We start from the raw sequence: 72,089 nt of genomic DNA, 5'->3' as shown, positions 1-72,089 counted from the left end.
GCTCTCTCATTTCCATTCCGGAATTTCTAGTGGCTTTAATTCTCCTGATGGTCGTTGGTGCTTAGCCTTAGCCTTTTGACATGTCAAACATCTCGCTACATATTCAGCTATATCTTTCTTCATGCCATGCCACCAAAAACTTCTCTTCAAATGTTGGTACATCTTAGTCATTCCTGGATGGAAACAAAGACGACTTTTATGTGCTTCTTCCAAGATCTTAACTTTCAAATCATCCAAAGATGGTACACATATCCTCCCCTTGAATCTAATTAACCCGGTTGTATCCTTCCTAAACTCCACATTCTTATCTCCCATCGCATCTAACACTTTGCCTTGCAGAAACAGGTCATCCTCTTGAGCCTCACGTATGTGATCTACGAATTCATTGGTGATCTGCAACGCTCCCACAAATAAGCTCTTGGGTCGCATTTCGATTGCTAGATTCAGATCTCGAAATTCCTCTATCTATCTCTGCTCCAAACTCATCATAGTCGCAACATGTAAAGACTTCCGGCTCAGCGCATCGGCTACTACATTAGCCTTTCCTGGATGGTAGGAAAGACCAAAATCATAATCCTTGAGGAACTCCATCCATCTTCGTTGCCTCATATTGAGTTCCTTCTGGTCGAACAAGTATTTGAGACTCTTGTGATCACTGAAAACTTCAAAACGAGTACTGTATAAATAATGTCTCCAAATCTTTAAGGCAAAGACCACAGCTGCCAGTTCCAAATCATGGGTCGGATAGTTAACTTCATGAGGACGCAATTGGCGTGAAGCATAAGCCACTACTCTTCCCTCTTGCATTAACACACACCCCAAGCCTTGCCCACTTGCATCGCAATACACTTCAAATGGTCTCTTAAGGTCGGGCAAAATTAACACTAGAGATGTTGTCAACCGCCTCTTCAACTCTTGGAAGCTTTGATCACATTTCTCATTCCAGACAAACTTCTCATTCTTATGAGTCAGTTTAGTTAGGGGCAGTGCCAATTTAGAAAATCCCTCAATGAATTTTCTATAATAGCCAGCCAACCCCAAGAAACTTCGAACTTCCGTTGGAGTTGTCGGTTGTTGCCACTCCATAACCGACTCCACTTTAATCGGATCCACCGCAACCCCGTCTTTAGAAATCACGTGTCCCAAGAACTGCACTTTCTCCAACCAAAATTCACATTTCGACAATTTGGCGAACAATTTCCTATCCCTCAGGATATGCAAGACAATTCTCAAGTGCTTCTCATGTTCCTCCTTATTCCTTGAGTACACTAGGATATCATCAATGAACACAACCACGAACTGATCAAAGTAATCATGGAATATGCGGTTCATATAGTCCATGAAGATAGCCGGAGCACTAGTCACTCCAAATGGCATGACTAAATACTCATAATGCCCATACCAAGTCCGAAACGCAGTCTTTGGGATATCTTCCTTCTTAACTCGGATTTGATGATACCCCGATCGCAAATCTATCTTCGAAAATATCGTCGCTCCCCTCAATTGGTCAATCAAATCATCTATCATTGGTAGAGGATATTTGTTCTTGATAGTGACCTTGTTTAGCTGCCTGTAGTCTACGCACATCCTCATACTTCCATCCTTCTTTTTAACCAATAAGACCGGCGCTCCCCATGGTGATGCACTTGGGCGAACAAATTATTTGCTTAAAAGATCTTGCACTTGTGCCTTCACCTCTGCTAGTTCTACCGGAGACATCCTATAGGGCGCGATCGACACTGGATTCGCTTCAGGCACCAAGTCAATAATGAATTCCACCTCTCTCTCAGGTGGTAATTCACAAATATCATCAGGAAAAACTTCTGGAAATTCTGACACCACCGGTATACTACTAACTTCAGCGACTTCCTCCACATTCATGGAGAACAACACCATGTGAGTTCGAACATCCCCCGCTCTATCGTTGGCCGCATTCTCTTTCAATGGTTCATTTGGAACTACATTTCCACCAAATACTAGCATCTTCTCCTTCCAGTCTAGAAAGATATGGTTAGCAGATAACCAATCCATCCCCAAGATCACATCTAGATGAGCTAAAGGTAGGCAAATCAAATCCGCCATAAAAGATCGACCCTCAACAATTATAGGACACTTCAAACACACCCGAGAGGTGGTTACAGGCTCGTTAGTCGGAGTAGACACCACCATATCATATGGTAACTCCGTCGCACATAACCCCAACCTCTCCACACATGCATGAGATATGAACGAATGCGTGGCACCCGAATCATAGAGTACATCTAATAGTTTATCAGCAATCAAACACTTACCCTGTATCAAATCGTCGGAGGCAGCAGCTTCTGATCCACTCATAGCAAATACGCGGGAGGGTACTTTTTGTCTTCCACCACTAGTGTTGTTGTTGTTGTTGCTAACATTACCGCTCCTTGTGGAATTAGTGGGTCCACGATTGACGGTGTTGAAATTGGCAGTTACCGTTGGTCTCCCAGTCACCTTACATTCTCGAGCATAATGGCCTACCTTTCCACAAACATAACAACGGTTCTCCTGTGGCTGCTGGAGCTGTGGACAATTCCTCCTAAGATGCGGTCCCCCACACTGAAAGCATTGTACCCCAGTCCCCCTTGACTGGCTCATGGTGGACGTAGCCATAGGTTGTTTCCCCTTATTGCTAGAATATGGCTTCATTCTCTTACTACTGTTTCCTCTAAAAGGATGGCTTCTCTGTGGTCCTCCAAAGCCTCTAGCTTGCCTCTCCTTCATCTTGTCCTAAAAAATCCTGCACTTTGTCACCAGCTGATTAAAATCCGTGATCTGCATATAGCTAACCGCCTGTTGAATCTCCAATCGAAGCCCATTCTCAAACTGAGCACATAAATCTTCTTCATTCCGAGCATCTTGGTATTGAGGCCAATACTGTAGAAGTTCATTAAATTTTGTCGTGTATTCCCCAACGGACATGTTCCCCTGCTTCAAATCCAGAAATTCCCTCGCCTTCCGCTTCCTGAGATCTCGTGGAAAATAATTTTCCAGAAATCTGTCCTTGAAGGCATTCCAAGGAATCTCGCCTCCAGGTGCAGCAAATGAAGGCTTCATAAACTTCCACCAATTCTCGGCTTCTCCTTGGAGCATGAATGTCGCATAAGGGACCTTATGCTCCTCGAGGCAACCCATCGCCTCAAAAATCTTCTCAATCTCCGCTAACCACAACCTAGCACCTTCTGGATCATAGTCCCCACTGAACTTTGGCGGGTGGTTCTTACAGAAAGCCATGAGTCCTCGATACTCCGCTGGCTCCACATCACGTTCCTGCACTAGGGTTTCCAGCACAGCTGTGATGCGATCCAGGACATCACGGTTCTGATCCCTACCACATCCTGCCATACCTAATCCTGTAGGGAAGCTATTAGTATCCAAAAAAATTCTACTGAGAGAGTGTACCACACAGGCTATGACAGTTACAACAATATCCTACTCTCTATACATACATATACACACAACAATTCTACTGAATCAATTGCACATTCCTGCTTAAGATAAGAAAGTAGAAATACACACAATGTGTGACTTAACGTCACTCCCCGAAACCTACTCCCAAGTTTCAGAGATACACAACATTCACACAGCAAAACCATAAACAGGTTCACTAAAATCCAACTTTTGCTCTGATACCACCAATTGTGGCGTCCCTAAATAATGATTGGTTTAATAGTAATGATTTAAATAACAAAAACCATGGGAAATTTTTTTTTTTTTTTCTTTTTCATTTCTTTCTCTTTTTCGCAGTAATTAAGTTCAGAAGGAAAATCATCACTATAGAGTCTTGAATGGCCAGTTCACAACTCTATTCGGAGTCATTTCTTTCTGATCACACATAACCTTTAAAATATGTTGCTCTTTCCAAAAATAAAAGTATGCCAGCCATTACTTTAGGTCGTCACGTGAAAATAATAAAATAAAATACGGTCGGTGAACTCTTTTTCAAATAAAGTTTGTTAATGCTTTCTTTTCAAATAACAGATTAAACATAAATACATTCATCATCTAAAGCTGTCCAAAATATGGGAGTTTTGCAAAATACATAGTGTCATCCAGAGCAAAGGTGTCCAATGTGGTGGCTTCAGCCACATGTATACATTCATCAAATTCCTAAACAATAGGTCTACCCACACAAAAACAAAAGAGTAAACCTAACTGTCTGTACTAGATACACCCACCCCCAAAAAGTATATAATCCTAGTCTAAGGAGCCGTCTGCTTTGATGAAGAACCTCCACTAGTCGCTATCCCTCCAGGACCGCTCTCCTCCGTAGAGTCTGCCTCAGATGCCGACATGACGTCCTCGGGAGAATCCACCTCAGGGAGTGGGTCCTCATCACCTTCTAGAAAGTCAAGAGCATCCACAGCAGGCTCAGGAGGTAGCTCCTCTAGGTCCTCCTCGAGGTCTTCCTCAGATGACGTCACCTCAATCACTTGGATTGGCTCCACTAGTAGATATGGAGTAGGTGTAGGTTATATCCACTCCACAGTGCGCTGAAGCGTGCGTGTTGGTTCCTCTGGATGTACCAACGAAGTAGCCGTGAGTCAGATCGTGCCACGGAATCGGCACCTCGCATTACCTTCGAGGGTCTCCCAAACTCCCTCTAGGCACTCCATCTCCACTCGGTCATGGATGAACTGCGTTGCCATCACGATCTACAAGGAATAAAAGAAAGGGGTAGACTCTTTCACGAGAGATCTAACTACAGTAGCAACACAAAGCGTCCCATAACCACTACATGCAATTAAAAGGTGTGCCTCAAGACTTTTCTCCTCTGGTAATCGATTACACAACATTAGTAATCGATTACCAGAGACCAAACTCGAGTTACACAGCTTCAGAACATGAAAACCTGCAATATGCACTGTGTAATCGATTACACATAATTGGTAATCAATTACCAGTGGCCTGTTACTCTATGTAATCGATTACACAGTATTGGTAATCGATTACCAGAGGCCTCCACAACATATTGTCTCCATTTCTAAGCCTGGTAATCGATTACACAACATTGGTAATCGATTACCAAAAGCCCTCTCACGTTCCTGATCCCATTTCTAGGCCTGGTAATCGATTACACATCCTTGGTAATCGATTACCAGAGGCCATCTTAACTTCCTGTCTTCATTTTTAAGCCTTGTAATCGATTACCCACCCTTGGTAATCGATTACCAGAGGCCATATTTCAAATATTACTCAAGATCCATAGCTGGCCAACCACCACACAAGCCTCCTTGCTTTGTGGTCTTTGTTCTTTTATCGGTTGACTGCCAGGAGCTCGCTTGTTTAGGTACATCACAGGTTTTCACTGACTGACTATGCCCGGGTTGGGTCGGGATTGGTCAAGCTTGGTTTTGGGCAATAGCACCCCACCTGACGTCCCCAAGGTCTCCTGACCCCCGCGACATATCTCCAGGTACCACTCTATGGTCAACGAATAAAAGTAGGAAGTCTCACCCTTCCACACTTCCTCACTTCAAGCTTGTAGGATTATGGGGTACCTGTCACATGTGGTACTAGGTGGCGGTCGGGCGATGGTGCAAGTCGACTATCCACATCCACAAATCACACATAAATTCACCATCCCCAGTTGCCCACCTTCGACTGAGCTCACGTACTCCCACATAGCCCTTATCCTCATTCTTCTCAACACCGGGTCCCCATCAATCCCTCCAAGATTCCACAACATCCAAGCAATTCCATCCAAACATCATGCACTATCAAAAACAAGAAAACAGGGCAGAGGCAGAAAACTCTGCCCAAAACACAAACCAATACCACAGCTTTCCTTACTCACATACCCCAGTAAAATTCTCCTCATTCCAATTCGTTCACCGTTGGATCGACTCGAAAATTTTACTAGAGGTCCCTAGTACATAAGTCTACATTTTGACCGTTGGGATCTACTAGAAAATGTCCAGAACCCAATATGTACTACTCTTTCCCTAACCAGCAACACAAACATTTTCTGCTGCACAAAATTTGACAGCTTTTTGCTGCACAAATTGGGCAGATTTCGAAATCCCCCTTGCCATCATCCAAATTTTCCCAAATTGGATCCTACAAGTCCTAAATCAAGTATAAATCATACCTAAACCAAAGACAAGCTTCAGACCAAAGCAACTCAAAATCTAGGTATCTAAAACCCCTCAATTTAGTGGATTTTCAAGGTTTGAGAAGTGAAAATGAGAATGGGGGTAATTTTGGAGCAAACTCTCATCTCACACAAGTCTATAACATTAATCTAAACTCACTCAAACTGGTTTTACGACGAAAACTCTACCGAATCAAAATTTGACTCCTCAACACCCAATTTACCCTAGAAATGGCTCTTGCCCTCACTTTGGTCATTCATTTTCCTCCTTTGTACAGCCCAAGCTTTCCCACAGTCCTAAATGACATTTCAAACTAGGATTAACTCACTCTAACCTCCAATTACCACTAAATCCAGATTTGGCTTTTCAAATCCTCAAAGCATCACACATTTCCACTCATACCACTACATTCTCACTTTTTAACCCTAGGTTAACTCTACCCTTCATCTCTATCAGTTTTCCATCAGCCATTTCAGCACACAAGCATCACAAGCATCATCATAAAAACCCTAAAATAGAATGGGTAAGCTTGACTCATACCAAACATGACAAATTTAGCATGCTTTCATCAAATTTCTTCACAAATAACTATCATAAGGCATAAACCTAGTAAAACTACCCATCATATCTCCCAAAACCCAATACCCACGAAAATTTATGTGAGAAGAAGTCTGCCCAAACCTGAAATGTGAAGTCCCACAATGGAGAGGTGCGCTTCACGACTTCAAAAATGGCTTCCTTTTGCGATTTGGAGCAGAAATGGTGTACAAAGGTTGGAGCTTTGATGGAGCTTCAATGGTGAGGAAGAAGAAAGGAATAGCAACGTGAGAAAGAGAGGGAGAAAAGCTTCTGAATTTTTGGGGCTGAGTAAGGAGAGAGAGAGAACGTGGCTTGTGTTTAAAAAGGCTTCCTCTTTTCTTTTTTTTTTTTAAACAAAAGATGTGCCACATGTCTTCTTTTGAGTGGAGCAAAAAGGGTCCATTTTTTTTCTTGATGTGACTCATACTCAGTCACAAGAAGAGAAAAATCTGACCTTTTTGAAACGCTAAAATCTTGTCTCGGTTTGCGTGCCGTTTCTTTGGTTCCAGTCCCTCGCGTTTCTTTGCACCCTTTGGGACCAGTTTTCGAAAGTAGGCAATATATATATATCAAAACGCTCAGAATGAAACCCCGAGCGTGGTTCAGAGGTTGGTTTCGTTAAATTTTAAGTTGCACGCAAAACGATAATTTTTAGACTAATTAATTGAGAATTAACCTATAACTATCCAGTTATGGATTTCTCTTCGTTAATTAGCCTAACCCGCGTATCTTTCCCCCAATATACCTACTTCTACCAAAAGTATATATATATATATATATATATATATATATATATATATATATATATATATATATATATACACTGAATAATACATATATGTAATCATTCAAAATGCATCGTTTACAAAATTCCGGGTAGAAATTTCCAGGATGTCACAATCTCACTCAGGTGGCCATTCTTTAGCGTTTGGGTCTTGCTCCTTTCTTCATGAAAGGTCTTGTGCTAGTTTGGTTCAAGTGGCTTCATACTACCAATCAACTCACGACTTGGCCAGAGTTTACTCGCGCTCTAGAACTTCGTTTTGGGCCATCTTCTTAAGTCAACCACCAATCGGCTTTGTTCAAGTTGTAGCAGGATCGTGAAAGTTGAAAGAAGCACGGAAGTAGTATTGAAGTGTGAGCGAAACTCTTCCGCACTGCACTGGTACTGTCGTGGTTTTTTAATAGGGTGTCGATATTTCGACTGTAGTACAGTAGCGACAATTACTTAACGGTTGCTGACGTGGTTAATTTTATAATTTTTTTTATCAGTTTTATAATATTTTATTTAATAAAAAGAAAAATAGAAAGAAAACAGGGAGTGGACAAATCGGGAAATCAATAATGAAAAAATTGTTCCCTTTCTTTCTCTGAAGCTCTCGACACGCATGCTCACCCCACCATTTCTCCGTCCGTTGTGGCACCGCCAATGCTTCACCTTCAGTCGACGATCGTGTTTTCAAGCTGCAATGGCGCACGAGTTTTACCGCATTCGTTCTGGACACACCCGATGTGAAGGTTAACAACGCCAGTTTTGCGGTGAAGAATGTTACCTTGCAATTGCATGTTTCGCTGAAGTTATTGAAAGAAAAAAAGGTAGTCATTAACACACATTGCGAAATAAAATGATCTATTTTACATTTAAATTATATTATAAACAGATGACATATTAAAAAATGTACTTGTTGATGAACTCTTGAAGCAATTTTTTTTCAATACACGTGTATTCACACACACCGAGACTTGACAAGTGAAAAAATAAGAATAGAGAAGTGATATTTGGAATCCTTTCTACGTGCATCCCAAGGCTTTGTTTATAGCACGGTGAGAATACCAAATTTCTGATCAAATCAAAATCATTATTGATAGTATCCCTTTTTAAGCTATATTATTTCTTGTTACCTTTTATTGATGTTTGCTAACCATTTAACAATTAAAATTGAAATAATAATTGACCAAGTCAAACTTGTATCTAGTCGTCTCTCTTCTTTCATCAAATCTTTCACATTATTTATATTTTCAGTACTAGCAAAAATATAATAATATTCCACCTTTTAAAATCAATTAATCATTTGATCATATTAAATTCTCTAATTTAATTAATCATCAAATATTAAAATAATTTTTTAATAGAAATTAGAACTCGTTTGTGTGTGATCCCTTAGGTTCAATACTAAGTCGGTAATATATTAATCAAATTAATATACTAATCAAGGTAGGCGTCTAGCAACACTCCTTAACGCCTGGATAGCATGAGGTAACATTTTACTTTCAAGAACCATTATAAGAGTAGTGTAATAATTTCTTCCATCTTTACCGCTTTGAGTTAACTCTAGAGTATCGTATTACTGTCAAACCTTTTTGAATTAACACATAATGACTTAAGAAACTCATCTCTTCTTTCATTTAATTTTCCTGACCAAGATATAATTTTATTCATAGAGCTCAAATTCATTACCAAGAGTTGATGGATTCCTTATTGATTAATCATTAATTCTGCTGGTATTTAATCATATCAAATATTCATTCAATAAGTGCTCTAAAGCATTAGGTGTCCGGAATCAAAATACAACAAATAACCTGTTAATTACTATGACAATCTCAGGTCAAAAAAAGCTATTATACCTCTCGAGAATTTTTTATTAACAATTTATGGTAAATTTTAACCATTAGAAAATTTCAATTGAGTCAGTTCAATGATCAGATCAACATGTGACTCATCTATATATACAAATTAATAAATGAGATCTATTAATATTTATTCAATAAATACTATCACATATATATTAATCTATCTGAATTATTAATATCCTATTTGCAATAATCTTATGATCAAGAATGGTTTAGATTAAAATTAGAACAAACTTATTTCTCATTATCATAATCTCTATTATAATAACAAGTCTTTAATTTTAATTAAGGATATTATCAAATGGACTATTTAATTAAATAGTGAAATATGACAATGAAAATAAAATAATATTTTATTATTAAAATTAAAATTAATTATATGATTATTTGGATCGTGAACATACAAATTTATTTCCAACAAAAGTGTTGTTTTCTATGAAAATATCATGGGCTATCTCTTTCCCCTTTCCCTCAAATGTCATATTTTTAATCCTTTATTAATTGTTCCATAAGAAACGATGGTTTTTGTGGTGAGACATTTTGTGATTGTGAGCTTGTTTTCTGATGCTCAAAGTGGAGGTAATTTATAATTTATAACAATAGATATAGCAAATACTATTTGCATTAACTTCATTTTGGTTTTCATTTTTAAAGATTATTTTATCCTTTAAATACTTCAAAAACAATTGTAATGGCATACTCTGTACTGTGGGTCTTATGTCTTTTTATTTATTTATTTTTTGTTTATTGTTTCTACCATGGCTTTTATTTTTCCTCCTTCATACTGTACAAAACTGCTCCCATTACTTTTTTTTCCATTTCCCATTAATCTTCAAAACAACATGGGATATCTTTTAGGCTTTAACTGTTACATGTAACTGCACATTCCTCCGATTTTTATTCATCCATTTTCTGATTTTTTTTTTTTTTGCATTTAATTAGCTTCTTCTCTTTCTTCCTATCATATTTGCACATCTTTTTAATTTTTGATTCATGTTAATCTCTTTTTTAATCTCTAATTATTCTCTTTTCAATATTGTGTCCGTCATTTTGAATTTTTAAATCTACCAAATACAAGTTTTAAAATTGAATATTTTTTAATTTTAGATATTTGTTAATTTTAAAACTCCAATTTATAAATTTTTTTATGTTAATCAATGTGATTTTAGAACATTCAATTGTTTTTCACTTCTGGTTAGTTATTGTATGAAACATTTCCTTATTTTATATCAATTTATGCAGGAAAAAATATTCCCTGCCTAATGCTAAGTGTTTTAATAAGTTTTTGTTTTTTTTCTTGGTTTATTTTTCTCACTAGCATAAACTCTCTTGTTTTTTTTTAAATTCTCTCTCTCTCTCTCTCTCTGGAGAAAATGTTAAAATTTATTATTAAAATATTATTCTTTTACGTCCGTGTTATGTGTTTTTTCTGTCTCTAGGTATCAACCATGTTGATGTCTGATAAGGTTAATATGGGTGATTATAAGTCTAAGTGGTAATTGAGTAATTAACATGTAACATGTTGTAGTTCTTCGTGGTTCTACTTCTCCTTAATGCTTATGCTTGTTTTAAAAGGCACTCCTTCAAGATCTCCTTTGATTTTTGTTGTCAGTCTCTTTTATTATTCTTACCGTCAATTAATGTTTTTCTTTATAATTTAAGCCTTTTTTACTACCCTATCTAGAAAATTATAATTAAACAAAAAAATTTAAATACAATTTTTCAAAAGATATAGAAAATAGGAAGAAAAAAAGGCAACACTTTTTTCATTTTGTTTTCTCAAACTAAGCATGTCCTTAAACATATGCTTCTAGGTCATATAATTATACATTAGAAAATTTAACTTGACTTTTATATGTTTTGTATTTTTTTTATTTGTTTTTAAATGACACCCACAAAAGCTTTAGCTACTTTGATGTTAAAACACTATCGAAAAGTGGTGGTTGATCGATAATAATTTTTGCTGCTTTGATTCCTTTACTATTTTTACTCAATCTCGTCTCTCTCACTTTTAATTAACTTTTCCTTTTCTTCATTTCTATTTTTTTTTAATGTCTCATATTGTGTAATGCTTCATGTTTTTATAAAAAGTTTTAGATTGTGTTGAATATATTAATAACTATCATTTAGTATCATATGATAGAGATGAAGACATTAAGAGAGTTTGAACTCTCTAGATTCTCTTTCAATCAAGTTAGTTTTATTTCAATCCATTTTCTCTTAGTTTTGTGATGCTTACTATTTTGATACTTTTTTTGTAATTTTAATGTAGAATCAAAAATATCATAATTTTGTTTAATTTTATGTCATAAATTGGCTTTTTTTAAATAATTTGCCATTTTGATATTATTGTTTTATATATGCAATGCAGGATGAGATTAACAAAACCAGTTTCTTGGGAAATAAAAATCATTCACGGATTTGTTTTAGGTGAGCACAATGAAAGAATGGACGAAGGGTTTTAATTAGTGGTGTCCAACTGGTCAACAACATCCTTTCTTTTTTGTCACCTCTCAAGATGAAAAATTTTGAGAAACATTTTTTTAAGCTTTTAGTTGTGTAATTTGGAGTGGAAGAATTGCACCAATTATAAGTAATACACACAAATTATTTTGTTTTATACTTGTCGTTTGTTAACACAAAGAGGTGGAATTACGAAAATTTGGGGATATAACTTTGATTTTTAAATTTATTCATCCTAAAGAGATGGATTGTAAAAAATTGAAAATTGAAGTTTAATATTCTTTTATGATCGTTAAATGTGATACTTTCCACCCTATACATATATGTACTAATAATAAAATGAATAAAAATACGGAATTAATTAATAATTTTTAAAAACATTTAAATGAAAATATTTCAAATGGGTAAAAGACTCGCATCCGCTTTAATATTGTCAAATAAAACTTATAAAAATACATATTCGGCTTGGAGCAAGATTGTCAAAGTTTACAAAAGCAATTTTGTTAGATGGGTGAGGTAAAATAAAGTACCATCATGCAATTAAAATAAAAACTAATCCCCAATATCAATCCAAATAAATTATGGAAATATTTGTAATATAACTCAACTTAATACAACTCACGTCACTTCACCACTTTATCATTTAAAATTATTTTTCAATTACCAATCACATTACACATGAATCACATACTCGGGTCAAGATGTAATAACACTCATCAATTTCATAATAAACAATTAGCAAGCATTAAAATTATATTAAGACTCAAGTATATATGCAATGCGGTATCATGTCAGTGAAAACCATCCTGTGGCGCTTAGGAGTACATAACAAGACATATCACACAATAGATATGTAAGTCACTCTCACTAAGTAAAATCATAAAGTGACCAGTTAGGGTCACTCTGTTTTGTGAGAATGCTCCAACCATATGGGATCAACATAAGCTTAAAGGAGCACTCAAATCGAGTGTCTTTACCCCCAAGGTCTAGACTCCGAAGAATTTGTTAGGATCTCACCTTCCTGATTAAGATGCAACCCCTAAAACAATTTTTGCATGCAGACACTGCTCATGAGTTATACAATACTCACAACCTTACACTCGTGTTTCAAACATGTTCAACATATTGCGCTATAATTTAACACTGGTTTCTTATTAGGAATCCTACACTTTCCTTTTAACACTACACAAACACTTTTCTCAAAATAAACACTGATCGAGTTATTCTATAATTCACAGCTCACAACACAAGTGTTGTCACATCAAGTGTTAATCACATATTTATTCACAACCAAATCTCATGTCCACAATTTAACATTTCATAATGTCACAATCTACGATCAAATGATTACGTGTATCTCACACATTAACACATGTTCAACTTTGCATTTATACTCAATCTCAATAACAATATTATAATCTCAAAGTAATATGTTATCCCACAATTCATCACATATTCAATTTATCACTTATACAAAATTTCAATCACAATTTCATGATCTCAATATAATTATTTATCACGCTAATCTTATCCAAAACATAAACAAATTATACAAAAATGTTTCTCAGAACACAGGGAGTAAAATTCCTCAAATAATTTCACATAATCATACAAAAAGAATTATAATACAATAAATATCCAAAAATAAACTCTAATTTGTTCCCCCATGAATTCCTACACATGTTCATTCTAACACCAATTATGTTAAACTCATCTCTTACCTCTAAGCGGGATCACGTGTGTAGTCCAGTAATGACAGTGACGTCTCTAGCAGTTTCCTAAGATTCCTCAAGTTTTTCCTCTATTTGCTCTATTAGGATTTTCAAGCGTTAGAAAGAAGAAGAAGAAATTGTAGCCTCCATTTTAATATCAACATGTGAGGAACATTTATCTCTCTGTGGAAATTATCTCAAAAATCCCAACAGCGGAGATGTGTGAAAATGGATTTCAAAGGTGGTGTCCAAATTTCACAACAATCCAACGGTTAACAAGTCCGGAATTGTAGTTTTACTAGGACATGTTTTGAGTTTTTGCAGGAAAAGAGAAAGCTACGATGCAAAGTGAACTTCTCTCATCTTTGGCATTTATTTGCATATTTCAACGGTAAGAATGTTAGAAAATGAGTTCTTAACCTAGTTTTAAAATTTCACAAGGATCTAATGGTTAACGAGTCTGAGATCATAATTATACTGAGATAGGTTTGAGTGTATGCGGAAAAAGAGAGGATTTTAGGAGGAGAAGAGAAAACAAAATTGAGATTAAAATGAAGTGTAGAGACTATCGTCAGACTCTATTCATAGCTAGGGTATTCCCAATTTATTATTTACTCTATTTTTTTTTATTTATTATTTTATAAACAAATATTCTATTTTATTTCTTATCAAATGAATAAATCAAATATTTTTTTATTTTCCTTTAAATCATTATTTTAATAAAGTAATTTCTTTTATTTATTTAATTATAAAAACCTCACAATTTTTATAAAACTCTATTTATTTTTAATTAAAAAATCTTTTTATTTTATTTTATGAAAATGGGGTGTTACAATTCCGCCCCATAAATTTGGTGTGGTGTGCCGAGTTGAAATGAATGATGTAAAATCATATAGAAAGAGAAGAGTTATAAGGTTAATCTATTGTTTAAAAAGAGGAATCTAGACTTAGCGAAAGGTGGATCACCTTTTGAAAGTGTTCATTTAGTGTATGGTTCCCTGTGTTTCCCTTGTTTTATGTTTTGAATAAAATGGTATGTCTAATATATTGTAATAGTTTATTTTATTAATACATTTGACAATTGACATGTATCTTAATTTTAAACTATTAATTTCTTTTCACTTATTTGTACTTTTTAATTTATTATTCTTTATTAAATAATTTATTTTTTTTCTCATATTAAACTAAAATCAATGTAAATGTTAATGCATAATAAAAATAAAATGTTATAACATAATAAATTTAGTGTAATAAAAATACATACTCACAGCACCGCTGGAATTAATATTAAATAGAATTTCCTACATTAATTTTTGTTTGTATGCTATAGACTTTCCAAAATCATTATTCAATCATTTCCAAAGATTTCTAATCTTCTAATCGTCCTTGGTTATAACAAGCAATAAATCATTCTTTGATGTTATAAAACAATGTTGAATTGTATAGTAGATAAAAGAGTGAAATTTGATTGTCATCCATGTTGAATTAACCTTTTATTTAATTTTTCTGTTTACGCATACAAGTTGCATTGTCCTCCACCCATCTACTTCATCCAATAACCATTTTTTGTGTGAAAAAAATCTGCAAACAATGATGAGGAAGAGACAATTCGCGCTAGAAGGAATTGACAAAAATTGGATCTCTGCCAGACACCGAACTACGAGAAAAGCCATGTAATTTGCAGACAATGTCGAGGAAGAGACTGGCAACTTTGTGGGCAGAGTGCTTTGGCGAAAAAGCACCGAGATGGGTGCCTTTAGAGTATCTATCGACTACGACCAGGATGATCGTGAATCCCTAGGATGGCGACAGTCCAGTAATGAAGTACAATGATAAGTCCTCCCATAAACACAAGGGTGTGGGTAGCGATTGAAGAAGGTCGGTTGGTTTCTTACTCTCGTACTTCATTTGTTGACAAGTACGACACTATGAGACTTGGTGGTGGACGTCGCAACGCATACCATCCCAGAAGAAGTTATCCGGAAGTCGACAAAGGGTCTTGGCTCTACCCATATGGCCTCCCAGTGGGGTAGAGTAGAATTCTGCCAAAAGCAGGGGAATGGATTGAGTAGTCAGAGTGAGATTCTGGCTGCTGACGAATCTTGTGTAGTAAGTCACGGTAGACCAAGGATTGGAGAACAAAGAGCTTAATGTCTTCCAAACAGTCGAGGTTGGGAATGGAAAGAATTAAGCACTGGCCTTGTGGAACGATCCACGAGAGGGCGTCGGCAGCCACGTTGCCGGAACCGAAACGATATTGGATAGTGTAATCATAGCCCAATAGCTTCGCTAAGTATTATTTTTGTTCCAGGGTCTAAATGACCTAGGTCATGAGCTCCTTCAAGCTCTGATGATCTGTGAGGATGATGAAAGGGTGTCCCAAAAGGTAATGCCGCCATTTGCGGACTGCTATGGTGATAGCATGAAGTTCCTAGACATATGTAGATGAGCGTTGGAGCCTGGGGCAAAAAATTTTGCTGAAGAAAGCAATGGATGAGCTTTCTAGGAAAGGATTGCTCCCATTGTGAAACCGGAGGCATCTGTCTCTAGGAAAAACGAAATGGTGAAGTCAGGGGGGTGAGAACTAGTGTGGGTGTTATGACTTGCTTCAAGTTGTCGAAGGCACACTGAACTTCGTCACTCTAGATGAAGTGGTCTTTGGGAAGAAGAGTCGTCAGTGGTGTTGCCATGGTCGCGTACCCGCGTATGAAGCGCCTATAAAAACATGTTAGGCCAAGGAACCCCCTAAGGTTAGTGGTGTTGGTAGGTTTGGGCCATTCCAACATGGCACTGATTTTGGATGGGTCAAGGGCCACGCCCTCCACCAAAACAATATGGCCTAAGTATTGGAGTTTGGTTTTGGCAAACACGCATTTGAACTCATGCAGATGGAATGACCCTTGGGATAACATAGAGAAGACAACTTCCAAGTGTTGGAGATGAAGGGCCCAAGAAGGGTTGTATACTAATATATCATCGAAAAAGACTATGATGAACTTGCAGAGAAATGGCTTGAGTAGTTCGTTCATGATCGTCTGAAATGTTGTTGCCACGTTACAGAGCCCAAAAGGCATTACGCAATATTCGTAATGGCCTTGGTGAGTCCAAAAAGTTGTCTTATGAATGTCTTCCTCCGCCATGCGTATTTGATGAAAGCCCTTGCGCATATCCATTTTAGAAAAACACGATGCAACTCCAAGCTCGTCGAGGAGTTCATCAATGGTGGGCATAGGAAATCGGTGCTTGATGGTAATAGCATTGAGATCCCGATAATCAATGCAACAACGCCAGCTACCGTCCTTTTTCTTTACTAAAAGCACCAGTGGGGAAGGGGCTATGGTTGAGCTTGATGAGACCAGAATCAAGCATAGATTGAACCTATTTCTCGAGTTCTATCTTTTGGCTATGGGGATACCGATATGGTTTAACTGTGATGGGTTTGGAGTCGAAGAAAGGTGTATGTGGTGGGAGATGGGACGAACAGGTGGAAGTTGGGATGATTCGCTAAATAATTTATGAAACTTGGCAAGAAGGGTGGTGAGTTCTGAAGGTGGGGGATGGTTGTTGGGAACTAAGGAAGGTGAAGTTGTTTGGGAAGGTGAGGTAGGTGGTGCTATATGGAAGAGGGCCGAAACGGCCTGGGAATGCATCATGCGTTTAAGCTGGTGGGCTGAAGTAGTGGGTGGCCTGAGGGGAATGTTTGCAACCAGGTGAATAGGACGACCCAAATGAGTGAAGAACATAGAGAGAAAGGTGTAGTCAGTAGTCACTGGGCCCAAATCCTTAAGCCATTGGACGCCTAATACTATGTCAGCGCCACTCAAGGGTAAACCAAAAAGGTATGTGGTGAATTGATGTCCTTGAATGGCAATGGAGACCTGAGGATAGCGGAGCCAGCACTGCATGACGCCTCCATGACCAACCATGACTAGTAGAGGGTCTATTGGTGTGGATGAAAGATCGAGAAACTTGGGCACGCGCAATTTCACAAAATTGTGTGTACTGCCACCATCGACAAGAATGGTGATCTTGTGGTGGTGGATGGTGCCATAGGCGTGAAATGTTTCAGGGGCTGGCATTCCTGACATCGCGTTCAAGCTTAATAAAGGAGGGGAATCATCTGATGGCAAAGGTGGAGGAGAAGAAACCATTGAGGGAATTGGGGTTTTTAGGGAGCCTGGCGACAAGGGAAGATCAACATCCTCGTCCATGATGAGGAAGTGGATACGGGGATGGCAGTGATGCCCCGTAGACCACTTATCATCACAATAATAATAGAGACCCTTGTCTCTCTTGATGGTTATCTCTTCAGGGGATAATCAGCGAAAAGGGAGTTTGGGTGACGAGGGAGCAGGGGCGGGGTTTGGTGGGCTGGGTTGTGGTGTATAATGGTGAGAAGGGCGGTGGCTATGGTGGCGGTCAAGCAACTTGTCCTCTTGAAGTTTGGCCAGAGCCACGGCCTGAGGCAAGCACATCAGCTGCAAAGCCTGCACCTCACAACAAAGTTCAGGGGTGAGGCCTAATACGAAACAACTCAACAGGAACGGCATAGCGAGTCCAACGACCCGGTTTGCGAGGTGCTCGAACTCCATCAAATAATCGTTCACGGTGCCCCACTATTATAGTTTGAAGAGGGCGTCGTAGGGGTCATCGTAGTAAGATGGAGAAAATCATGACTCTAAGGCTTAAAGCATGGCGGTCCACGACGTAAGGAACCCATTCCTCAACATCCACTGAAACTCGGGTCCTTCCATATAGAACGACACGATGGTGAAGTGCTCTGCATCGGGAATACCTTGGTAATTGAAGAATTATGTGATTTTGAAGATCCAGCCAAAAGGATCTTGGCCATCGAAACGCGAAACTTCAAGTTTCATGTGTGGTCTGGGGTGGAAATGGGCGCGGGTGATGGTGGTGGTTTTGGGGATGGTGGGGTGGAGGTAAGGGTGGCCAGACGATCCAGAACGAAATCGAGTTTGAGGTTGAGGTCAACATTGGCTTGGTTAAGTGTCTGATGGTTCTGGGATAATGTGGCTTGGTGTTAGGTGAGTTTGTGTACTGCCTCCTCAAGGCATTCAAGGGAAGTTTGGCGCGTGGTATGCTTTAGCATGGTGTCGCCATCGGCAAGGCAGGTCGAACCAAAATTGTTTGGACTATATTATCTACTAACACTACAAGCTAATGGGTAATTTCTCCTTGCTGATTTTATTTCCAATTATGGTATTTATAGACATAATATTGATAACAAAGGCTGAAAACCAATAGCTGGCCAATTGTGCTAAAAACAAACTCGTAGTGGAGTTAACAGAATTAGCTTGTTATCAGTAAAAGATTCTGTCAATAGAATTATGTAACTGAATTATCCTATCATTTAGTCAGCAAGAGAAGCTTGTGTAATTCACACAAATTCCTTGTAATGGGTTGGCTTCCTTATGGTTTTCCTGGGCTTGCTATTGGCTTGTGCCATGTTGCTATCATTGTACGTCCTTATTGGAAGTATGTCCAAAATCCAAACACCAAACATACACAAGAAAATTGAAAAGCAAAGATATGAATATAGGCAAAGGCTAATGAGGGAGACCTAGGTCTCCCATTGTTGGAAAAAATGTAGTCTGTTGGATTTGTTAGTTTTTCAAGTAAGTGGCCAAGATTTTTTCTTTCTCAGATTTACCCTTCTCTTTTTCCATCTTTCATTCTTAGAAACTCTCGCTACCCTTCTTTCTCAATCTTCCATGCTCGTTGCCGCCAACCTCTCTCATTACACCTTCCATACTTGAGAATGCCGCTGCACCCCAAATATAAAGCTCACAGGCCTACCCACAGTTGTTCCCTTTGGGACGCGGTGGCAAATGTCACCGCAAAATGACCAAATTTTATGGGTCTCAAGGGTAAATAGTTATTTTCTTTCTTAAATGTATAGAGCGCTAATAAATTCATTCTTGAAAGATAAAATTTCAAATTTTAGTCCTCAAAATTGAAAAAAAAATGCGACAAATTTATCCATTCGTTAACTTTTATTTGTTACTATTAATGAAAGAGTTTATGTAGCACATTCAGGGGTAAATTTGTTAGTGCTTTACACATTTAGGAACGAAAATGACTATTTACCTAAAATATAATTTGATCTTCATCTTTTCCCCTTTTTTAATCATTACAAGTATAACATTACAATAAAGCACTTAAGAAATAAGAAAGCAAACATAAGTTAAAATAAACATAATAATAAGCATAATATTGATTAATAAGTATAATATATCTATTGGTTTGAAATTTCTAATGTGACAATATCTTACCTAAAATATGAGACTCAGACAAAAATACATAATCATTAAGTTAATTCTTACAAAAAAAATGAGACTCGACTTTATTTTGTTACTACCTAATGTTGTCACAATGGAAATTTAGAGTAATAGTTAGATTATGCTTATTAATCAGTATTATGTTTATTATTATTTTTGTTCTAACTTATGTTTACTTTCTTACTTTTTTAAGTGTTTATTGTAATATTATGCTTATAATGATTAAAAAAGGAGAAAGATGAAGATTACATTATATTTTGGATAAATGGTTATTTTTCTTCCTGAATGTGTACAACGTTGACAAATTTGTCTCTGAATGTGTCATGTAGGCTCTTTAATTAATGATAATGGATGAAAGTTAATGAATAGATAGATTTATCACACTTTTTTCACTTTCGAGACTAAAATTTGAATTTTCATCTTTCGAGAATAAATTTATCCGCGTTTTATACCTTTAAGGATGAAAATGACTATTTATTCTATATTTAATTATTCTTACTTTTAATTTTATAATTTTCAATAAATATTGACCAATTAGAGATGATGTGTTGAAGATGTGTGTTAGAAAACGTGATCCTATGATCATACATGTGCCTAGTGTGTGTTTGATTTTATGTTACTAAATTAATCTTGAACCCAAAATTGATTTTAAATAAATTTTATATGTTTGATTTTACATTTAAAAGAAATTTAAATTTAATTCTTAGTTGAAGTAACTTTATATAATTTTTGTATTGAATTAAAAATTAAATTTATACTAAATATTAATTTTAATTTAATTTTACAATAAAAATATCTAAATATAAATTATATCACTTTAAAATTAATTTTACAAAATCAATGTCATTTAAAATCAAAATTCCGAATGAGGTAATCCAAAGACAAACTAAGTAATTGATACGTCAATATCATACTCCATTTCCATCGTCTTAGCAATTTTTTTTATTATTACTTTAAACTATTTGTGGTTTTACAATACTAAAAAATTATTTATTACCTTTTTCCAATTTTATCCTTTTATTTTTATTTATACCTTTTTATTAACATTTTGTTTTGATAATTATAAAATTAAGTTATTATCTTCTTTTTAAGAAATGAAATATGGAGAATGCATATATTTCAGAAAAAGGGTAATTTGATCTTATATTTTTTTCCCAAGTTTTAAGCGAATAATAACTTCTTCTATTTCTTATACAATAGTACAATACTCAAACGATAATTATTTTAAAATAGAGAAAGTAATATTATGTATATATATATATATATATATAAAGGCATAAAAACGCTGAATATTCGTGACCTGGTCCAGTTGGAGATGAATATGCCGACTTGGCTGTGGCTCATACTACTAGCATTATTCATCAGACTACCGCTTGCCATTAACTATTTTGTGGTGATTGTTAGCTGAGGCTTCTCACTTTGTTTGTTTCTGTTTACCTAGTAAGAACCTTAACTAAACTCTAGCCAAGTTTCTTTGGTAAACAAGTGTCCCAAATTTCCATCATTCTATGAATAATCTAGGCACGCAATCTTATGTGTGGTCCTAAGTGTTACAAATGTACATTGTTTTCAGAATATACAATTGGAAAAAATTGCTAGGCTGGCTCTAACTGTTAAGCTTACCTTAATTGTTCCATTGTTTCACTTAACAATTTTCTATCAAATAGACCTGAAAAAAAAAAACCCCCACTAACAAGTTCATTAAGATTTCACTCATCACTCAATAAGCATGCGATTAATAACATATTAAGCTTATGAGAAAGTCATGAATTCAATTTTCACTAACATATTCATTGACAAATATTAATTCCTTAAACAATTCAAATGACCAAACTATATAAAGATACTTTAAAATTTTATTAGAGAGCTAAATCTATCTTAACTATGATAATAATAATAAAAATACTATAAACATAATGTTGGTTGAGTGATTAAGAAAAAAAAGAAGAAAAATATTAAGTGTTTAATTTTCTTACTATAAAATTAACATTTGTCATAAAAAAATAATAAAAAACACTAACCAAAAAATAAAAGTGCCCATGCACACATTGTATTTTTTTTTTCGGCAAACACACATTGTGTATATCTACGTATAAAAAGTTATATTCATTGCTATCACTAATTGACATCTTATATTAAAAGAAAAATTTAAAAAAAATGAAAAGCTTCAAACCCAAATTGAACTTGGATAACTATAGCCATCCTTAACTTTTTTGTAACAGTCAAAATGCAATATCTTCTCTTAAAAATGAACTAAGAATGCGTGATTCTGATTCATTTTTTTAAAAAAAAAAGAATGAAAAGCTTCACACCCAAATTGAACTTGGATAACAATAGCCATCCTTAACTTTTTTGTAACAGTCAAAATGCAATATCTTCTCTTAAAAATGAACTAAGCATGCGTGATTCTGATTCATTTTTTTTTAAAAAAAAAAAACAATGAAAAGCTTCACACCCAAATTGAACTTGGATAACAATAGCCATCCTAGCTTAACTTTTTTGTAACAGTCAAAATGCAATATCTTCTCTGAAAACTGAACAGAGATTGTGTGATTCTGATTCTGAAAAATTGACTTCTCCAAAGTCTTTGCAATGGAGTGGATTTTCTGCCATATACATAGGCCAAAATGTTTAAAATCAAACTAACCATAATCAGACTTTGACAATTACAACACCATCGACTCCACCTTAATCACACGTGGGGAATCAACTGTCAAGGCCACAAAGTACTCAACACGTGTCCATCATTATCTAGGCTCATCAACAATAGATAATAACTTGGACAAATTTCAAAGATAAATTTTTAAATATTTTCCAATTAAATTCACTTTAATAATCAATTTAATTTTTTTAAAATTATTATGAATATTAGTAAGATAAAATTCTAATTCTGATTAAAAAATAGCACAAAAAAAAACTTATGGAATTGTATCTATCATGATTTAAATACTTATGAAAATTTATCTATCGTGATTTACATTTGGGCTAACAAATGTTGTTTATTTCACAGTAGTGATCCATGGTGTGCCATGGATAGTAGAGACAAACTCGATCCATATGCACATGTAGTTAAAATACGATGCAAAACTGGGCCCATGCTTATCATATAGTGAAATGGGCTAAATGCATAGCTTTTCTAGTAGCCACAAAGGCAATCCATACGTGGCTGACCAACTAACACTACACCTTTTCATCTGACTCTATATTATGCCTCCTTCCATTACCCTTTAATCTGCACTTTACAACCTTTTAAGCAACCCCTTTTGCTTTATATTGACGTGTGCTTGATTTTAAGCACCATTGTCTTCCTACTTATTTTGTTTTCCAATTTTGTTGTTTGTTGTGGTAATTTTTTTTTAAAGTTCATCATCATGCTAGAAGGCAAGGCTGTGATTGGTGAGACTGACATGCTTCAGACCATGCAGCAGGATGCTACAGATTTAGCATCCAAAGCACTCGATTTCTTTGATGTCACTGAAGCCATTGAGATTGCCCGATTTATAAAGAAGGTAAATTTTAAAAAAATCTTGCTAACAAATACTATACTATTTTTTTTTTTTTTGTGTACATCCCGGGATAACAAAATTTGTAGTTGTGCAAACTAACTAAATTTTCTCACAGTTAAGCCGGCCCTAATAAATTTTATCGACTAATACTATTATTTAGGAAGCTTAAATATGTTTTTATTTTAAATAAATACTTAATTTTTATATTTTTTCTAATTATTTTTTATTTTGTGTTGAGTCTCTAATAAAAAAATAATTTTATTTTTTATTTTTAATATTTTATTTTAATTTCTGATAAATTAGAAAATTTTGTATTTATTCCCTCATAAATTAACAAATTTTGTTTTAGTCCCAACTAATTATAAATAAAATTTTCTAATTTATTAAGAACTTAAAAAAATGTCAAAGATAAAAAAAATATTTTTTATTAGAAATCCAATACAAAACAAAAATTTATTAGAAATAAACATGAAAATTTATTATGATTTTGATTTTTGATATGATAATTTTTGTTATTATTATACACTTCTTATTTATGTTTGAGTTTAATTTTGATACATTACCAATTTACCATCTGAAACTTTTTACATCGTTAATTAACTAGAAATCATACTAAATCTGACTCTTTTTTTTTATAGAAAAATCAACAATTTTATCATGACGATTACACGATTAGATAACAATATGAATAAGAGTATTCTAACTAATTAAATTCTTTTTGTTTCCTTGGCTGACACTAGTCACAAAAATAGGTTTCTTAATTAATTTAATCAACTATGGTAATTTTCTGTGTATTGTTACTTCAGGAATTTGATAGGATGCATGGACCTGGTTGGCAGTGCATTGTAGGCACGGATTTTGGTTCGTTTGTGACTCACTGTTGTGGCTGTTTCATCTATTTCTGCTTAGGCAACTTGGCCATTTTGCTGTTCAGGGGCTCAGCTGCTCCAGAGGCACATGAAAATCGGTTCTCAACACTAGAGGCAGCCAAAGCATAAATTCATTGCCTAATTTTCCCTCTCTTTAGACTCTTCTATATATATTTTTGTTCATTCCATGTAATATTGATAATGTAGAAAGAAATGAAAGGTTTGAGAGAAAAGCAAAATTGACAGAGGTCTACAAATCATCCATATATATATCAGCTTGCTCTTGGGGATTATTATATGTATATATAGTAACCCGGACTATAATTAAAACTTACCCTAATTTTTTATTAGACAAATATATTGTTATTTTATATCTCTATCGATTTGTCTACTGCCTGAATTTTAAAGATTAAATCATTTGTCTAATTTATCTTTAACAAAATATTTAATATAATTAGGTAATTCATCTTATTTGTCAAAACTATTTTCATTTGTCCTCATAGAAGTTCAAAATCCAAATACAACAATAATAATCTTGTTCCACAGATAAAGTCGATCGGCTAAGTACGGACTCAGGAAAAAAAAAATCAAATTTTCAATAATATTAATAATAATAACCCCTTTTAATAATTTCCTCAGAAATCCTTCACTGATTTGGCATAATCTTCGTTTCATTTATTATTGGGATGTTCCTCTAAAGTTTGGGAAGTAGAGATGTAATAATCACAAGTGATATGAGGAAAATAATATATATGGATAATTTTTATTTCATAAGTTGACTTTTAATATTGATGAGCTCAGTCCAAATTATAGGCGGGAATAGGATAAGCTTCTTGGTTAAAAATAGATAGCGTTTTTTTCAAAGGCTTAGTTGGCCTGCATAAAAGTTTGACACTTAGAAATTTATTTAAGAATCTATTTGTAATAATTTAATATCAAGATAGAGGTGATAATATGTATATTAGGTTTTATAAGAATTTGAATCTAACTTGGTTTATATGATAAAATGCACATATTGAGTTGGATGTGATTTTAACTCTAACGACTTGGTTGTGAAATAAAGTGATATCACGATGATATAAATAATTAGCAGAAAACTATTGTTAAATTATGAATGGAACGGAGTATTAAAAAAATTATTAAAAAATGTTAGACAAATTATTTTTGTTGATTTAAATATGGTTCAAATGAAGTTTCCTCCCAAGGCAAAAGAAAGAATAAGGTACTTTCTATAGGGTTGGCTTGAATAATTAGGCTGTCTAAGCTTGTATTTGGATCATAATTGTGAAACCTGATCTGATCATTGATCCAGGCGAAATAGTGAGTTAGAAGATTAATGGTTCAATCAGGGAGTCAATAATTGATTCGGTTTGATCCGATATATATTAAAAAAATAAAATTATATATAAGTATATAATTAGTATTATTTGTGTAAGAGAAATTCTTTTATACACCAAAATCTAAAATAACTATTAATAATAACAAGATATCAAAATGGCGTTGTAGAGATAGTTTTTTTTTAAACCAACCGGGTCGGACTAGTCTAACTGAGATTGGGTGACCTAACCGATCAGGTTTTGTTGGGTCATTCCAAATTAATTGTGTGATTGATCCAATAATGAAACTGACTCAATTAAACCATCAAATCCCACTTGAACCAATTTAATCAGTCAAATTAAATCGAATTTTACAACTATGATTTAGATTATATATAAACTAGTCCATTTTAATTCACTTGAATAGTCACACACAAACACGTTCTAAAAAAGAAAAGATCGAGAATCTTTCACTGCATAAACCATATCAAGTTATCAACAAGGTAAGTGCTCATGCATGTCAATACTCAAAATCATCCATTACTTCTATTCTATTACTATCTATTTATTATTATGTATTAAAAGTTTTACTATATATTAAAATTTTTCCACAGTTACTATTCACACAACACATGTATCACATGATATGATTGAAAAATTTTCCCGCCTTTTTTGTATTCTCTAACTATTAATTTTTCTTTTCAACAATGGATGATATATTTTCGTAGTTTTTTTCTTCAAATAGAGGACTTTATATTTAAATATTGCACACATATATATATACACTTTTTTAAAAGTAACTATTTATTTTGATCAATCATTATTTTACACAAAAATAATTATTTTATTATGGAAATAGGTTAGTAATTAATAATTTTAGACTTAAAGTTTCCTGAATAAAAATTAGGATATAATTATTCATTATCTAATTTAAAAACATCTGCAGTTTTTTTTAAAAAAAATTTCCATTATCTAATAAAAAAGAAAAATCCTTATAGTTAAAACTTTGAAATTCAATTGAATTGTTAAATCTATTATTTACTATCCTTCCGTTCATATGTTGAGGAATAGGAAAACTCAGGAGTTCAATTTTCAGTGGTAGGTGGTAGCCGCACATTGTAATTAAGATTGGTCTCTTACCCAATTGGTTGTTGGAGGATAGGGTGATCTCTAACCCAAGAAAAAAAACTATTATCTATTATTTTATAAAAATGATTACTTTAATAATTTTAAATTTTTGGTTTGATTATTCATTTGGTCTCTATGTTTCATTATTTGTATCTTTTAGTTTTTATAGTTTTAAAGTGATTTTTTTAGTCCATATAATTTACCTTTTAATTCTCTTTTAGTCTTTTAGTTTGAAAATGATTTTTTTAGTTCTTATATTTTATATTTTAATTTCTTTTTAGTTCCTATATTTTATATTTTAATTCTATTTTTGTCCTTACCATCAAAATATGACAAATATTATCAATTACAATTAACTACTAAAATATTAACAAGTAATTTGTAATTAATTTATCGGAAGATAATTTGTAATAAAAAAAATAGTTGAGAATTTATAACTAGTTTGTAGTTAATTATTTTTATATATTTTTTTTAAGTAAGGACTAAAAGATAATTAAAATACAAATTATAGGAATTAAAAAAATCACTTTCAAATTATAAGAACTAAAGGAGAATTAAAATACAAACCATCAGGACTAAAAAGACCATTTTTAAATTATAGAGATTAAAAGAGAATTAAAATGTAAATTATAAGGACTAAAAGGTACGAATCGTGAGTAATTTAACCTAATTTTTTTTATTGATATAATAATTTTGAATTTAAAGTTTACTTAACAAAAAGTCTTAAAAATTGTAATATGGATACGATATTCTTTTTATAAGTATTACGTTATTTTGGCTGTCAATCATTTTAGATAAAAATAATTATTTAATATTATCAATACAATTTTTATTTAAAATATAATTCTATTAAAAATAATTAATTTAGATTTTTTTAATTAAATGAATATTCACTTGTTAACGAGACAAAAACAAGTAGTAAGACATATATCATACTTTAGAATTATTTTTAACTTAAATGGATATCCACTTACTAATGGGACATGGACAAGTTATAAGATAGATGCCATACTTTAGAATTATTTGAATACCTTTAGGTGTGTGTGTGTGAAAATTGCTCTAATTTATTTTTAATACACCTATATAAATACCAATCGATATGGAGGACCGTTGCTCATACTCACCTTGTCATATCCTAACTCATTATCATCTTTATCCAAGTCTGGTAATCCACATGTTTAGTGTCAAAAATTATTTTATTATTCAATTTTATTATAAATCTTTATATTTTTAAATAGAAATTACAATTAAGATACTAATAATTATAGAATAAATAGAAATTATCTGCAAAATATATTATTGGAGAGAGAAAAAAATCTTAATTGTGCTTAAATTTCAAATTAAGGATATATATATATATATATATATATATAAGATGAGACCAAATTACATCGGTATAACTTTAACAACTATTACATCATTTTTGTAACTTGATATAAAATGTGATTTTTATTGGTCCAACTATTGAATTATACCTACATATACTAAGACCGTCTGTGTCAAATTTTGTCAAAATTGAACAACAATAAAAGAGTAATCAAATAACCCTATTTTAGCATATTTTGAAATTTTATATTATGTCGATTTTAATCTACATGAACGAGTTAACAAGTAATTTTAGATTCATATAAATTTTTGCATAGGTGATCTATTGGGAGAAACTTTCAATTCAATATATATATATATATCTCAAAAGGATTTGTATATATCAAACTAATGAGTGTACATTAAATTAATTAATATATATAAACCTATTAGTATATTCATGGGTCATTTTAGAAAATGTGCAAAAATCAATTCAACTTGTGCAATCGCATTGGTGTCCCGCTAATTATTTTTCTATTGTGATATTGATCAACACATGTTATTTATTTTGCAAGTAACAAATAATCTTGTATGTTTAATGGAAAACAAGGGATAACTATAAGATTCAAGAACATTAATTTTTTTTTTTGTGATTTTCCTTCACTATTTTTAACCTCTATTTCTTTATTGAAACTATGCATTGTATACACATGTGACATTTCATTTTCTCGAATTCAACCTTTTTTCTAGCGAACAAGAAGTTAATAAATCTCTTCAACGAATTGGCAAAGATATTAGACACATGTTCGTGTTCTTCGGAAATTGGAATCATCACATCATAGCAATGAACCCGAAAAAGAAAGAGAAATTTTTCATGATACACCACAAGACATTGAATGTTATTGCTTTCTTGGTTGTTCTTTTTTGGTTGGTGATAGTTCTTGTGACTGCATTGTCATCTCACCACTTGTTTCCAATCTTACTCATTCTTTTAAGAGGAACTAGTATTTGTAACCGTAGGATGCACAAGGTATTTAATTAATTAATTTATTTATTATGTGGGGTATGTGGTAATAAAATATAAATAGATAATTATAAATCATATTTAAATTATAAATGAGAAACAATAAATTATAGTCAATAAAGATTTAAATTATATAGTTTTTTTTATTAATGTGTAGGTAATAAGATTTTTTTAAGACTTATAAAGTCTAGAAAGGTAGAATGAATAAAACATTTCTCCTTAGTATAGATGCATTTCTCACTGTTTAGTCACTTAATCAATGTCTGTAGTTGTTAAATACATGTTATTAGTTCAATATTTTTTCTTTAGTTGCTAAAGTTATAGGCAAAGTGAATAAAACATTAAAAGATTGCCCCAAGTAATAGTTTTATCCATTGTTTAGAGAGGAGTAATTTTAGACGGGAAAGAAACATAATTCGAATGAATTGTTACAAACAAATTGTGAACTTTTAGATAACTGCAACAACCCTGTGAAAAATGTGTAAACATAATTGCTGTTGAATGTAAGATGTATCCTTGCAAAGTATACTTCATTTAACCATTAATCCTCCGTCTAACATCCTTATATCTATGAACAACTATGACAATCTTATTACAATTATAAAAAAAAAATTATAATAGAAGAGCGTAAGCTACCTAAAGTTGAAGTATGGTTCCAATAGGAGTAAACTTTATAATAAAGGTAAAGCATGAATGATAAAACCAAACCATATCAATATTTAACATGCTTAAAGTTCTTAAAACACTATTAGTGCTTAAATATAAGATAAAATATCAATGCAAAGAGATGTCATTGTTGACATAATATAAACACTATCAGTGTTGAGATAGGTATCTCTAAAATACTATCAATTCAATATGAGGTTGCATATATATTATTAATTTAAGAATTTAATTACATATCCTTAGATATTGTGACAAACTTCTTTGTAAACCACATTAGAAGCAATATGAGTATCATTATCTTCACTATCTTTTACCAAAATCTTCAATCCTTTTTTTGATGTGACGCTTAATATAGCAACATATAGTTGACCACGAGAAAAAAAATGTGGCAGAAACACTCTAGCAAGGTGTCTTCCAATTGAAGTATATCATGAAATGTTCTATTTACAGCTTTAGACCAATGTTTATGGGTCATTGGGGAGCCTCATCCCATATGATTAGCTTAGTCTTTGCAATTAACTCATCTAATTGGCCTCCTTTCTTGATATTGCAAGTTGAGTCCTCATCAACATTGATAGGAATTGCAAATCTTGAATGCATGGTTCTTCCTTCAGGAATAAGTAAAGCAACAATATTGCTAGAAGCAGTTGTTAACACTATATCTCCTTTAGAGCAAAAATTTGTTGACAATGCCCTCCAAATATGTCTTTCTAGTTCCTCCATGACCATAGATAAAAAAATAATGGTTTGTTGTCATTTACTCTCTTAGTTATGGTATCATATATTTTCTTCTGTTCAATAGTCATGCTTGGCAACAATTGAATATGTTGTTCTGCCAGACACTCACAATCATAATTCTACTCATCAAATATAAGTCTACTTCCTCTTTCATTGACAAAGAAAGTGTCATGTTTAGGCATATTTGGAAAATCTAGCAAACTACAATTATTACTTTGCAGAATTATGTCAATATTTGACAAGGCAAAATTCTTCAGCTCTTCTAGCGATAATTCCAGATCTGATAGAATTGAAGAAATTAAAATCAATTTATATGGTATTAAAATGACCTCTTAAGATAAAAAAAGGACAAGATGCATAATTTGACTAAGACAAAAATTGCCTTGTATAAAACTAAAAAATTACTATGATGCATTAAAAAGTTAGTTATATAACTAAAAAATTGTTGTATAATATATTTCCTATATGTAAAATGTGTTATTCCTATACCATAATTGTATCCTTATTTGATAAGCTAATATTGTTGGAATGGAATATCTTAAAATTCAGTTTTTGGATGGTTAAATAAAATTATTTGGAAACTGCAAAAGTTGTCTTGTCTGTCAAGTATTGCTACATATTGTTCCACACATATTCTAGTTTAGATAACTGATTGGAGAATACTAAAGTTGCAAACAACTTTAGCAAATAATATTTTGAACCCCAATTACTTGTCTCTACAATGGCATCAAAGTACTATTTATCATCATCTAACAAACCCATTGTATAGTAGGCTTCTTTAAACATGTATAAACATGTTTGATAGGTTTGAGATTCCATTTGGGTTGATTTGGAAGCCATTGAAAGTAAAAAACTCTTTTTTTGAAGCTCTATGAGGTACTAGTGCTTAAGCGAAGAGTTGCTTATGCTTAAGCGCGATGAGCTACAGGGAAAAATGAGATATTGGTTTTCAAGCTTAAGTGTAGCTAAAACTAAGCTTAAACATAGGTTGAGCCAGACTTAAGTGTGACCAAGCTTAGGTGTACGTTGGGCCAGGTTTAAATGAGATGACTTACAAGGACAAATGAGCTATTGGATTTCAAGCTTAAGCATGGCCAAGCTTAAGCATAGGGCGAGCCAGGCTTAAGCATGAAACCTTGGAGAATATGTATGAATGACTTTCAAATGGAGTTCAATGGAAATTTCCTTAGTGTATAAGAATATTGAGATGCATAAATAAGTTTTTAATGTTATGTTAAGAGAATTTACTTTTACTAAGTATCTATTTGTTGAGAGTTGAATATATTTAAGTATGAATTCCTTTCACTTTAATTCATATTATTGAATTTTATTGACTTTATTGGAGACCTGAAGGACTTGTGATCCTTGGGCAAATGGTGTGCTGGAAACCTTAATTGGTGTGTGCTTGTATGATGACTTTGAAAATTATTGGTGTGACTAAGGATTATGAAATCCTTAAGTGGGGAGCAAATGGACTCAATGCATGAGTGCATTTGTAGAAACTAAAATTCAACTCAAGTATTAATAAAGATTCATTATGATGAACAATGAATAAAGATTTAACAAGAGTGTGAATCTAATAAATCAATTGGACTTAGTAAACTTTAGATTTCTTTGCACATTGGAGCACATTATTATGAAGTAGACTTAGAATTAGCCTTAAGTCCTTTGCTTGAAGAACATAAATTATGATAAACCCACATAATGTTGAGAGAAGAAAGACTCACATATATAATATATTTACTTTCATATAAGAATTTGACCAATCTCAAAAAAAAAAAAATATATTAACATAAAAAAGAATTGCGAAAGACACTTTAATTTTAGTTTAATATTTTATTTTTGAGTACATGTTAATCTATACTCAATTTTTTTATACTTCTTGATACATTACAACAATTTTATCTTATAATGCATTAACGTATACATTAATTTTCATTAAATAATTAATTTTAATTTTAATTTAATTTTAGTGTGGTCACTTTTCATTTTTCTTTCATTTCAAGGCATGCCAATTGAAGGCTCCGTGTTATAAGAAAATGTTCACGACAATTTATTATTTTGTTATGTATGGTCATTAGAAAAGGTCCATTAATCCAAATAGAATTAATTGTGTTAGGTTCAAAGTAAAGAACACGGGAGGGAAGCGAAAGTTTTTAAATTTTAATTAAATATAATTAAGATAGAAAAGAGATAATATTAGTTTTTTTTAAAAAAAACCATTATTTTGTTTTTCTTTTAATTTGATTTTTCTTGAATTAAATAGCATTGTTTTTTGTATTTTTTCTATCTCCCAAAAAAATCATTGTGTCTATTGGGAAGTTAAATAAATAATTTTTAAACATACAAAGCGCTGTCATGTTCAAAGTTTAATTAAATGCTTTAAATAATATAAATAAAAGAATTTAATGTGAATATAGTTGTCATCTAATCAAAGACTCACATTTGTATAATAAAATTAGGCTTAATTAAGTTTTCATACCTACAATATAAACTATTTTCATATTACTACCTAACATTCATTTTTCTCAATCAAGTATATGAAATTTTTTTCAGTTTTATTTTACTACCTACATTTTTGTTAAGTGATGATGTGATATGTGATAATGTGACACTTCGTTTATCACGTTTGAAAATTTCTTCAAGTAGGTGTTTGACAAAAAATGAATTTCTAGGTAGTAATTTGAAAACGACCTATTTTTCAGGTATGAAAAACTTATTTAATATATGACATGAAAAAATGATTTAAATCATATATAATTGGTGTTTTACGATCTATGATCAAGATACACATATAACATGTTATGTCTTCCCTTACTCTTCCTTCATTGTTCTCTGGATCCAAAGTATATATATAATCATTTGATCTTGTTGAGTTCTCAGTTAATTAAACATGATAAATTGATAGGTGAGTTATTGTAAATTTTAAATAATATTTTTTTATTCCTGCCAATAAAAACATCTTATTAATTTAATGTATTTCTTATTTTGAATGAGGAATTATCTTAAAAAATAATTACGATAAAGTTTCTTAAGTCTATATAAAAATAAATTACATATATGTTCATCAAATTATTTTAATTAATTTTTAGTTTTTTGACAAGTTCATAAATATTTGATCAAATAAAAATGTTTGAGAAATGAATTTTTCTTATTGACTTATAAGATTTTCTTTTAAACATAACTTAAATTTATGCTTATCATTTTTATTTTTAATAAAATAATAAAATTTAACATTTATCATTTTATCTGAAATTAAATTATTTATTTCTCCTCCTTATCATTTGTTAACTAAAAAATGATTTTTCAAATTGACTTAAATAAGTTTTTCACACCGGGAAAAATTAGTCGTTTTCATATTGTTACCTAAAAATTCATTTTTTATCAAATATCTACCTGAACAAAAATTTCAGTTTCATTTCACTAATTCTCTTTTGTTAAGTGATGACGTGACAAACATAACACCATATCATAACATCTAATCACTGAGACATCATTGAAATTGATGACGTGACAATGAGGTGTCCGTGACAAGGCATGATGACATGACACTCTGTCTCTTACGTCATCACTTGACGGAAGGCAACTAACTGACAAGTAGTAAAATGAAACTGAAAATTTTTTCAGGTTGAAAAAAAAAAAGAATGTTAGTAGTAATCTGAAAACGATTTATATTCTATGTATGAAAAACTTAATTAAACCATAAAATTATTAACTTTTATAATAAATATTTTAAAATTATACTTACAATAGTTTTTAGAGTAAATTGCACTCGTATCTCCTGTGTTTTTTTTTTCAAATTCGACTTTTAATAAAAATTTATGTCTAAAATATTCTCATTTTCTTCCTTTTAACTTCATAAAGACATGATATTATTTTCAACCTAAAAATATTTTAACACACTCTCTAATTGGATGTGAACTCAACTTTTTGTTGGACGGAACCCAGTTAACACCCTTCATTCTATTTTTCAGTTCAATTTTTTTGTTGCATGTTGGGTGATTTGGTTGCTTTGTTTTTGTTGAATGTATTGATTGAATATGGTCATTTGCTTCAAATTTTAGTATTTTGCTCCTTCTTTTGTGTTTTTAACTCCTTTACTTAAAATGTTTATTTTTTTATGACTAGATGTTTGATATAATGTCTAAATCAAGAGTTGTATTTTTTTCAAGTGTTAGCAACAGTGAAGTAAGAATCAAATCAAATAGTAAAGGAAAAATTGTTATTGCCATAAGAAAGATCCATTCACAAGATCAATTGTTAATTAGTTATTTCGTCTAGTCACACATATTTCAATTAACGTTAACACGTTAATAGAAGAGGGTAAAAGTAATGTAAAAAAAATCAGTGGTAACAGGTGCAATTTGAGAAAAAACATAGGAGGGGTGTAACGGTAACAAAAATGTTATGACAATTTTTTCTACTTACATAATTTCAATTGATATTAGCGTAAAAGTAATGTAAAAAAGAAGGAATATTAGATTCAATTTGAGAAAAATACAAGGAATATGAGTGTAATTTAGTCTAATTTTTAATTGAATTGTGGTATGTAAACACAATATTCAAATTAATATCACAAATGGAATAATTATATAAAAATATCTCTTAAAAAATAAGGATTTGTTGGCATATGCTTCTTGGAGGTGTAATTGCATTAATATTTTTTTAATCTTTGATTCATGCTTCATCTTGCTTGTAGCAATTTTTTTTTCTCAAACTTTCTCATTTTGTGTTTCAATCCAACTATTTGAACATTAGAACCAATATGTATTTTTTTAACCTTTCTTATTCATGCTTCTTGTTTATTACATACATCTTTTTCCCAATTTTTCTAGTATAACTTGTCAACCCAAATTCTTTGAATATTAGAATCATGATTGTAGAAATAGTACTTCAGGGACCATAAAGGAGGTGGATTAAGAATGACACTTTTTGTTCTTCACTTTGTACACATAAACTTGTACATTTGTTAGATGTGTACACTAAAAATATATCCTCATTTTATCTTTGTACATAAACAAAAAATATTGTCATGACAGACTATCCAATTATTTATTTTTTTTTGGTTACAGTGAGCATCTTGTTTTTGGCCACAATAGACATAATGTATTCCAATTGAAAGGCAGAAGGTTACAACTTACAATTAATAATGTGCAATACTACTGTTTTACATAGTGTTCAACTCCAACGGTTTTCCTATTATGCAGAGAAGGTTGATGATAATAAACTATCTTACTTTAATGCTCTCTCATATTGATTCTTAATTTTTAAAATGTTGAAAAGATATGGAAGACAAAATTTAATTAACATAGAAAACCTGCGGTAGCAATTCCTCAACAGAAGAAGATGATGACTCAACTTCACACCCCAAAGCCTTCCATCAAATTTGGTTTAAATGCTTCATGTGAAAGCGATATCTATAAATCAAAATGAGAATATAATATATATCCTTTAACATGGGAAGATTAAATGGAGAAATGGATTTTATATTGTATAAGCTAATAATTGTTAATTTATTGTTTAGAATTCAAAACAATTACTTCATCTAAAATAATAGATGTTAAAAAGTGGATGATCAAACTTGAAAGAAAAAAAGATAAATAATATATTTTATCCAGTGTCTGTCCAATTTGTCACCAAAATAGAGAAAAAAGAAATAAAATGCTATGACAGTAGAAGTGAACACGAAAGGCTGAAAAAAAAAATAGAAATGTAATGTAATTAGTTGAAGATGAGAAAATGTTTAAAAGAAAATAACTAATTATTTAGAAATGTTGAGTACTTCATGAAAAAAAAAATGAGAAAGCAGTAAGTGTGAAATCACCTGGAATTTCATCAGCCACGCGATTCATGAAGTGCTTCCCTCCAACGTTGCACAATATTGTGTTTCCCCATTGAAATGTTGTTCAGCACATTTCTATTTTCCTTGGAATTTTTATCCGATATCATTAGCTTCGGCAAAGTGGCAATTAATATATTATCAACCTCTGAAGAATCAAAACGAATTAGAAACGTGAATGGAGCAAGAAAGAAGAATTCTTGAAAGAAAAAGAATTCACTTCATGTGCAGTCATATGAGAAACATAGGATAAGTAGGAGAAGAGAGAAGAGTGAAGCCAGAAGGCTGAATGAATGAGAAGTTGTGTTGGACCTACGTTCAAGGGAAGGAAAAAACTGAATTGCACGATTGAAAGAGAGTGGATAATTGTGCCAGTTATTCCGTTTGCAGATGGAAAAATCGTGAAGCGCGCACCAAGAGAGTGTGCAGTTACGGTCTTATTAACTTTTCATGCACGACAGTCAGTGAATTTTTGTGTAGAAATTTTCTCCCAAATTATCCTTTAACTATTACACATTTTATTTTAACACTCAAACAGTCAAGAAACAAAAACGTCTAAATAAGTACACCAATATAACTAGGAAAAAACAGATGTTCGTGTCTAATTGTTTTTTTCATGTTTTTTTTTAATAAAAAGAAAGATAATAAAAATTAGTGAGTGATTTGTGGAAGTAATTATAAAAATAAAATAATAACTTAATTATGAATAAAACATACATACCAAAACATTCTATTCCCTTTATATACAGTTATAGATTACATATAATTATAAATTATAGATATCTAACGCGTGAAGTTACCTTATCATTGTATCACATATTCGTTAATGAATAAGATAACATTATAAAGTTGGTCATCTCTTTCTCCCATGGCTTCAATCCCATAGGCGTTCGATTATGTGCTGGCGCCAACAACATGGTGGCAGAAGAGTGTTGTTCGCTGTTTCATTGAAGAAACCAAACCAATTATAATAAGGGAAGTGCAAAATTACTTGTCAAGAGGATAGTCTGAAAAAAAGAAGATAAATATTTATTTTTGTCTTTGAAAGTATGATATATGATAAATTAATTCTTAAAAGATAAAAAATTTTAATTTACTCTCCAAATGTGCAAAAAAGAGAAAAAAGATTAGTCCTATGGATGATTTAATAACAAATTAATTCCTAAAGTTTGTAATTTATTATTAGATTATCCTGAAAAATATAATTTATTCTCAAATTGGTTTTTAGATATTATAACTTAATTACAAAATGATCTCATTTAATGAAAGCACCAATTCGTTGCAACTTTTATATATTCAAGAATTAAATTTGAATTTTTATTTTTTCAGAGACTAATTTGTGATGGCTTCATACTTTCAAGGACAAAATTGATATTTATCCAAAAAAATACTACAAAGGAAGTGTATTAGTTATAAGAGGAGTGTAAATAGTAGCTTCCTTTTTACACTCTTCAGAGCGGTGCAAATTGCAAAACGCACAGTCGCATCATACGAGCAAGTTCCATAGAGGCGATAGCGACAATCTTTCTCTGCCGTTTTAGAGATTGAACTCTGAATAGGAAAGGAAGCAATACTCTCGTTACACATCATCCTTTTCTTCTTCTTCCACTGCTTCGATGCTCTGATATCTCTCTCTCATTCAGGTACTTTTCACCTTCATTTATTTGAGATCTGTTCCATTCTTCACTTCTCCGTTCAATGCATTCATTTTTTGTGTTGTCTTCATTTTACCCTCGAATTACTCGAAGTTACTTTCCTTAGTGTTCTATCAATGATTTCGTGGAAAATTTCTCAAATCCTTCTTTTCTTTTCGGATAGTTTTTATTTTAATTGGAAATTATAGTTTGTTGACGCACAGAACTGCTGAATGCCATATATAACATCGATGGTTTTGATGTTTTATTTATGAGAAGTTTGGGAAACAAATTAAAATAATGTTTGGATGCTTACTGCGTGTAATGCTGAAAAAAATTTATAGGCATTGCTGATAATTGGGGATGATTGGATAGTGTTCTTGTGGCCTGGGCTGCGTAGTTATTGCTGATAATTTATCACAACTTGATTTTCATTGAACTAAGCAATAGTTGATATTAATTTATATTCCCAGCTCCAAATTTTTTCTTCTTTCTGGAATTGAACAGATATTGTGTTCTTATCCGCATCAGAATTTAGAAGAATAATTTTAGTTGGATTTTCATTTGTGTTTTGGTGTATTTTAATTGTGAGATGTGACTTAATCCAACAAAGACTTAAATATTAGGAATATCAATCTAATTATGACAAGAAATCTTATTCCTCTCACCTGTTGTCATTACCTACCTTATGATAAGAAATTCTAGATTTAGTCTACTGTGCAGAGTAGGGACTAAGCCACTAAAAGACTGAGAGTCTAACACATAATTATTTTTAGATGTAATAAAATAGTCTTAGAGTGTTTAATTTATACAGAATATTTTTATTACTCAATAATGTATTAGCTTAGTCTACACAAGTTAGAGTGTGTAGGTCTATAGAAGAATTTGTACCCAATGACAGAGTGTTTCCACTTTACAGGGTAGTGAGCTGGTTGTTCATGGCTCTTTCCTGCAAACATCCACACCTGTTCAACCATATTAGGACTTTTGTGAATGTGAAGGTGAAATGGGTCCAAGACCCATATCTTGATAATGCAGTCCTGAAAGAGAAAGATCTCAAACAGACAATTTCCCTCAGGAACCAAATCATTTCATCTCCTTCCAAATCCCTCTCCATCTATACTGCTTCTCAACTAAAAGCTTCCCTCAACCTTCCCACTACAACTACCAAATTCGTTGACAAATATCATTGTGTTTTCTCACAATTCCAACCTGGTCCTGGTCTTCCTCCAGTTGTCAAGCTCACTCCTCTAGCCTTGTCCCTCCACAAAGAAGAAATGGCTGTTCATAACTCTCCCATTAATCGTGAAGACACTGTTCAGAGGCTCGCGAGGCTTCTAATGCTTGCTGGCATGTCAAAATTGCCTCTTTATGTGATTGAGAAGCTAAAATGGGATATGGGACTTCCTCACGATTATGTGACAACCCTTTTGGCTGAATACCCTGATTATTTTGATGTTTGTGTTGTGGAAGATCCATCATCTGGAAAAGAATTACTTGCTTTAGAGCTTGTATCGTGGAAAAAAGAGCTTTCTGTGTCTGAGATAGAAAAGAGGGCAATTAGCTTGGGCTATAGTGGAGATAAAAGAAGGCATGATATTGCATTTCCCATATTTTTGCCAAAAGGTTTTGATTTAGAGAAGAGGGTGAAGACTTGGGTTGAGAATTGGCAAAAGTTGCCTTATGTTTCTCCATATGAAGATGCTTTTCATCTTGACTCAAATAGTGACCAAGCAGAGAAGTGGACAGTGGCAATTTTGCATGAGTTGCTTTCTCTTTTTGTGTCAAAGAAGACAGAGAGAGACAATTTACTATGTTTTGGAGAGTGTTTGGGGTTGGCCTTGAGATTTAAGAAGGCTTTGGTTCATCATCCTGGTATATTTTACATTTCCAATAAGATTAGGACTCAGACTGTTGTACTTAGAGAGGCTTATAGAAAGGATTTTTTGGTCAAGAATCATCCATTGGTGGGTATGAGATATTGGTACATTAATCTTATGAACAAAACATAGAAGCACCATAAACAAGCTGATTTGGTGGATGATCATGAGGTTAACTAGCTGATCAGTGATTTGATAGATGATCATGATGTTGAAGCTTAGCTATACTTGTAGTTTCCATTCAAACTATCTCGCACATCAATCAAGCCTGATTTTCAAAATATCGATTGTTAAAATGTATACTTCAAAAAAATACTGGTTGCTGGTTCAAGTGCTAAATTGCTAATGTATGAACTTAATTTCCATAATATAAATGCATTTTTTTTATTATGCAATGTCTTATAAATGTGTATTAGTTGGCAGTGGCGCTAATGCTACTGGAGTTATCAGTCAGACAATTGCAGCAGAGTGGAATGGGCATCTTCCATTCCTTGGTTAGCTAAAGTGTTATGTGAGTTGCAGCCACAATGGTGGTTGATTGTGGATCAAATTGTGGCTGTTGGGGATACAATTTTTCACAGGGATAAAATCTCTGTTTTGACATGCTGAATTTTGATCATGCATGGCTGATTGAGGGACTTATTTGTCTCCTTACCTATCCATACATCTGAAGCATGCCGTGGTTAATTCCTCATGTTTTATTGCACAAAGAGATGGGTTGTTGCCACATCTTTATTCTTCCATCCACCCATTGCTTGGTGAAATCTGGAAGCCAGTTACTTTTACAAGTCATGAAAGGGAAGAAAATATTTATGATTTGCTCAAGGAAATCCTCAGCTAATTTTAGAAATTTAGAAAACCGGAAAACAAATAAGAAAATATAGAAATTAAATTCTAATTACAAACAGCTAACTTACAGCCACCAAATAGTAGATATTTTCCAACTCCAGTCAAGTCATCACAGTTTCTGTTGGAAGCTTAGTTGGAATTGCTTTGTTTTTGGAAGCTTCTCCATCCCCTGGTTGGCAAGGTTCATGCTCCTCCTGCCTATGTTATTGATGTTTTATTAGTTATGATCCAGGTTAATGATGGTTATGTTATAAGTTTCGGCTTTTGAGTACTTTTTGTTAAAGATTATTTGCATTTACTATCTTTGGTGAGGTTGGTGCCTCTTGAGCTGCTAAACTACTACGGTGTTGTTGGAGTCATCAGTATACAGGATTTACTACTCTGAATGCTAAAATAGTAAGAAAATAACAAAGGAAGTAAATATTGTAGGTGTAGGCATTGACTACTGTTGGAACTTAAGATAACTTTTGTTTGGTGAAAAAAAGAAGTTATCTTGTGCAACTTTTGAGAGTTCGATTACTATTCATTTCTTCTTGTGTTATCATAGGAGGATAAGATTGCCAGTTTAAACTAGCTAAGGGTGAATTCTTTGTTGCTTCATATTGCAAAACAAATAATTAAGCTAAAAAAGAAATCGTATTACACTATTAATCATATAATCAACCAGCCAGTCGTTTTGGAGTTGCTTGGGACTTAAGATTAATCATCAACTCATCAACCAGCCTGATGTTGTCTGTTTAAGGCTGGTGTGTGATCTGTGATGGTCAATGGGCCGGGCTGGACTGGGCTAGTGTATTTATGTTGGAGCTAAATTATAACTACTCACTGTTAGATCTAATATAAGTCTTGTTTTTGTAATTTGTCTGGAATTTGCAGTATTCTCACAATTTTTAAGTTGTATAATTTTTTTTTGGTGGCTTAACTATATAATCTGTGAATAAAATTTTTTGCTTCATTTCTTTCATCTTTTGTTTATCCATATATGATTTTCCTGTTGCTAAAGCACTGTTCTAAGTTCCTTCTGTATTGTCTGTGTAGCTGATGCGCATGTGCTTGCAGGACATTAGTTTCTTCCTCTTTTTTGCTCGGCGTTTGTATTCAAGTGAACGTGTATCAGACATGAAAATATTCAGTGGATGGCATCGTTTTGTTTTTGGTCTTCCTTTGATTTTCCTCCTTACTCATTTGTTTTCTGGTGAGTAATCCCCTTTTTTTGTAAGTATATAACTATATATTTCTGTGTTTGATTGGGGCATAACAAGTTAACTTAGTTGTTTTTATCAGTCAGGGAATTGCACACAAACTCAAAAATGGAGGAACCCCGCAAGCAACTAAACAAGAAATTGGATCATCTGGTTCTTGGTCCTGCTGCTGGACAAGGCTTGTCAAATCGTTTGCAATGCCAAGGTTCTTTTTGTCTCTCTTTAAAAGTTATTTGAATTATTTTCCTGATTCTTGAAACATTTTCGCTCAGAATGATATAGGGTTGTCTCAGAATCTTTTGTTGTATCAAATAACGCTACTGACATAAACTCACCACTCACTTATATTTGACAAGACGGTAACTTCCTTCAAGTATGTTAGTAACATTGGGAAATTTGTATTCCAGAGTTAGGTCATTTAGCATTCACAAATGTTAATAGATATTAGTTTTTTTTAGTAAAAAGTTTTTTTTTTCTCTTGAAAACCTTGTATTAGATATCATCTTACACATAATATAAGATGCTAGAGACTAGTCAATCTTATATATTTTATTTAATTTTGTTTATCTAATCAAGGAAAAAAATTCCGTATTATTCAATGTACTGATGAAGAATGTTTACAGCAGAAAGATCTAAGACTGCATATTTATGGTAATTTCCTCAAACCCTAGTAGAGCTAATAGTTAACATCAATTTACTCCCTATGGTCCTTTTCATAAAGCAACAACTAGAAGGTTTTGGTGGTCCTTATTGTAAGGCAGTTTACAATTTCTATGATTCTATGAATTATGAAGAATTTGTTTTTCCTATTTGCCTTTAATAAATGGAGATGGTGGAACCATACATTAAAAATCAGCAAGGGAAGGAGCAAATTTTCAAAATTAAAATGTTGATAGTGATATTAAGTTCATTGATAAGGGTAAAATTGACATGTTTTTCTTTTTTAAAAAATCAAGCACATGGATGAACTTGAAGTACTATTGGTCTGTGTAATTCATTTAAAGATGCCTTATAAAAAGAACTAGAGGGGGTATGTTTTAAAGCACCATTGCCTCTGGTATGTTGTCATTTTGATTTTAATTGTCACTGAATTTTGAAGTTGGGAATGGATTATTATTGGTTGCATTCAATTATTTTTATAAAAATCGTTAATTACAGAGTTGCTTATGTTATGTGCATGTTATTAGAGATTGTCTGAAATGATTCTCTATTTGGGTTATTTTCCTTTTATTATTTGATACTGACTTGCTTCTGAACTTAGTTTAACAAAATGAAAATTTTTACACCCAACACTAATATTTTACAATGTGGCATGTCATGAATTGGGTGTTATTAATGTGTAAGTTATTTTTATGCTTCACATTGGACTTCTAATATAGATTATTTGCCCAAAGCGTTTTGGCATAACTGTATAAGTTTGTAGGATTACCTTAATCTGCCTTTAATTTTATTTTGGAGGTATTTATTTGTGTATGTTTGCAGTTTCCTCTCACTATTTCATGTATGTTTATCCCCTCAGTAATGGTGTATGTGAGGATTCTTTTGTTTCCATAATTTTCATGAGGTTTTGCATTTCCTCATAATTTTCATGTTCATTTTTTTTCAATTGATTCTTATAATACATTTACAAATTCTCAATTCACAGGGACAAAATCACTTAATAGGATCCATTCTTCTAACAGCAGATCAGGTGTAGATGGAAGTATCACATTTGTCACTGTCTTTACCATTTATAATTCTTCTCTCAATGATGTAGACGATAAATCATTAAATACAATTGTTGGCAATGCTTCATATAATAAGTTTGGCAGGTCCATGGCTTTGTTGAATGTCTTCATTAACTTCATTCAGGTAAATGCTAAATAAAAGTTGTAGGTTTGTCTTACTGAAAAGAGCATATTATTGCCTCTGATTATTGTGTATGAGAAATGCTAGCAACACACTTTTTACCATTGGTTCAAATTTATTGGAAATCACAATTTTGTGGGTCCCATTTATTTAATGAGCTCTCCTCAGGATTTTGTAGTTTCTAATAAATTTTAACCAAAATTAGACTGTGTTAGAGGATATGTTGCTAGCACTCTTATTGTTTATATTGTTTCTTTGCTTTGCAGACATAGTTAAGTGCGTGTCTTTGTCTATGATTTTATACTTTTGGAGTTTATCAACTTGAAATAGTAGAATATTCTTGTCTTCATGAGTTTTTCACCTTTTCCTACCTTGGCTCTAGTTGTTCTGCCACATGCACCCAAATGTCATACATCCTTATCAACATTTGGCTAATGACAAATTTCAACTGTTAGGCAAACAAGGATAGCTTGAGTGATTTAATAGTAAAAATACCTTTGGTACTGTATGTATACAAAGTAGAAACAGCACTCAATTTGCATCATTCACCATCATTGGGAAAAAGAGAATATAACATAAGGATGTAGACCATAGCATGAAGTTTATATTATTTGAAATTTAATTATGTCTATGATAGAAAAGCAGCCATGACTTGTTAAATCTCACTAAATTTGTTAAAATATAGCATTGACTTTGTCTGAAACATTTTCATGTTTTTAAGAAAACTTGCTCGGTGATATCTGCAAGTTGAAAATTTTCTCCTTCTAAAATTACTGAGAATATATATCAGTGTAGGTTAGAAAGGTGACATCTGAAGTGTAAGTTGCCTAAATTGCACTATACCATTATGTTAGAGAGAAGTCTTAAATTCAGTTAGTTTTCAGTTAATTGTAAAAACTGTTTGTGGTTACTATTAGCTGTCTCTTCTTAGTTAGTTAGTATGTTGTGATTCTGTTAGTTACTAACAGAATCAGTTAGTAATTGTTAGAGTCAGAGTTAGGCCTCATTGTGAACTCTGCTCTATATATAGACCTTTGTTGTAATCATCAAATCAATAATGAAAACACAATTATGATTTCTATCAGTTCTCTATCTCTCTCTAAATGTCACATGGTATCAAGAGCCTTCTGATCCTTCCACAAGCGTGGCAAGATCCTCCATTTCTTTCCTCTTTCCTCTTTCCTCTGAATCTTCCCTTCTTCAATGGATTCCCAACCTCACACACCTCGTACACCACCAATCTTGGCGACACCCAACTCAACAATCACACCTCTATCTTCTTTCAACTACAAGGTTTCTGTCAAATTAGATGCAACAAACTATCTTGTATGGCTGCAACAGATTGAACCAGTCCTAAGGGCTCATCGCCTTCATCGTTTCTGTGTCACTCCTGAGATACCTCCTCAATACGCTTCGGAACACGATCGCCTTGCCAATATTGAAAACCCAGCTTTCAGCAACTGGGAATTACAGGACCAGCTCCTCTTAGCATGGCTGCAATCATCTCTTTCCCCTGCCATTCTTCCTTCTGTCATTGGTTGCAAGCACACCTTCCAACTCTGGGAAAATATCCATCAATCCTTTCAATCGAAAACCAAGGCTCAGGCGCGACAATTGCGAACTCAGCTACGCACCACGAAGAAAGGATCATCTTCAATTTCTGAATTCTTGGCAAAAATCAAACACATTTCAGATTCGTTGACATCAATTGGTGAGTCTGTTTCCCTTCAAGATCAACGTGATGTGATTCTTGAAGGTCTTCCTAATGAATTTGAAAGTCTCGTAACCCTAATCAACTCAAAGATCGAATGGTTCGATTTAGAGGAAATTAGGGCCCTTCTTCTGGCTCATGAGCAGCGATTGGACAAGGCGCGTATCACTGAAGAAGCTGCACCCCTCAATTTTACTCAATCTCAGCCAAATTCAAAAACCCCCAATTCTGTGAACCCTAATTCTGCGACAGAAACCCAGATTGCTCCTCAAGCCAATTGGACAACTGGGAACTCAAATTCAGGCAATTATGACTCTCAAAACAACAATTTCAAGAACAACAATCAATCTAGAGGCCGTGGAGGAAGAAATGGCCGTGGCAATCGTGGTGGTCGTGGGGGTCGTTCCACCGTTCAATGTCAAGTCTGTCATCGCACAGGCCATGATGCTTCCTATTGTTATCACAGGTTTAATGCTGCTTATGGAAGCAATCAACCTTATGTTCATGGCAACCCTTATCAGTATGTAAGGAACACTACACCAAATAACAACAATTGGGCTCAAAGTAACCCTCAGTGGCAGCAAGCAGCACCTCAGGCCAACTTCACTGGATATGCACCTCAGACCAATTTCACTGGTTATGCCATGCACCCTACCATGAACAACAATCTTGACACAGCTGCTACTCAGCATGTTACTCTCATGCAACCTCCTCCAGGCTCTGCTCCTCCTCCTTCTCACCTTGAGCACATATTCCTTGGCAATGGTCAAGGTTTGCGTGTCACTGAAATTTCCTCTTATGCTTTTCCTTCACCTTCTCATCCTCATCATACATTGCATTTAAATAATGTTTTGCATGTTCCTAGCATCAACAAAAATCTGATCAGTGTTTCAAAATTTGCATCTGATAATAATGCATACATTCAATTTCATCCATCTCACTTTGTCATGAAATCTCAGGACAATGATCAAATCTTGCTTCAAGGAAAATTGGACAAGGCTGGACTTTATCCCATTCACTCTCAGTCATCAACTACTTCTAGTCTTTCTTCTAGACACCATTCTGTTCATTCTATTGTAACTAGTCACAATGACTTGTATTTTCAATGGCATCACAGGCTAGGCCATACAAATCTAGACACTATGAATAATGTCTTGAAATCATGTAATATGCCTACATTCAATAAAAACAAAACTGATTTTTGTATCTCTTGTTGTCTGGGCAAGTCACACAGATTGCCTTCCCAACTGTCTCAAAGCACTTATAATTCTCCTCTTGAGTTAATTTATTGTGATTTATGGGGTCCAGCCCCCATGCAGTCCTCTATGGGCTACAAATACTACATCTCATTCATTGATGCTTTTAGCAAATATATTTGGGTCTATTTTCTTCATGACAAATCAGAAACACTTACTATTTTCAAACAATTCAAAGCATTAGCTGAATTACAGCTTAACACTAAGATAAAAGCCATTCAATCTGACTGGGGGGGTGAATTCAGAAGTTTTACATCATATCTCAGTCAGTTAGGAATCATTCATCGCATTATCTGCCCTCACACCCACCATCAGAATGGTGTGGTCGAAAGAAAGCATAGGCACATTGTGGAGATGGGCCTCTCCTTACTCTCCCACTCCTCTCTCCCTTATCATTACTGGGACCATGCTTTTCATACTGCTGTGTACATCATAAACAGACTCCTTGCATCTCATAATCATTGCATTCCCCTCAAAGTTCTATTCAATAATGTTCCTGATTATAACTTCCTCAGAGCCTTTGGTTGTGCTTGTTATCCTCTTCTAACCCCTTACAACAATCCTAAGTTCCAATACAGGTCAAAAGAATGCATCTTTCTGGGCTATTCTACTTCTCACAGGGGTTACAAGTGTCTTGACAATAAGTCTGGCCGCATCTATATCTCCAAGGATGTGTTGTTTAATGAGAAGCACTTCCCTTATCAAATCACTCCACCTACCACCTGCTCTCCTAACCAAACAGTCACATCAGCAGCTCCCCTTGGAGTTGTCAACCATATTCCCCAACAAACTCCTCACACACCAAACAATCTCACACCAAACAACCAACCTACTCCTCACACACCTACTCCTCACACACCAACTACCTTTCCCAGCCACACATCTTCACCATACATCAGTGCCTCTGCCTCTCCAACTCCAACCTTACCCTCCACAGCTTCCTCCACCATTGATCCTAACTCCACTCCCACTTCCTCTCCTTCACCTACAACCAACACCCATCATATGCTTACAAGATCCAAAACTGACCATCTCAAACCTCCTCTCTTTCCCACAATCAATCTAACAACCACTGAACCAACCACTGTGCAGCAAGCTCTTTCATCTATCCACTGGACTGAAGCTATGCAACAAGAGTATCAAGCTCTTCAAGCTAACAAAACATGGAGCTTGGTACCTCTTCCTCCTCATAAAAGAGCCATCGGGTGCAAATGGATTTTCAGGATCAAAGAGAACCCGGATGGTACCATAAACAAATATAAAGCACGCTTGGTCGCCAAAGAATTCAACCAGAAATATGGTCAAGATTACAGTGACACCTACTCTCCAGTGGTGAAACCAATCACAGTGAGAACTGTCCTCACCATTGCTCTTACTTCCAAATGGCCCCTTATTCAACTTGATGTCAACAATGCCTTTCTTAATGGGCAACTCCATGAAGATGTCTACATGCAACAGCCACAAGGCTTTATTCAGGGTGAATCCACTCTTGTATGCAAACTTCACAAGGCAATATATGGTTTAAAACAAGCCCCAAGGGCTTGGTATGAGAGTTTGACAAATACTCTCATCTCCTTTGGTTTTCAACAATCCAAGTGTGATCCCTCTCTTCTCATATTCAACAAACATGGCTGCTGCCTGCTTATTCTCATTTATGTAGATGATATAATCATCACGGGTTCCTCCAACACTGCTGTTAACCTCATTGTGAACAAGTTGAATGCTACCTTTTCTCTTAAGCAGCTTGACACTCTTGAGTACTTTCTGGGCATAGAATGCAAGCTTACTCCATCTGGTGCTCTTCATTTATCTCAAGCTAAATACATTAGAGATATACTTCACAGAGCAGGCATGGAAGACTGCAAAGGGATTTCCACTCCTTTACCTGCAAATCTTAAGTTGTCCAAAACTGGTGCTGACCCCTTTGACAACCCCACTCTGTACAGAAGCATTGTAGGAGCCCTGCAGTATGCTACAATTACCAGACCTGAACTTGGATACTCAGTCAGCAAGGTGTGTCAGTTTTTCGCTCAGCCACTGGTCTCTCATTGGAGTGCAGTCAAAAGGATCTTAAGATACTTAAAGAGCTCCATTGATCATGGTCTCACCCTTCTGCCTGCCACCACCAGTGCCCCTCTCAGCATTAATGCTTTCTGTGATGCAGATTGGGCCTCTGATATTGATGATAGGAGGTCCACTTCAGGTGCTTGTATCTTTTTTGGTCCTAATCTTGTGTCCTGGTGGTCTAAAAAGCAAACTCTGGTTGCTAAATCTAGTGCAGAGGCCGAATACAGGAGCCTAGCACATGCTGCATCTGAAGTTCTATGGCTCCAGTCTCTTCTCCATGAGCTCAAAGTTCCCATCCCTCCTCCAGTTATCTATTGTGACAATCAAAGTGCTGTTGCTATTAGTCACAACCCTGTGCTTCACTCCAGAACGAAACACATGGAATTAGACATTTTTTTTGTGAGGGAAAAGGTTCTGAACAAGTCTTTGGTTGTTTCCTACATTCCTGCACAACTCCAAGTTGCTGACATACTCACCAAATCACTCAGCAAGCATTTGTTCTACAACTTCCACTCCAAACTCAGAGTACTTAGTACTGCTGAGCTTGTGGGGGGAGTGTTAGAGAGAAGTCTTAAATTCAGTTAGTTTTCAGTTAGTTGTAAAAACTGTTTGTGGTTACTATTAGCTGTCTCTTCTTAGTTAGTTAGTATGTTGTGATTCTGTTAGTTACTAACAGAATCAGTTAGTAATTGTTAGAGTCAGAGTTAGGCCTCATTGTGAACTCTGCTCTATATATAGACCTTTGTTGTAATCATCAAATCAATAATGAAAACACAATTATGATTTCTATCAGTTCTCTATCTCTCTCTAAATGTCACACATTATTAACCATTTGATTCTACACCCAAAGAGAATCCATTAGTCAATAAAACTGCACCCAGTTGTCTGATATTTCTTCTGTCCATCAATTGAATTACTATTATATGGTAGATACCTAAATGGAGCTTGAATCAGTCAGTCAGTGAAATAACATTTAATAACTGTTATTATTACTTGAGTTACTTCGATAGGTGGATGTCAGTTAGGGGGTTAAGGATGTTTCTAAAAGGGGAAGAGGGTCTAACTAGGGAAAGAGATGATGTTAGATGGTTAGCTGAGGAGAGACTGGGCTCTTAAGGATGGTCAATTGGCAAACTTGTTCACTAAATCCCTCAGGGGAGATCTCAGGATGAATAAATTTGTAACAAGCTTGACACATAACACATGCTCTTGCTTGAGGGGGAGTGCTAAAAGGCACATGTTGATGAGTTACTAACAGTTAGAGATTCGATTTTAATCCTTTTGTTATGATTGTTTCTTTTTGTATCAACATGGTGTAAATATAAATAGAGCTGTGTGTGTCTGTTTTAGATGTACAATTGCCCTATATATTACAAACAATTCACATTGATTTTGGCGTAGAGCTCGTTTTCTGACAATAATACCACTCAGACATCATTCATTCAACATAGGGGTTAATGTTTGCAGGTTGCAATGCGCCAGAGCAAAGTGATTATTCTGACAGATCCAGTGTCTGACCTTTCAGTGCAACGAAACGGGGTATCTCTGTATCCTATAGAAGGTGAATATTCACGAGACAAGTTGATGCTTCAAAGGATCAGGTCTTATATTGTAAGATCACATTGCATCCATAGTAGATAGAACATTTTGTTTGTGAAGGATAATTTCTCATCACTTATCAGTGACTACATTTAGCTGAATGTTTTTCCTGCTCTTCTGTTCTCTTTCCATCAATTTATACTTAGCTGCCTTTTTCCTCAATAATGTGCAACATAATAGATCAGAGATGCTTGCCAGTTTTCTATCTTTGTCACTATCTGATTATTTTTACGTATTGAGCTAGTGGTGCTTTTTTATCATTATAGGTGATGGGGTTTAGAATTTTAAAATTTTAATTCTATAAACTAAATAACCTTATGTTTTCCTTCTTTACAGACCTTTTTAGAAACAAGGCTCCAGAATCTTTCTCAGAAGCCGAAGAATATCACTCATTACATCTTCACTGATTCTGATATGGCAGTGGTTGATGATTTAGGGCAGATTTTCCATGACCATCCTAATTTTCATGTGGCTCTGACCTTTAGGAACAATAAGGCTCAACCTTTGAATTCAGGATTCATTGCAGTAAGGGGTACCCCGGAAGCAATTTTAAGGTGATGATCTGTACGCTCTGTAGTTTTGGTTTAACTGCAATTATGTCATATAGAGATTACTATAAAAAATAGTGGAATGATTGTGTAATTGACTAGTCTTTATGCTGCTTTTACATAGTGTTAAGCATCATAAGGACTTACCTTTGTTTAGATCACATACTTGACCTGCAAGTCCACAGCTAATTGCTTGGCAGGCTCATTTAAGATTTCTAAGAAAACCAAATTATTTTTGGTATTTAATTTTCATTGTTATTAGTGTAAAAAAGTTTTACTCTATACTGTCTATCCAATTTAAATCTGCAATCGGAAAATGTTAGTTATGTTTACAGTAAAGAAACACTTTATTTTGATTCCTGCATTCTAGTGTCATTCTGAACCCTACTGACATTGTTATACTTGGAGGGAAGCAGTGAGGAATTTTGAATTAATGTTCTTGCAAATTACATGATGTGTAACACTATCCTACATAGATACCATGCAAATACCTTTGATATGCTTCTTTTGTCATCTGTAAGCTTGCATTGCCATTGGCATTTTTTTTTCAGGATTCTGTTTCTCTACTGAACATTTGAAAATTTGTTTTTCAATTTCCATTTTCTTGATTTCTCCCTCTTATTTTTTGATACAATTTTTTAATTTAATTTGAAAATCTATGCAGGGCAAAGCTTTTCCTGCAAGAGGTCTTGAAAGTTTACACCACAAAATATAAAAATGCTTCCCGCATGCTGGGTGATCAGTTAGCTCTTGCTTGGGTTGTGAAGTCAAAACCTCATTTTGACGCCAGCAGGTTTGCCAAAGCACCTGCTTTCTCTGAAGATATTGGGGGTACTTCAGTATTGTTCTTACCTTGCTCTCTGTACAATTGGACTCCGCCTGAGGGTGCTGGTCAATTTCATGGCATGCCATTGGATGTTAAGGTATAATGCAGAACAGTATTTCTGTCTGATACTCATCTGGATGCTTTAAGTTAGAATTTTGGAAACTTTATAAATATATTGTCCCTTTAGCTTCAATCTGATATTTTAAACTTGCAACAACATTATTTTTCTGATCCTCAGCTAAATGCTTGAAGTTAGAATTTGGGAAATCTTATAAAAATGATATACTATCCTTTTAGTTTTAACATGCCATTTGTTCCTGGTTTATTTTTGGGATGCAGGTTGTTCATTTTAAAGGATCAAGAAAACGTCTAATGCTCGAATCTTGGAACTTTTATTCCTCATCTCTTGAGGTTTCAGACATGTTATGTCTCATTTTGGGAAGTGGGAGAACCAAATATGACTTTTGAGAATTTTAATCCTGAAATGGTTCACTTATCATATATAAGCAGTAGCTTGTGGCATTAACGGCTCCACATGTTAGTACAGAAAAAACTCGGCCATAACCTTTTTTGATTGGCGATATGGTACTGACCGCTGCAAACTGAAGGGCAGGAACTGAACCCTTAGATGAGTTGATTTGTTCTTCTACTTGGGAGAATTCTTTTCAGAAGGCACAGTTTTCCCGTTCCACCATATCAAGAGCATGTGGAAGGTGATGTTATTGTTTTGAAATGGTACAGTGGTATGTACATTCTTGTGCAGTTTGAAAAGATATTTAATGAGTCTGAATTGCTTCCAAATGACCCATCTGGTTGGATTTGATATTATAGACCAGTTAACGTGGTTGAACCACCCATCCATTGGTGAACTTACAATGAAGGTTGCTTGTTTTCATCAGCATGTGAAAATGGAACAGAATGGGCAACTGAAAAATTAATATATTTTACTTAACAACATATTGTTATAATTATTGTTTTTCATTTTTTTGATAAATCATGAACTTCCATTATAAAACCACTTATTCCAAGAGTAAGTTTAAGAATTTACTCTTACCTGTACCTTCTATTTTATTCTACACCAATACCTAAGATTAAGCTGCTAAATCCCCTCACGTGACTTCTTCTCAACCCTACCAGGTCTTCTTGTTTTGCTATTTCTCCCTCACGAATAGACTAGTAGTTCCCTCCGTCGACCTCATTGCAAAGAGCAAACACGGTGAATCAATAAATTAATTTGAAATTGGGCGATCCAATAAATCATGGGCGAAGTTGCCAAGAAAACAATAACTCCCTAAAAATATGGTGAAAGAAAAAATATTTGCACAATTCTTAAGGATAGTTCCAGTGTCCTTAACAATAACCCAACACTGATGATTACAGACAACACAAGAACTACTAAGAATTCTAACTTAAGGCTTTGAGTACTGAGCAAAGAGATCATATAGAGCTCTATATGAAGAAGACTTTAAGCTGGAAACAATGTTTGACACCTTAAAGCCTTAACATATTTCCAGCTTAAAGGTGTCAAACATTGTTTCCAGCTTAAAGTCTTCTTCATATAGAGCTCTTGTAAAGTATTCATTGTGAGATTGAGAGCTTTAACATATTTCCTGTTCTGATTCTTTATTTAATGCATGTGAGCTCTTTCACGTTCTTTCAGGTAACATGTCTCGATCAAAGCGATCATAGAGAAAAGGCTTCATCTTACTATGTGCAACAATTGATAGTAGAATAGGAATGACTTCTAGTCCAATTATAAGAGCAAAAGTTTCAGTGAAATTGATACATTTTTGTTGTGAGTAACCTTGACCTACATGCCTAGCTTTGTTTCACACAATTTTATTTACTTCATCTAGTTTTTCTTTTCTTTGAACACCCAATTTTTTCCTATGACACACTTGTCTTGTGGGACGAACAATCTTCTAAACACTATTCTTCTATAACTGATCAAGTTTTTCTTGCATGGCCTTGATCCATTTGTTGTCCACTAGCGCTTTGTCCGCTGTCTTTGGTTTCACCTTGAATATAAGAGCGTTATTGTGAGCTTGATGTTGGAAAGATGACTTTTTCCTAACTCTGTCTTGGACGTCCCCTATGATTAGATCGTTTGGATGATGCCGATTTTGTCCAACGGGTTATGTTCTTCTTTCTTTTCTATCTCAATTAGTGAAGCATTGAACACTTCATCTTTCTTGCTGTCCAACTTCATATCTACAAAAACCCTTATCCAACTTTGACAATTCTTTATCGAGTTTGTTGTCATTAAACCTTACATGGATGACTTCTTCAACAACTAAGATTCTTGAGTTATAGACTCTATGTGCCTTCGACATTTTGGAATAGCCTAACAATAATTCATTGTCACACTTAGAATACTCACATCCAAAGGAGTGGAAATAAGATATGTTGATTTTTTGTCCCTTCCACAATTCATAAGTCTTGTTCAAGATAAGTCTAATGTATATTTGTTTTGTAAATAAGGTGTAGTATTCAATACTTTAGCCTAATAGTGTTTAGGAGTAAAGTTTTCAATTGACAAAGTTCTAACCATTTCTTGCAATGTCTTGTTTCCTCTCTCTCTCTCTCTCTCTCTCTCTCTGTGTGTGCCACACTATTCTATTAAGATGTTCTTAGTGTAGACAAGTTGTGGAGAATTTCGCTCCCCATACAAAACTCTTGAAAATATTCATTTTCAAACCTTCCTTCATAGTCACTTCTGATTGAAGTAATGTACTCACTCTTTTCATTTTGAACACATTTACAATATAAAAAAAACCCATAAAAGACTCATCCTTGTGGGTAGAGCTATCAATTTAGCCCCTGACACACAGATTGTCCCATTTGCCCCACCTAAAGCCACCCAGTCCCACAAGCCTCCAAAAAATAGGGTTGGGCCAAGATTGGAAAGGTGTTAACCCATAACAAACCATTTTTTCTTTGTATGATAATTTGTGTTGCACAACTATTGTAAACACACTTACAACTATTGTAAACCCACGTATCCCATTGGCGCTACAAACAACAAATTATAACATGCTAAGATAACTATCCTATTTTATCCTCTCATATCCTGACCATCAAATGGACCCTTAAGGTTTTATTGATTTCTTTCGGTGATACTACACATAACACATGCTGCCATTGATGCCTCCTAATCTAAAGGGAGAGGCTTTGAATCAGTCTAATATAATAATCTATGAAAATAATTTATTAACTGGAAGCATTCGAGTTTTTCATTCATCATAGATTTTTTTTATAGGCATCATTCAACATAGATTAATCCAAGCATAATGATGCGGGCTAGTCTATGGAATTATAAGCTAGGTTAACCATTTAACAATAAATAAATGAGTGTGGCTAGGTGCACCCGGTAACATCCCAATTTTTCGTAAATAAATTTAAAAAGCTTTTTAGTAATAAATAAATAAATAAATAAATATAGAGCAAATAATAGGCTGAGTACCCTAGGTATAAATAGTTATGTTAAGTCAGCTGCCTCCTTTTGGCCTCATTTTCGTTTTTCCCCTTCTCCTCTCAAAACCCTTTCTTTTTCCCGCAGCCCACCAAACCAGTCTCAGAAAAATGACGATCTCGAACCCGTTCACCGTTGGATCGTCGTGAAATTTGAGTATCATGTTCGCAACACAATTCCGAGCATTCTCACCGTTGGGAATTTCGATATCATGTCTGAACTGAGAGAAAAACCCTTCGCATTGTAGTCTTTTTCTTTCCCGCAGAAACCCAGAACTGTCTTGGTAAAACTATGATCCCGGTTTCGTTAACCGTTGGATTATTGTGAAATTTGGATATGTTGTTCGAAATTCAATTCCGCACGCTTTCACCGTTGGGATTTGCGAGATAATATTAGTGGAGGGAGAAAAAGGAATCGTATAAAGACAGTACAAGTGGAGGTTTCAATCTCTTCTCCGTCTCTCTGACATTTGGGAATTCTATCGGAGCAGTCGGATGAATAATTGAAAGAATTTCCGGGAACTGCTAGAGATGTGGCTATCGCTGGCTGAAGACACGTGAGCCGGCTTAGAGGTAAGGGATGAGTTATTCACAGTTGGGGATTAGTGAGAACATGTGTAGGGATCCTTAGAGGATTAAATTGGGATTTTATTTTGGGATGTTTGTTAAATTGCAATTTTTCCTTTATGATTATAAATAAAATATTGATGTCCTGATGAAAATTGCTTGATAAATTGTGCTCTTGATATTTGTATATTTGGACCTATGATTTGGATATAATTGTGTAATATTATTTGAGGGGTTTTAGTTCTCATGTTGTGATAGTCTTTTATATAAATTGTTATATTGAGGATATGAAATGATAATTCAAATTGTGAGTATGTGATGAATTGTAGAATAGCATGTTGCTTTGAGATTATAATATTGTTATTGAGATTGAGTATAAGTGTAAAGTTGAACATGTGTTAATTTGTGAGATACGTGTAAACATGTGATGGTGGATTGTGACACTATGAGATGTGAAATTGTGAATGAGTTCTAGTTGTGGATAAGTGTGTAGTTAAAACTTGATGTGAAATTACTTGTGTTGTAAGCTATGAATTGTACAATACCCGACCAGCGTTATCTTGAGAAAAGCGTTGATGCGCAGTGTTAAAGAGAAAATGTAGGTTTCCTATTTAGGAACCAGTGTTAAATCGTAGCGCAATTGTGTTGAACGTGTTTAAAATACGAGTGTAAGGTTGTGGGTATTGTATAATTCATGAGCAGTGTCTGCAAAAAAAAAAAATTATTTTAGGGGTTGGACCTGAATCAGGAGGGAGAGGCCCTGACGGACTCTTCGGAGTGTAGGCCTTGGGGGTCACCGGGTTTGAGTGCTCCTTTAAGCCTATGCTGATCTCATATGGTTGGAGCATTCTCGCAAAACATCGTGACCCTGACTGGTCTCCCTATGATCTTACTTAGTGAGAGTGACCTGACAAACCCATTGTGTGGTGTGTCTTGTTATGTACTCCTAAGCGCCCCAGGGTGGTTTTTCACTGACATGGTACCACATTGCATATAGAATTGAGTCTTAGCATAACTATTGCATATGCTTGCTAATTGATGTGTTATTATATCTTGATCGAAGTGTGGGATTCTTGTGTAATGTGATTGATAATTGAAAAGTGAATTTTGAATGACGAAGTGGTGAAGTTACGTGAGCTATGTTTAAGCAAGTGGTATCTCATTTATATAATATATATATTTAATTGTCTTCTTTCTCTATTAGCTAGGAATGTGATAACTCACTCCCTGTGTGTTGTTGTGTTTGGATCCTGTGATGATCTTGAACTTGTGTTCGGGGGAGCAGATGAATAGGTGGATGACTATGAAGAACCTCATGCTAGGGGACACGGGAACACCACGCTCTGATAGGATGTGACATTAGGATATAGGTTCTATATTAATTGTATGAGACTTATATGACTTTCTTTGAGTCGAGATGACTTTATTATTTATTTGGACAAGTTTGAATATGATGTAGAAGAAAGTGAATGTGAGCCTTTTACCCATTTGAAAAGCTTGTAATTAAAAATGTTTTAAAAATACTTTTAATTAATATTTGAATTTTTATTCCTTTATTAATATATATGTGAGGGGTAGAGGGTGTCACACACCCAGCAAAGTTTGTAAATGGCACAAATGCCCCTGGTCTCTTTAATCCGTAAGTAACTTACGGATCAGCTTGATCCGTAAGTTACTTTTTTTTAAAATTTTGAAGTTTTTAAGTTTCCCTTTTTTATTAGTTTGATTTGTTATTAATTTATTTTGTTGAGCCCTTGCATATTTAAAAAAACATATTTAATAGGCAGCGAGTTGAAATTGAACCAACATTATCAATGGAAATAAATAAAACCAACACATACTAGCTGCCTGATCCGTGCATCAAGTTCAATGAAAATAAATAAAATCAACATCAAGTTCAAGTACAATAATTGTATATACATCGAATTTCAATCTAAAATACGTAAATAAACTATGCCTGATCTGTGCGCCGCCTGCGTCAAGACCTAACATATACTAGCTGATCCTGTGTCACACTCCTGGCCATCTTGATGCATTCTTGGATCACGTCATGTGAGGATGAGCCTGGCGTGACCACCCCAAGGCTCAGATGGCGCTCTAACCTCTCAGCAATGTCACTGCAAATTTCCTGTTAAGTACAAAACAAACAGATTACACAATTTATTATGAAAATATTGACGTAAATTATTAGTATTACTTACCACTGCATGTCTAGGCTCGTCCATAGTAGATGTTGATGGCGCTCTTGGCTCCGGAGGGACGACTGGAGGCTGCGGACCATGACGATCTGGCAGAGGATCTGATGTCTGGTCTGGTGTCATGAAAGGATGCAAAATGCGGAAGAACCAGTCCATGTAGTCACTGGCACATTGACCTGGCATAGCACACACCTCACCTGCTGCAACCATATGCTCCGAATAGTGCATCCACCTGTCGTGTATATCATCATACGACACCCATGAACCGACAGGCGGAGCAGGAATGGTCTGGGTGTATCCAAACTGTCGCATGACCCTCTCTGGTTAGTAGTACACAGCAACGGGCCCCAGCGCAGGAGACCGGAATAGCATGAAATCAAATGGAAGTCCCGGACCGATCGGTGCTCCCCATATGGGATCCAACAGACATCCGAAATCTGGAGTCGGTCTAGGCACTCCCTGTACGCTAGTGTACGTATGTTCTTGACGTTCTTCTTCGTAGCAATCCACCTACAGGCACGTGGTGAATCCTCGTAGTAGTCCGGATCAACAGTAGACTCGGCGACTGAGGGAAAGTGCTCGAATATCCAACACTACAAAGCTAACATGAAAATCATAAACATTAATAATAAAAGTCTAAAAAAATTTAAAGTAAAACATTGTTGGTTGAAAAACGTGTTTCTTACCTATAGCAGTGTGATATAACTGCCAAGCTGTCAGCTGTTGGTGATAGAAGCATCGTTCAGGTGGTCGTACATATGAACCAACGCAGCAACTCCCCAGGCGTACCTCCCGGTCTGACTGAGATCACGAAGGGCCTCCAAAAACACAACATGAACATGGGTTGCACTCTTGTTAGCAAAAAGAGTGCAACCCAGAAGATGAAGAAAATAAGCGCGAGCCGCAGCTGTCCAATGACCTGCCTGGCATCGGCGCTGATACATATCACGTACCCATTGCAGGCGTATGTAGGGTCCACGACACTGCCCTGTCTCAGCCCTGACATCCTCTGTAGAGACCATCAATAAGTCCACTAGCATCTGAATCGCATCATCCACGTGTAGGGGCTGAAAGGCGTGCAAGTCGCCAACCACGGGCAGATGCAGAAGAGACGAGATGTCATCCAGCGTGATCGTCACCTCTCCCACTGGGAGATGGAAACTAGACGTCTCCTGGTGCCATCGCTCGACAAACAAGGACAAAAGTCCCTGATCACCAATGTCTACCAAACACGCGATTAGAGGACTTAGTCCTATCCCAGCAACTAGGCCTTCAATGGCAGGGACAGACCTACCTAAACTTTGGACCTTCCTCCCGTGAGAGGATAACTTCAACTCAGGACGCTCCTGAATTGAAGTATACAAGAACACAAAATTCGTTTAAATCATCATTTAAAGGAAAACAAATTTCAATCATAAAGTATAATTAACAAGTAACTAAAAATAAATATTATAAATACCTCTCCCGTCCATACACTGCAAGCAACATGATCCGCATATTGGGTTAGCACGGATGGGTCGCTCGGACCACCCGAAAATCCCTCATGCTCATTCTCAGCAGCCTGGGCGCCTATGTTTGCATGAATGTCTGCCCCAGTGTCCTCTACATCAGTTGATGCCATCGGGTCATCCAGAAATACATCAGTCTCAATAGAAGCTCCGTCAGCCTCTGTCGCCGCAGTCACAGGTGCTCGCTGCCTCCGTGCGGATGCGGTAGGCCGTTGACGCTGCGGAGCATCATCGGAATCATCACGATCTCCTCTGCCCACACCTCTGCCAGTAACGTGACCTAAGGCACGACCTAATTCTCTGGTCCTAACCCTGATATGCAAAAGAGTCATGCAAGTTGTCAGGATTTAATTGATTGTATGCCTGTCATTGAGTCAATTATTTATTTGCAAAGTTGTTAGGACTTCATAAGATAGGAATGTAAGAGCTTCATATAAGTGCTTCATAGGATTTAATTGACCTAAGACACCTAGCCTCAAACATTTTGACTGAAATCGAGCTTCATATAAGTGCTTCATTCAATTTTTGGATCAAAAACAATTTCTTGCAAAACAAAGGTCTAACAAATTCTTACATGTTAGCTAATTTTAATCTTTGGATCAAAAACAATTTTCCTAACTTGCTACTCAATCAAGTTGCTTCACTACAAAAGACATTGGTAATAATAGAAGATATAAGACTAATCTTGAACCTTCAGCTTAACTTTGAAGTGTAGGTCTTGGACATAATATTAAAACATCTACATGACTAAGCGGTCAATACTCAAGACCTTTATTCTTGTCAACTAGATTCTACTAATTAAATTTGATCTTCATCTGGGAAAGCAAATCAAATTATAAAAATATATGTATTTTTCAACAAATAACAGTTTCAAGACTTCAAACCAAATTGCTAATATTCAACAATATAATACACAATGATCCAAATTAACAATAATATACAATGCTCTTGCTAAATTGACAAACCAAATTGACAATAATATACAATGATATACAATAATATACAATGCTCTGGCTAAATTGACAATAATATACAATGATCCAAATTGACAATAATATACAATGCTCCTGCTAAATTGACAAACCAAATTGACCATAATATACAATGATATACAATAGTATATAATGCTCTTGCTAAATTGACAATAATATACAATGATCCAAATTGACAATAATATACCACATCACAGTTACCAATGCTCTTGCTAAATTGACAAACCAAATTGTGACAACAATATAATAACAATGATCCAAATTACAGGTATTATTTAATCTTTTACCAAAGTAATACACAATGTTGAAAAAAAAATTCTATAATATATCAACTACATACCATTCAAACTTCAAACAAACGCCTAAAGAGAAAGAAACTCAAGCCACCAACTTGATGAGTAACCTGCAAATTTCAGAACAAATTTCAAACTATTATAAACTTAATCAACAAATTTCAAACTATTTCAAACTTAATCAACAAATTTAAAAAAAAAACTCACTATTTTTTAAATATTTCCCAATTTTAAAAATTAAAATTGAAGATTACGGATCAAGTTGATTTGTAACAAGCTTACGGATCAAGTTGATCCGTAAGCTTTTTGATTAAGTTTATGGATCAATTGATCCATAAACTTAATCAAAAAGCTTACGGATCAACTTGATCCGTAATCTTCAATTTTACAAACTGCTACCTACGGATCACCTAACAACGCTAATGGATCAAATACCAATGCCGACAATGGAAGACGAAAAGCTGCTTACCTCGGCAATGCCGGCGCAGAGGGACACCACCACCCTCAAAATGCCTGGAATACTCAACACCAACGGCAGTGCAGTCGCAGAACACGGACTCCCGGCGCGGAGGAAGAAGACGAAGCTTGCAGGGTGAACGCGACGCAAACGAAGCTTTTCTGAGACCAGCAACCACTTGGAAGAAGAACCACGAAGAAGAAGGCCAACACGGGAGGGAGGGAGAGAGATGAACACGGTGAATCCAACAAGAAGAAGAAAAAATGCTCAAGGGAAGAAAAAATGCTCAGGGGTCTCGAGGAAGAAGAAGGTAATGCGGGAGGGAGGGAGAGAGACATGAACCGCTTTTTTTTTTAAATTAGACTAGGGGTACAAATGTATTTTTGCATCAACGGTTGGGTGCACCAGCAAAAATACTAGATACACCTAGCAACACTCTAAATAAATTTCTTAAAATTTCAAAGCCCATGAGCTGATTTTAGCCCACAGAGCTTTGTAAGCTTTTTGGCCTTGTGGACCTTTTGTTCTTTTGGACTCTTTAGACACTTTTACTTTCGAAAACCTTCAGACATTTTCATTAAATAAGCACAGGATGCCATTTTTTTTTTATAAAAGCCTTTTTCTTAGATCGTTTAAGATAGAATATGCACCTTTTGGCTTATGGACATCTAAACATATTTGCATACTTATATAACTTTGTTAGATATCAAAATATAATAATTTCTATTATCATCAAAATTGATAATATCTTTGAGAAGTTAGATGTCTGATACGTCTTTGGTTCCAACATTTGTCCTATCACCAAGCAAAAACATTATATTTGTTAATTATTAAAATTATGAGAAAAAAATTATATACTTATAATGTAAAATAATTGTCATATATGATAAGTTTGTTAATTTTTATAAAATTATCTTAAAAGTTATATTAATGATGATTTATGATTAAATTACAATATAAAATTATTCTACTGTCATTTTATCAGTTTTAAACTCTAAAATAAGTTAGACCATAAACTAATTAATTATTTAAAGTAGTTATTTATTTTATTTAATTAATTATCTAAACGAATTATTTTGACTACTTATTTTAATTATTTTTTTCACTAATTATTTGAATAAATTATCTACTATTTATTTTTTTAAATATTTTAGATAATTATTTTCAATATTTATTTTAGTTATTTTTTAAAATAAATATTTTGAACAAATATTTTAATTATTTATTTTAAATTATTATTCTGACTTATTATTTTGACTATTTATTTTTAATTAATCGTTCTTACTAATTTTTAATTAATAGTTTTTCTAATTATTTAAATTAGTGATTTTATTTAACTATATATTTCCTTATTTCCTTTAAGAGAATAAAATAGTGAAGATTTTACAAAAATTAGTTATTATTCTGACCTATCATCAGTGAAGAGTTATTATATATTTATTTGAATTATAAAAAATTATAAATTAAAAATATTTAATATATAAATTTTTTAATTTTATTTTATATCCTTTTATATGTTTTTATTTTGAATAATTTAAATATTTTTATTTTTATTTTAGCAATTTATAATTAAACTTCATAATTTAATAAATGAACTATTTGCATAAATTATTTCGTAAATTGATTTTAATATGCATATTATTTTTACTTTAATTATATAAATCAATATAATTGTATCAATTAATATATGTAAATTATGCAAATAATTTCATTTTTTAATTTTTAAATTATTTTATTCTAATTATATAAATTAATAAACTTTAATATTTAATTTTTTTTGGAAACTTACATGTTAATATTTTCGTTTTAACTATAAAAATTATTTAGTAAATAATATTTTTAATAGCAATTATATAAATCATGAAAATTACATAAATTAATATGTAAATTTATTTTTATATATAAATAATCTATATATTAGTTTATGTAAATAAGTTATATATGAATTTGTGAAATTTAATTATAAATTGGTATAATTAAAATAAAAATATGTAAACTATTCAAAATAAAAATATATACAATGATTTAAAATAAAATTAAAAAAATTTCTATATTAAATATTTTTAATTTATAAATTTTTATAATTTGAAAAAAATTAATAATTCTTAACTAATGATGCATGTAATAAAATAGTGTTTACAAAATTAATTAAACAAAGTAAGTTTCTTAATTTTTTATCGCTTTGTATTTAAATAAAAAGTCATCAGTTTAACTTTTAATAAGATTCTTTTTTATTTTTCACTTTATTTAAAACTTTGTTACATTAGTGTCTTATCAATAACCTATATAAGTATCACATTAATACTGATATTCCTGCGCTAACATTTAACTCTAGATAATTAACTAACAGTAAACTGACAAATATATTAAAATTACTTATTTTTCTTCGGTTTTTTTTATATATAATAAAAGATGTATTAGATTATAGCCACCCTAGAGGACATCCTGTTGATATCTCCTTCAAAGAGGGAGCTGAAAACAATGCAACCTGAATATATTGATCCAAAAAAGATGAACAAAACACTTGGGGTGGCTAAACCAAACCCAAGGAAGACAAAGCTTGCAAAACCTATAGGAGGGGAGCCATTGTTTGTACCTAAGTAGCTCCTGAGAAATGAAAATAGGTGGACTATCCCACCACGTATAACCCAAAGTTAGAGCACCCAAAGAGGCAAATTTGTTTGCACAAGTATTTGTCTCCCTGTAAATGTGAGTAATTTTAAATCTAAAAGATTTAGTTAGATTATTTCATTCCAAGTAAATGAAAGTGATACTAATAAACTTTAAAAATGTATAAATTATTTCATTTACAAAAAAAAATCAAATTTAATAATATTATTAAAAAATTATCTAAATTTTAAATATACAAAATATATTTAAAAAATAATATAAAATTATTAAAATATTTTAAATAAAATAATATTAAAAAATATATGACATATTAAATAAAATTAATAAAAAATAAAATTTAAAATATTTATTTAATAAATAAATAAATAAAATTATTTATATTTTTTTTAACAAAAATTGAAAGTAAAAGAAAATACAAGTAATTAATGAAACGTAAAGAAAAAAAAGATTAAAGTCGTTAAAAAAAACTTTACAATTTTGAAGTAAAAAATAAATAAAAAAGTCATAAAAGATATTACAACTTTTAACCGTAATATTTATTATGACTTACTCTATTTTTAGAAATAATTTAAAAATAATCCCATATAAAAAATTGAAAAAACAATTACACCCACATGCTAAAACTCCCGTGGTTACCAACTCATATATTACACACTTTCTTGTTGTTGAAGGGATTGAGTACAGGCCCAAAAGCATGTGAAATGGAGAATCTTTCTGTATGTGTTTGAACTAGAGTTTGTGAATTTTATTGAGTGTGAAAGTGGGTTATTGAGCGAAAGGATTTGTATTTAGAAACATTTATCTGAAAAGTATTTATTATAGGTGTAAACTGTAAAGTATGTTTTTTTTTTTGTCTTTAACCTTTTCTAAATTCATGATTTTTGTCCTGAATTTTTGGGTGATGGATTTTAATCCTCAAACTTTTATGTTGTCCTGTGTTTTAATTCTTTCTATTTATTTTGGATATTAAGTGATGACCTGACATTTTTTTATTAGTATTTATTTTATTACGTTTTAAAATGTCTTAAACATATTATAGGGCTAAAAGCCACAATAAATTACTAATTTCTAACTTTTAAGTTCTAACAAAAATATGACAGTATTTAGAGTGGACCGGTTAAATATGTAGTTTATTATGGACCAATAATTTTTCACCATTATTTATTAATAAAATATTAAACAACTAAGATTAATCTTTTTATTAATTTTCAGTAATTAAATAATTTTAGACAATGTTGTTTTGCTCCTAATCATATTATCTCCTTCCTCTGTTCCTTGAACCTTTTTCTCCTCCCTAGTCATTATTCTTTGTTGAGGGCCGACGGTGGCGCTACATTTCTTCCCTTCCCCTATGTCCAACTTTAGGCAAATGTTGAATCCTTCCATATTGTTTGAATATAAAAAATAATTAATATTAAAAATTTAACTATTTTCTTTTCAATAAGCTGAGATAAATATAAATAACACTAATAAAGACTAATAACATTTTCATCTCGACTAGTATCATTTCAATATTTTTAATATCGTTTGGTTGGTTGTACTCAAGTTTGCTTTTGTAGTTTCCATTCAATTTTTTCAGGAACAATTGTGATAATGAAGAAAATATTTGGAGCCATTACGTTGGAAGACAATAATAGATAAAATAAAATATTAACTAAATTTTAAAAGAAATATGAATTTCAAATGTATTCATAACATAATTGTCTACTTAGTTACCTGAAATTCTTACCATACAATAAATTTGATTTAAATGAATAGTAGGTAGGAGAATGTTGAATGAGTTTGTAGTTTGCTAATTTATAGATGTTGAAAGAGTATGTATTTTAAATATTTTTAAAATTTTGAATTATTTAATTAATTAGTAATTAAATAAATATTATGTTAGATATTTAAGGTTATGTAACGTCATGTGCTATAAATTATTTCATATAAATTATTGAATTCATTTATGAATTAGTAATTAATAAAATTATTGAATTTATATATCAATAGCCAATTACGCTAGTAGAATTATTAAAAATTAAAAATTTAAATAGTTAATAAAATGTTAGTCCTTTAGTAATTTTTTTTTGTTGAGAGAAGTCTTTTGGTAACATTATACAAATACTTTAACGAAAGGAACAAAATGATAAATTATAGTTATGTTCTATTATTAATAATTTAAAGTATTAAATAAATCATATAAATATTAATTATAATTAGTAGTTAAAAATATAAAAATTGCATTTAACTCATATAAATGTTACCTAAGTAACTGAAAAAATAAAATAAATTTTAAACTAACGTATGTTTAAATAATAATTAAGCAAATTTAATAATTTAATACATCTTAAACATGTTTTCATAACCGTTAAATTATTTATTTATTTTAAAATTGATAATTCCTATTAAATTAAAATTTTATTTGCAAATGATCTTTAACTAATTAATGATATTAATTAATTGTATTAATTATATATAACCATAAATTATAATGTATAAAATGAAAATTCAACCGTTAAAATTATAACAAAAAAATTATGATGAATAAAAAAATTAATATACCTTCTATAATATCTTTTTTAATCGGTAGGAATCAAAGAAAATATTAGAAAATTTATAATAACTTACACCGCTTAATCAACTAACCTAAATCCCCCATCATGACATACCTTCTACAATATGATTGAATAATATTTAAGACAATATTTTTATCTAATTCATATTCAAATAATTAATATCAATTTTTTGAAACTCATTTAATGCAATTCATTTTTTAAGGCTGCCAAGATATTTTCAAAAATGCCCACAAAGGCTGAAAAATATTTCAAAAAATGCCCACATAAGCTACAAAATTTATTTCCGATAATACCCTCACTTACTTCCTTTTATATATATAAAAAGAAAAAATAAAGATAAAGATTAATACACGAAAAAAATTGATCGTGCAGTTAATTATTGACAATTATTGAATGCTTTTAGGTATAGCTTTAACAAAATAACAATTAATGTTGATACATGATTAATTTAAACTTTCAATTTTAAAAAATCTAACTGTTAACAACAAACCATTTTTTTAAATAAAAATGGAGTATTGTAGCATTGATCTTTGTTCATAACTAACCATTTATTTTTTTTCAAATTTTAAAATACTCACTATTAATTAACAAGAAACCATTTATTTTAAATGATTGTAACCTTGATCTTTGTTAATAATTGACAATTTTATGAATTTTAAAATCTCAGTTAACAATAAAATAATTTTGAAACAATTGTTATAAAATTCAACTGACTTGATTTGTAAAACAATCTTGAAAAGATAAGTGTTCCAAATGACTTGATTTTATTTGTTCATTCCACTTACCTAATTTTACGTAATAGTTAACATTCAAGGGAGTCAAATTATGTTACAATTCATTATGATAAATATTTTTTTTTGAAATTGATATGTATAAGAAGTCCTTATTATTTGAAATATATTTTTCTAAACTAAGGATAATTCTTAAGGGGTTTACAATAAACTATTAAAAGAAAAACTTCATGTCACTTTCCACGGATGAACATTTTTAATTCTATTAGAATTAGACTGATGATGCAACTCAATTTCAAATAAAGATCATAGTTATTCTAAAATAAGGAAACACCAAGCTTTTGAAGAGGCTCTTGACACAAACATCAATATTTCTTTTACCTTTTACCGTAATTTCACGTAGGAGTAGTCTAATGTAAAAACTTCAGTCCATTGATTGGTAAAAAGTTCTTTGGACTGGTCTAGGAACCCAACCAAAAAATAAAGTCTCTTTCTTCATTCAATCGCCTAAAAGAAATTATTGTTTGATATTTGATCGTCACTATAACTAAGGGAATTTTGTACCAATGTAAAATTGACATGTCGAGTTGGACCCCAGTTACATATTATAGAGATTTCCAATTATTCCATCAGATCATCGTTGGCGTATGTAATCACGATTAGGAAAACAAAAAATGGAACTACCCACTCAGCGATCTTCCAGCCATCACGCCACTGTTGAAGCTGATATTAAGACTACATTGACAACTCCCACATTTATAGTTGTTAATACCTCTATGGTATCCACAAGAGCTTCTACCAATCAACTGGATTTTATCATGGAAGATTAATTGTGTAGATAGTGAGAGAGAAGTTCCAAATAACATGGCATCAGTACTAGAGATGGCCACGCCCGTCTAGTAGTTGTGGGTCATCAATTGGAGATGAGTCCATGATATCACGCAACAACTTTCGAAACAATTGGGTGATATTGTAAAACCCATGGTCATGAATGAAATCTAGAAGGCCCGAGGGAAGGAACGTCGTCATGACCAATAAGAAGAAATGACTAATTTTGTACATAAAATTCAGCCTTGTTAGCCTGTGGTCACTAGGCTTGTGACATGCGTTGAAACATTATTTGAACCTCCTCCAATGTAGTTTGGTACGGTGCAAATGGCTAAACGTTCACCCAATGTCTCAAGTGCAAGGACTGGGGTCACCTATGAAGCACGGACACCTCAGCCCCTTGTCGTGTTCGGTGTCCGACACGCGTTCGTGTCAGTGTTTGACACATCCGTACTACGTTTTATATTTTTGGATATTATAGGTGTCCACGTGTCCATGTCCGTGTCGTGTCCGATGTCCGTGTCGATGCTTCATAGGGCGTCACTACCCTTAATGGCTCCCATAGTCAGACATAGGGGGATCAAAACCACCAATATATGGGATATCACCTTCCATTCCATACGCTACCCCAAAACGTGACCACAATACGCCAAAATTCTTTATATATAGTGTCTCTTATATAGCGCTAATCACTATATATAAAAACACGGGACCTAATGACAACGTTTTTTCAAATAAGCGTGTACGTACTTTTGTGGAAATATATACAGTATACTTTTTTTTTATAAACAGCGCTATATTTACTTTATAAAATTTTTTAAAAATAAAAGTTACAAAATATACAACACTTTTCTGAAACGACGTTGTATATTCAGCGTTTAAACAATTTTAAAAATAAAATTAAAACAATATACAGCGCGTTTTTAATTCCCTGCTTAGTTCACTTTCACTTTCAATTTTTTTTCTCTCTGCCTCGTGCTCACTGCTATTCATTACACAAGAGACGCCTCGTGCTTAGTTTCTTTTTGTATGTGATTTTCACATATTTTTCTCGTAAATTTCACATTGAGGGTTTGAATGAGAAACTGTTTAGAGGAGTAGTGCGCAGCTCAATTTTTCGGGATTGTTGGTTTGTGTCATAAGTTGTATTAGAATTGTTTCTGAATTTTGGTTATTCTGTTTTTTCTTTTTTTAATTCTCATGTACAGTAGTCTGTTTTGTTGACATACTATGTCAAAAATTAACGAGCGAGACTTGTAAAATTATTATGCAGGCCATGCAACATATTAGACAGATAGATCATATCAGTGTTCCAAAATATAAATTCTCATTTTTGTCATTAACCGATTCCTTGAAAAAATAATTTAAGATAACTTATCAAACTTTTTTTAATCTATTTATAATATATAAAATATCAGCTACCGAATAATACACTACCATGTCAAATGGTATCTATTGCCACATCATATTAGTTACTCATTTGTCATCTCCACTCCAATTCTCCTATTTTCCTCTGGAATGATTCATTAACCATATCAAAAGGAAAATCATTATTAGATAATTACTTATGATTATAGAGGTATTTGTAACCTTCCATTTATGCATTTAAGAAGAAAAAAAATATATTTTACTATCGCCAAACTCATTTATTAGATAATTACTTATGATTAAAAGGTATTATTAACAATATATTCCATTTGATACGTTTAAAAAGAAAGTTAAAAATATTCCATTGCATCTAGTGAAATGTTAGAATTAAATTGGGCTATTCTCCAACGCTGTGTGCTTAGTGAATTTCTCCTCAAGGTCGCCTTCTCCTAGAGCACCATTCTCTCTGTGTACGCCAAAGGTGCAAACTTGGAATCTGCAGATTGTGTGTTATATGAACCACCCCAAGCTATCAGACCAGCCAATACTACCAGACCAAGGGGAGACAAACTCACCTGAGGATCAAAGGGCACAACACACGTTCTCAATACTGGAGGGACTGCATAACAAACTTGGATCAGGAATGCTGAGCTGGCACCTTAGCATTGGACAATTAGAATATTCTATCTGCTGGAATATATCTTTCTGTTAGGATATTTCCAGAATCCGTTATTGCTAGCCTCCTCATAGGACCTATAGAAGGAACTAGAATAAGCATTTGGTGCCTATAAATGGACAATCATTGTAATAGAAATGCAAGCAATAACAATAAGTAAATTTCCTCTCCTTAATCTCCCTATTCTGGAGGTCTCCTAGTCCTCGAATTCTAGGAACCATAGAGCAAAATTTTTTGCTCATCACAATTGGTGCTTTCATTGAGCTCCAATGACAGATAATGAACTCTCCTTCGAGTGCTTGGACCGTCTCGAAGCTGCCATTGCCGACCTCGCTGCCGCTCAACTCCATTCCATCGTGACTCTCGATTCCATAGTCTCCAAACTTGATGGCATTCTTCCGAAACTGCATATCCCGATCCCATCTTCTTCATCGATCAACAGACACCACGACGACGAGGAAGTTCCCAGCGACGCCGCGGAGGAACTTGTCCATGTGAGTATGCCGGAGTTGTCGTCAACGATGGCCCCTCTGCTGATAACACACGGTGCGACACAAGCGGTCTGGTTGTCATCACGACCCGTATTGGCGTTGGAGTTCTCGTCCATGTTGCCCCCTCTGGTGACGAAACACGTGGTGACGCAAGTAGTTTTGCCGGAGGTGTTTCGCATTGTCCACCAACACTACTGCCACGACCACTGCAACACGGTCCCTTACTGCAGCGTCATCTTGCACAGCAATGCTGCTAACTGGTTTTGCCTCCGTGCCATTAATATACATTCACTCATTCCTACACCTATTCTAATTTGGGATCCAAGTTCAATCTTCCTATAGCCAACACTTAATTTGAGGACAAGGTATTTTTTATGGGCCACGGAATGTTATGAACCAGCCTAAGCTATCAGACCAACCACTACTACCAGATCAAGGGGAGACAAGCACTCACCTGAGGATCAAAAGGCATAGCACACATCCTCAATACTGGAGGGACTGCATAACAAACTTGGACCAGGGATGTTGAGCTGGTACCTTAGCATTGGACAATTAGAATATTCTATTTGCTGGAATATATCTTTCTGTTAGGATATTTCCAAAATCCGTTATTGCTAGACTCCCTCATAGGACCTGTAGAAGGAACTAGAATAAGCATTTGGTGTTGGTAAATATTTGTGTTTTAATTTAAAATTTATTAATATATATTAATTATATTAATTCTATTTTATAAAATAAAATATTTATTTTATATTTTCTTAAGATTTTGTTTTAATGAGTCAACTAGTTTGTTACGTTTGTTGTGACAACTGTAGGTAGATTTCCAACGGTCATATCTTGTTGTTGCAAAAATGCCTATGTATATCTCTTTTCTCTTTTCTAAAAGAGATATAGAGGAATGTCTGGTTTCTTTCTCCCAAAAAATTGTCTCTTTCTTTTCCTATAGAAAAACTTATTTTTGTGAGAGCAAGAACATTGGTGTTCAAAAGGTTCAGGGATCCTTTCACTGCACACGATTAGAACCAACGGGTTGTCATATCTTGGGAGAGGAGCACAATCAAATTTTCCTACCAGGGCAATGGGGTGTTTTCTTTCTAAGGATAGCGTTTACGCGCTTCAACCCAAGCTATATCTTTCTTTCCCTAATTTATTTTTTCCTTGTGCTTATTGTATGTTATAATGCATTATTCATGTGCTGTCAATTAAATTTATTTTGCTGCTGTTATTTTGTTATTTAATTCAAGATTGTGCATCTTCTTCGTATTTATTTTCTTTCATTTTTATTTTATTTTCTAATAGTCTTAGAGAGAAAAGTTTTATACTTTGTTCTTGTATAGTCTTTTCTGCGGTAACATCCGATTTTATCAAAATGTGTATAATGGATACATTGAGTCTTTATGCTCCATTAAAAATGCTTTTTTTTTTATGTTATTTCATTTTTTAAAATTTTTAAATTAGTGTGAGAATGTTGAAAAATATTTTCTTATAATTTGAAATTTATTATTAAAATATATTTTCTTTATTAATGATGGTTTTAAAGATAAAATGCTTTTAGAATTAGTTTATGTGAAAAACTAAAAGCATCCCACTAATTTTCATTCCTATATGTTAGGAAGCAATGTTTTACTTGGTCAATTTCCTTTGTGAACGTTACAAATATTTAATGTTAGGAAGTTTGTTCGATTTTTATTTTCTGTTTCTTAACGTTA

At 33.3% G+C, this 72,089-nt stretch overlaps 3 protein-coding genes and 1 pseudogene across 7 annotated transcripts; 2 read left to right on the top strand and 2 right to left on the bottom strand.

The window, feature by feature from the left end:
• Positions 1–15,506: 15,506 nt before the first annotated feature.
• LOC114378813 lies at positions 15,507–17,712 on the bottom strand. Its single transcript, XM_028337423.1, has 3 exons — positions 16,917–17,712; positions 16,560–16,835; positions 15,507–15,790 (listed from the first exon to the last, which is right to left on the bottom strand). Exons 1-3 carry the CDS (start codon positions 17,710–17,712, stop codon positions 15,507–15,509), a joined length of 1,356 nt encoding a protein of 451 aa, XP_028193224.1.
• Positions 17,713–22,977: 5,265 nt separating this feature from the next.
• Positions 22,978–24,477, top strand: LOC114380568 (dynein light chain 2, cytoplasmic-like). The gene is made up of 2 exons (XM_028339684.1): positions 22,978–23,309; positions 24,113–24,477. Exons 1-2 carry the CDS (start codon positions 23,172–23,174, stop codon positions 24,302–24,304), a joined length of 330 nt encoding a protein of 109 aa, XP_028195485.1. The 5' UTR covers positions 22,978–23,171; the 3' UTR covers positions 24,305–24,477.
• Positions 24,478–37,645: 13,168 nt separating this feature from the next.
• Positions 37,646–52,605, top strand: LOC114379771 (protein WHAT'S THIS FACTOR 9, mitochondrial-like). Of its 5 annotated transcripts, none has more exons than XM_028338475.1 (8): positions 37,647–37,834; positions 41,614–41,749; positions 41,843–41,961; positions 43,402–43,607; positions 50,106–50,249; positions 50,574–50,791; positions 51,450–51,708; positions 51,951–52,605. In XM_028338475.1, exons 2-8 carry the CDS (start codon positions 41,691–41,693, stop codon positions 52,077–52,079), a joined length of 1,134 nt encoding a protein of 377 aa, XP_028194276.1. In that variant the 5' UTR covers positions 37,647–37,834; positions 41,614–41,690; the 3' UTR covers positions 52,080–52,605. The 5 variants fall into 5 exon arrangements, with proteins under 5 accessions (XP_028194278.1, XP_028194276.1, XP_028194277.1 ...); XM_028338476.1 differs by having other exon boundaries at positions 41,593–41,749; XM_028338473.1 differs by having other exon boundaries at positions 41,593–41,749; positions 41,839–41,961.
• Positions 52,606–57,600: 4,995 nt separating this feature from the next.
• On the bottom strand, positions 57,601–61,669 carry LOC114378812 (annotated as a pseudogene).
• Positions 61,670–72,089: the final 10,420 nt, after the last annotated feature.

The sequence above is a fragment of the Glycine soja genome, chromosome 12 (assembly GCF_004193775.1).
Source record: "Glycine soja cultivar W05 chromosome 12, ASM419377v2, whole genome shotgun sequence".
Classification (NCBI taxonomy): domain Eukaryota; kingdom Viridiplantae; phylum Streptophyta; class Magnoliopsida; order Fabales; family Fabaceae; genus Glycine; species Glycine soja.
Note: the sequence above shows the minus strand (reverse complement) of the source record. Positions and strands in the feature narration are given on the sequence as shown.

Coding starts and splice junctions, on each gene's coding strand:
- LOC114378813 (XM_028337423.1), bottom strand. CDS start 17,712: ATGGACGAGGATGTTGATCTTCCCTTGTCGCCAGGCTCCCTAAAAACC. Junction 16,836..16,916: donor ATCACAGTTAAACCATATCG/GTATCCCCATAG, acceptor GCTCAACCATAG/CCCCTTCCCCACTGGTGCTT. Junction 15,791..16,559: donor CGTAATGCCTTTTGGGCTCT/GTAACGTGGCAA, acceptor AATAATACTTAG/CGAAGCTATTGGGCTATGAT.
- LOC114380568 (XM_028339684.1), top strand. CDS start 23,172: ATGCTAGAAGGCAAGGCTGTGATTGGTGAGACTGACATGCTTCAGACC. Junction 23,310..24,112: donor TTGCCCGATTTATAAAGAAG/GTAAATTTTAAA, acceptor TTGTTACTTCAG/GAATTTGATAGGATGCATGG.
- LOC114379771 (XM_028338473.1), top strand. CDS start 41,596: ATGCGCATGTGCTTGCAGGACATTAGTTTCTTCCTCTTTTTTGCTCGG. Junction 41,962..43,401: donor AAATCGTTTGCAATGCCAAG/GTTCTTTTTGTC, acceptor CTCAATTCACAG/GGACAAAATCACTTAATAGG. Junction 50,250..50,573: donor AAAGGATCAGGTCTTATATT/GTAAGATCACAT, acceptor CCTTCTTTACAG/ACCTTTTTAGAAACAAGGCT.